Source organism: Mytilus edulis, chromosome 14, assembly GCF_963676685.1.
Source record: "Mytilus edulis chromosome 14, xbMytEdul2.2, whole genome shotgun sequence".
Classification (NCBI taxonomy): Eukaryota; Metazoa; Mollusca; class Bivalvia; order Mytilida; family Mytilidae; genus Mytilus; species Mytilus edulis.
This window is the reverse complement of record NC_092357.1, coordinates 38,546,485-38,617,559: the sequence shown is the minus strand read 5'-3', so window position 1 is coordinate 38,617,559 and position 71,075 is coordinate 38,546,485. Positions and strand designations below refer to the sequence as shown.

The window sequence follows — 71,075 nt, the reverse complement described above, 5'->3', positions numbered from 1 at the left end:
AAAAGTTACAAATCAAGTAAGGATACCCTGGCCAGTACGTCGACGGTGGTAGAGGATTGTATGACACAATGGCTGGACGCATGTTTACTTCCTCTGCCGCTAAAACCATAGGAAGTAAGGCCGTGAGTGTTGCTACCAATGCAGCCTTGAAAGGTGTTCAAAAGTCAATAAGAATATCAGATTCGAGAATACGAACCACAAGCCGGTACCCAGTTGAACAATACCGGTGTTGAAATCCGAATCAACATCGAAACCCAGGATTTGTTCCTACATGCCGCCGAAAGTGATCTTGTGGTGGAAGGTCGACTTCTCAAGAATTATAACACAAGATATGCCAATGCCGATCTTGTATCGCTTGCCTATAATTTTATCACGTATCTCTTTAAGAGCATCAGTTACAGGCTTTCCGGTCAGCAGATCAAACATTAACGACCCTGTCATCGTCACCTCTATGCTGGGAATGTCAACCTACTACGACGACTTTTCCAAATCGCAGGATCTCAGCCAACTGTGGTATATGGATTATTCCGCACAGTTTAACTGGCGCCTAGCTGCAAAGAGTGGTAAAAAAATCTTAGATATATCATGGTTGCCTTCCAAACCGACAAAAGTGGTGAACTAACCTATATATTTTTCGTATTCGATCACTTTCAATTGCGAAATATCCATGTCACCCTCATCGCTGAACGTTATTCAGCAGTCGACTATAATGCAGCATTGAACGAAAATAGGGTCGGCAGAGTGTTCAAAGAGGCCTTCGACTTTAGAAAAAAATTCTACAACATGGACAATCTCCTCAGTAATGGTGGTCGAGGCCGGGATAAGGTACCGGTAATCGATGTTTTAATCTAACAAATATAAAGATTTCAATAATTATAAAAATAAAAAATAAAAAAAAAAGTAATGGTGGTAATAATCCTTCGATTATCGACTTGAACCCTTTGCTTGTTATCGATATGAGTCGTTAGTCTGAACGTCTCAAATAATCTACGGTAGGTATTCAGATCCGGGACAAATTCATCCGCAATGCTCTAGTTAACACCGAAGCGTTTGCACTTGTCATTTCCGACAGAATCCTGCAGTTTGAATCCGTTGATCAAAATATGAACGTTGTGTTTTAGCCTAAATAAATGGACAATACACTTTTGCGGCGAATTGCAAACAACACAGACCCTAAACATTCTCGTTCATAGTATCCGGAAACGATAGCCAAATCCTCACGCGCTTCAATCTATCTTTACAACTGAGGGATGAGAAGAGGCATGAGAGACCATTAATAAATCTGGGGACCCGCTATCAAAAGTCTCACGCCATTATCCTCTTTTACCGCCATAAAAAGTATAATGCTGTAATACTCTGTTCCCGATGTAAAAGTCTCACGCCGTAATACTTTTTTTTTCCCGCTATAAAAGTCTCACGTCGTAATACTATTTTCCCGCTATAAAAAGTCTTACGCCGTAATACTATTTTCCCGCTATAAAAAGTCTCAAGCTGTAATACTATTTTCCCGCTATAAAAAGTCTCACGCCGTTATACTATTTTCCCGCTGAAAAAATCTATGATACCACAAGATTTAGACTCTTTTTATAATGTGGGTGGTCCTCAAGACAAAGATATTAATGTATTGATTCAATCAAAAGTCACCATTCAAGTATAATACATATATCATGTAACAAACATGTCGATATGTTTGAAAATGTCTCTTACTGGTAAGTTACATTTCAATATTTTCTGATGTAGATCAGCAATCTGGTAAAATTTTACCAGTTTATAAATACAACTAGCAGGCACAACTCATCCTTATAAATAGCTTCAATTTTTGTTTCAAAACAAAAATAGTTTCTCCTTGTCCTAACGTATAGACCAGTACATTTCGTCTAGTGTGATCGATTTTCTTCAGTAGATTTTTAATTCTAGTAATACAGTCTTTTTCGTTTCGCAAATCAGAAGGTAATTAATATATAATTCTATTAAATTATCATCTTCTTGTTCTACACTTTCCATCAATTTTAGTTAAAACATTTCCCTTTCGTCATGCTTCAATAAAAAAGAAGATGTGGTATGATTGCCAATGAGACAACTGTCAACAAGAGACCAAAATAACACAGACATTAATAACTATAGATCACGTACCACCTTCAACAATGAGCAAAGCCCATACCGCATAGTCAGCTATAAAAGTCCCCGATATGACAACGTGAAACAATTCAAACGAGTAAACTAACGGCCTTATTTAAAGAAAATAAAAGAACGAAAAACAAATATGTAACACATAAACAAACGACAACCACTGAATTACAGGCTCCTGTCTTGGGACAGGCATATACATAAATAATGTTCATTTCTGCGCAATTTTGTTCCTCTCTTTTTCACATTTCAATATTTTTGCTGATTGCTCAGCAAAGCGCTCTAGTTTTGTCCAGTACTCGTTCGATTTCTGATCGCAAGGATAAACGTTGCATAAGAAGTTTTTGAAATTATCCATTATTGTACAAAATACCTTCCAGTTTTCTCCGTTCATCGCTGTATCATGTGTATAATCCAAACAAGACAACGCCACAAAGGCAGTTAGCAACACTTCAAAACAAAAACGTCTTAGAGCTCGCGTCTATTGATGCACTGGCTACACAATGAGGGCAGTGTATAACATATTGTGCATATCGATTGCGCATGCGCCGTGAAAACGTCACACATCATTCCGTTCGTTTCACTTCAATTATCGTCAAAAAATGTCGAATTGAAAATTACTTTTTTTTGTACTCGACCCATCATTTTTTTTAAGTTAATTTCTCACAAGGCCATAAGAAAAGTACTTCTTTTTAGTCTTTTTACTAACTTTAAAGCCTGCACTCCTCATCTCTCCGCTAATATAAAAAATTTCAAGGTAAGAGTTTTACTTCCCCCAAACTTTCCATCTTCTTCTACAACTTCTACAATTTTATAAATTACTCCAGTTGTAAGTTCCTTCCATTTCAAATTTTCCAAATTCTGATCCGTTTTGTCTATTTCTGAAATTTATTCTTACATTCTTTTGATTTTTTAATCCTGTACGCTAACATTACCTGTGTGAAATTTTAAAATTGTTTGTATGTACATTGAACGACAAATATATGTGACGTATAAAATTTTCTGACGTCAGACATGCAAATAAAAATTAATGAATGTGTTTGTAGATAGATGTTTTTGTGTAAATTGTTCCTTTTAAAATTGTTACACGATGATGACTGATGTACCTGTATTTTGACTATTTGTATTTATTGTGTCTGTTTAGTTCACGCATCATTGTAAATATAACGGTTTTTGGTGAGACTGTCATCAAAGCGAGATGGTTAGCGCTATAAAACCAGGTTTAATCCACCATTTTCTACATTTGAAAATGCCTGTACCAAGTCAGGAATATGACAGTTCTTGTCCATTCGTTTTTTATGTGTTTTGTTATTTGATTTTGCCATGTAATGATGGACTTTCCGAAGTGATTTTCCTCTAAGCTCAGTATTTTTGTGATTTTACTTTTTACCTTATCGTCAAAGATATTATCATTTATAAAATCTTCATCCATCTTTTCTTTTAAAACCATTTTTTTCTACCCTTAGACCAATTAAAACTCTATTTATATTTACATTTTATATCAGAAGTTTGACTTTTTATTCTAAATGTATGCAGAGGTGGTGTAGAATCACCCTTTTCACACTACTTGCATATCCTGAAAATTTAAAAAAGGGTCGTTACGTGTTTACTTACCAGTACTTTGTTTTTGCTCCAGGCTATTTCCTCTGCCTCTTCATCTGTCATTAGTGACATCATTGAATATTGAGTGACTTTCTTTTTTATAATCCCAATCATCGTTGAATTTTGCATCTCTGTTGCTGCCTGATATATAAAAATCATAGTAAGGAAGTGTGCTTCTTACATGTATAACACGTTATAACTTTGAATCTCAATTTATTTAAAATTCTGCTCGATATCATATATTTTTCTGCAATATTCTGTAATTTTAAAACAAAGGTAAGGTCTGAATGACTTAAGATTGTATATCCTAAAAGATGTTTTTAATTATCAAAACTAAAATTTAACTACAAACGACAAAGACTTCATTCAAATCAGATTGAGCAACGAGAACCCGACCCGAAATCGTTAATGATATCAGATGCTCACTATGACAGTGCGATCCTGATCCACGTGTGGCGCTAACGTCCAATTCGTTGATGTCAGAATTGAGGAAAACATAGAACCAAAAGCATGATCAGCACAAACACCAACTCAGATGTTTAACAATGGTCAACTAAATAATGTTGACACCGGCAACACTTTTGATGTGATCACTTCAACTTAACTTTGCTCAATAGCTTTAAGGGTATAAGTATCATAATAGCAGCCTACAACATGTTAACAAAATATCCATTAGCGATAATATTTTTTGAAGATGAAAATAAATTTCATTGGACTGGTATGTGACAACGTGTCCTGCTTGTTGTGGAATCACCGCCATGAGAGTTGTACACTTATCAATAACGAAGGGTGCCAAAACCTAAAGTGCATGATCAATTTTAATTCAACTTTTGTAAGTCTGACAGACACATGTGAACAATATAAACAATATGATTGTTTTGTTGTGAATTGATTGTAAACCTATCAAATTGACCGTTTTTAAGTTATCCATGCACAAATAGATGAAAGAAGATGTGGTATTAGTCACCATGGACAACTCTCCAGCATGTCACAATTTGTTAGAACAGTAAACCATTATGGGTCAAATTACACTGAACCTTGGCTCACACCGAGTTGCAAGCAATAAAGGGTCCCAAAACATTTAAACCGGAATACCAACGGTCTTATCTATATAAAAAATAAAAACGAGAAACACTTATAAACCACATCAACAGTACGCAACCTATGAATAACAAGTTCCTGTATAAGGGCAGGTGCAAACACATTCAACGGGCTTAAACGTTTTTACAGGTGCAAACTTCACTATAACATGAGACAACAGCACAACATCACAACAAAGAAATATACACTGTAAAGTATCAAATGAAATAGCCTAACTCGATCAAAATGAATATTAACAAAGTTGGGAAACATACACTAAGCAAATAAATTTGATTGGTGACACAATTAAAAGACAATATGTGGGACTTGATGATGTTTAATATAGTTTGAGATTTTACGTTACCGAGTTGTGTGACGGGCGTATCATGCGCTCATTGTCCAGCTTTTAATTTAAAGTGTTTTGGGGGTTTATATTCTTCGGTCTTTAGTTTGATATGTTGTGATTTAAGATTTCTGTTTATCTTTCGTCGATTTTGCTTTTTAAACCTGATTTGTCGATCCTTGACTTATTAGCGTTTATTCATTTCATGAACAACGATACAGAATGTTTACCTTTTATTCCTTTCTTAGAATACAACGTGGACGCATATCTTTTTAAAGCTTCCGTTCAAATCGATGAGTTCACAAGTCTATTCCAATTACCTCATGAAATTGTCAAGTCATGGAAACACACTTGTGTCAATCAACTGTAAACTAATGATAAACATTCGTACTTACAAAATTCTGCTGAAGACCATTAGCTAAATCATAGCTTCTACGAAGATAACGTGTCAAGTTATCATAAATTTCTTTCCGATTATGTTTTGGAGGAGAAGGTGTTGTGATACACCCCACTTGTGCATGTTGTGTAGGAGTGTCGAAACAGTTTCCCATTTCTTTCGCCTAAAAATAAAAACAATGAATCAATAGAAAAATGCTTTTAATTGTGTTAAAGGCCATACTTTGACCGATAGGAGTTTACTTTTAATAAAGATAATATGTTGTCATATGTGTTACTATTTCTCTGTTTAATGTTTTTTTTATTTGCATAGTACTATGTCAGTTATTTTAGAATAAATATGTGTGACACAATATTTCTAAATTAAAACGTTCGTTCTAATCATTATGGAAAATCAGTTTGTAAAACAAGATGTATTCTGGTTGAGCATGCATGAAATTGTCATATTATAACATTTGCATAGCTATCAGGATTATAGTTTAGTACGCCAGACGCGCGTTTCGTCTACATAAGATTCATCAGTGACGCTCATATCAAAATATGTATGATGCCAAACAAGTACAAAGTTAAAGAACATTGGGAATTCAAAGTTCCAAAAAGTTGTGCAAAATACGGCTAAGGTAATCTATGTCTGGGATAAGACAATCCTTAGTTTTTCGAAAAAATCAAAGTTTTGTAAACAGGAAATTTATAAAAAAAAAAAAAAAAAAAAAAACATTATTGATATTCATGTCAACATCGGAGTGTTGACTACAGGGCTGGTGATTTTTATTTTTTTTACATTTTAACATGTCGGTGTATTTGAATGCTTACTATACGGTATGGGCTTTTCACATTGTTGACGGCATTACACTACTATTCCACAATATTCTAGCTGATTATATTTTCGTCTCGGGGCCGGGGTGGGGGGGGGGTTTATTACCTCAATACCTAACTAATGGGGATCTCGCTTGGGTTCTGTAACCTCATCCTTTTCATATAATTTATGTTTTTAAAATGTATTCCATTCCATATATTGCGTAGGTAAAAATATAACCTTTTCCCATATTGTTTGGGTTTCATGTGGCGCGTAATGGTCTGTAATGTAAGAGTGCAATACCAAATGGCCAAAAGAGTAACATTGGTTGATAAAAACAGCCGCGAACACCAAACAAGATGATACACAAAGAAGTTTTGGGAACTATATTGACCTAATCATATATTTCTGATAGTTTTCCCGACCTTTTGCACATATTTTCAAGCTTGAAAAGATGACCTATTCCAGCGGCAAGTCCTAGCACCTTGTATATAGGAAGTGTACACCACCACCCTCACTCGATGTTTTTGTTGATCTAGAATTACATAATCTTCAATACATTGAACAACCATTCACTTCAAATATTTATCATGCCGTTAATTATTACCCGAATTTGTTTCAGAAGCTATTTACATAACTTGTTGTTATAGCAATTTAGTGTACTAATAAGTTTCCTGTTCTGATAAAGTACTTAGAATTTTACAAAATTGATATTTTCTGACAAATAAAAACTTGATAAAGTTAACGTATTTATAGTGTGTCTATGGAAAAAACTGAAAAATCATACTGCATTTTTGCAGTTTTATTAATAAATATATAATAAAATAATAATCTTGACTTTGATATAACCCGTGTAAAAATAGTATTTCATCTCTTTACAGCAGAAGATAAAGTTTTGAAAAAAAATCAAAATAAAATTATTTTTTTTAAATTCTTATTTATTTTTTTGCCAAAATTCTAATAAATTTCATTTAAAATTTCCAAAATGATATTGTTAAAAACGCAAAATTCCGACATGAAAATAAAGGTTTGTCTAATTCCCCTTTTCCCCAAAGAAAAACAAATTTTATATAATTATAAGCAACGGAAATAAAACTTTATATGAATGTATGCATCCGAACCGTTTTCTGAATATATCTACCTCAGGAACTGTCAAAGCCACATTTCAGAAATATTTCATCATTTAAATCGTGATTTGTTGCAATATGTATTTATTTATTTATTGATTGATTTAAAAGGCTATTGAGACGATTGCAAATTTTCAATACGGTTATCTTTGTTATCCACAAATTATTTGCCAAATCAATTAACTTTTACTTACAATATTTGGCTAGTCCCCGAAATTATACTGTAATGTGTGTAATTTCGAAAATTTATATAGTAAGCGAGAATAATAAAAACCATTTGTTCCCAATGTCAAAGAATGGATGGGGAGTTAACTAAATATGTGAATTTGAATATTCTGAATGTGTATTTTCCACACTGATAGTTTATTACAAAAGACTCCAATCATCGAATGCACCAAGACAGATATTGGAAACACGACACTTTTTAAATTGATATAAACGCACACGGATGTTGTATATAATAGACCTCTGTTTTCATCATGTTGTTTATTTACCTTAAATTGGTGAACTTATTTATTATTTAACTGTCGTCAATACATATTATTATCTTCCGGCTGTCAGGGAGTATATTATCAACAAAGATTGTTTGTGAAATAGTTATTGTTAGAACGAAACACGTTGGACAAATTATAAAAAACGTATGAAAATCATGATCTCGTTAAAATGATCTTTGTAATAAGTGTTAGGCAGTATTTCGTTATTCTGAAGTTGTTTATTTTCTTAGCATATACCAATAACAGTAGGTCTCGTACACTACTTTACCACCAGCCTATCAACTATGAAGATGGTAGTCCTTTTTTTCATTTATTTTGGTTGTGAGCTATACCATACTAGTATGATACTTTATGTTGCTAATTGCACACACAGTATTTTGCCACTCCGTTTTAGAACGATGTGTGTAAAAACATTTTGAGTATTCTTTGGTTCGCCAGGTTTTGTTTAAAAGTTGTTATACATATATAGGTCAATGAATTTGTTCAAATAAACAATGTTAAACACAAGCCTTTTAAAGATGACATACTTATACGAATCATCTACTTAAATGTAATATGAATAGGGTTTACATTTTTAGTTTAGGACTGAATAGTTAAAATATGCAATACTTTATAATATATTATGTTTGAAAGAAATTTGATATATATAACAGTTGCTGTACTACTTCTTATTCAATGAAACATGTAATTTTCATTTAAATGGCTATTAGATTTAAGGATTCAATAAAGTGTTAATCTTTTTTGGTAATAAGGTGTTTGTTGTTAGCGTTTTTTATTTATACGTATATGTCACTGTGTTTTGTTCTATGCAACAATGTGTTTGTAATAATTATATAAGTATGAATAAAGGCAACAGTAGAATACCGCTGTTCGAAATTCGTAAATCGGTTGAGAAAAAAACAAATCACAAGTCTAAAACACAACATTACATTACAGGAATACAATAAAATTAAATGCAAAAACATACAGGACAAATAGATACACAAATAAACAAAAACGACAATACAACACTCACAGAAAAAAAAACAATTGCCATTTTCCGGACTTGGCACAGGACAATTTTTGAAAAAAAACCTTGTTTTGTGGCTAACCAAATCTCCCGCTTTATGGCAATGTTAGATATAACATTAAAATGACAACATTACATGACAGGACTACACTACAAATAAATGGGAAAACATATAGGACAGAGAAACACACAAATAATAGCAGCAGCTATCAAAAGGTACCAGGTTTATAATTTAATACGCTAGACGCGCGATTCGTCTACACAAGACTAATCACTTAAGTCCAGATAAAAAAGTTCGAAAGCCAAAACTAGTACAAAGTTGAAGAGCATTTAGGACTAAAAGTTCCAAAAAGTTTTGCCTAATATGACTAAGCTTTTCTGTCCGGGATAAAAACATCCTTAGTATTTAGAATAATTCATACTTTTGCAAAGAGTAAATTTATAAAATATGACTATATAATAGATACACATGGTAACACTGTATACTTTGTTTCTGTAATCATTATATATCATCGTGTTTTTGTTATAATCATATGTCACAGAGTTTTTGTAATAAATATATGTCATTGTTTGTGTGTTTTAAAGATATTTCCAAATTTTATATTCTTATACATGTTATAAGTCAATGTGTATTATAATAAACATAGGTCATGTTGCTGTTGTTTATTATAAAAGGTCATCTTCCTTAAAACGTCAAGAAACAAATTCTGAATATTGACAAAAAAGCAAAATGTGAACTACAAAACGTAACTATTAATCATACCCCAAAATTACTATATGTAGAATATATAGTTAATATGCATGCAAGTGAGTATCTCAACGTCTGTTTGACTGTTGCCAGAAGGTGGTTCAATTCCATAAATATTTTCCCTTAACCAAAATTGATGTCTTGATTGAAAGGGTACACATATCATATTTATAAGAGACCAATTTATTTTTCATATTTTTATATTTTGAATTGAAAAAGACCCAAATGCTCAATATTAATATGAAATGTGACAGTTTGAACATGCATAAAAAATATCCCAGTGGTAGAAAAGTAAGATCACAAAAATACCGAACTATGAGAAAAAATCAAAACAGAAAGTCCCTAATTGCTAATCAAATTAAAGAATTGAAATTTTATTTAAATAAGTTTCCTGTATTTTACAAGTCAGCCAACACCTTAATTGAATACACAATTATTTTGTTTGAGGAGACCAACTTGGATTATACATCAAAAAATATATATAAGTCAAATAAGAATGCACTTAATTGATTTGTTTACCTATGGGAATTTTAGAACGGATATAAAATACCCAAATATTTGATTGCTTTATCTCACGGAATCTATTATGCCAATGGTGTCAGCAATATAATGGGCGTTAATGAATTAAAATAAGTATGCCATTTTAAAGATTATTTACAGCTGTTGTCCTTGAGGATTAATATATCATCGACGATTTGAGTAACAAGAGACTTTGTATTGACAACGAACCGGATATTGATAGCATTTAAAAGGCCATTTGAGTAATCAAAATAAAGGAAGTTTAAGTTAAAGTAGTCAAAATTGACCTTGACCTTAGAAGCAAGGAACTATAATATAAGTATGAATAGATTTGTTGAATAGTTTTGACAAATCTACTAGCTCGACTACTAAGTCTACAAGAAAACCAAGGCCACAGAGAATCTATAGGATATCGACTACAAATCTAAACCTAACCGAAAGTCAATATACTGTAAACCAACTTATTTTCGCGGATACTTTATTTCGCGTTTTACCCTTTCTAGTCCACTTCGCGGATATTTAATTTCGCGATTTTCTAATTTACTTGATGTAATTTGATAAAGAAAGATCCAAATTTTACATATTCGCGACGAATCATTTTCGCGTAATTTGTCTACTCGCGAAAGTCGCGAAAATAAATCGCTCGCGAAAATAAGTTGGTTTACAGTATTCTTAAAATATTGTTAACTAGTGGCAACGACAGAGATGTTTGGTCATTGAAACTATTTAAACAACTTACTTTATAACAAACGACAATTAAAAGAAATAGATACAAGAAGTTGTGGTATGAGTGCAAATGACACAACTCTCCATCCAAGTCACAATTTATAAAAGTAAACCATTAGAGATCAAAGTACAGTCTTCAACACGGAGCCTTGAACAGCAAGATATAAAGGGTCTCAAAAATTACTAGTGTAAAACCATTCGAACGGAAAAACCAACGGTCTAATTTATACATAAAACGAGGAACGAGAAACACGTTTGAACCACAATCAACAAACGACAACTACTGAACATCAGATTTCTGACTTGGGACAGGTGCAATCAATAGCAGCGGGTTTAAAACGTTAAAATGTCATTATGTACTGCAACATATTTAATTGAACATATAGAACATGAAAGGATTTATCATGTTTGACAACGCGGAAAATAACACAGTATATTAAGGTTGTCCCCAAAACATACAGAATGTTGTTCTGTATATAAAATTATGTCACGGAAGGATCCACATATATTTATTTATCATTAATTGCAAATACATGTATATGTATTCCATTTTCGTATCATTCGTATTAATCTATTTAGAAACTTCGTTGTCTCTACAAGAGATCAAAATGACACTGAAATTCACAACTATAGGCAAAAAGTAAAATCACAAAAATACTGAACTCCGAAGAAAATTCAAAGAGTAAATTCCCTTATCAAATGTCAAAATCAAAAGCTTAAACACATCTAACGAATGCAAAACAACCGTCAAATACTGATGTAGTAATGGTAGATTGAACCTGGTTATATAGCTAGCTAAACCTTTCACTTGTATCACAGTCGCATCAAACGATGGTCATCGTACGGCATTCAACAATGATCAAAGCCCATACCGCATAGTCAGCTATAGAGGCCCGGAGTGACAAATATTAAACATAGTCATGGCCTAATTTTATCAACCTTGATTTTTATCGATTATTATCTGTGTTGGGGTCTTAAACGACACACACAAAACATGGCACGTAGTTACATTTACCTTTAATAATTTCCAGGATGATATACGATATCTACTTCAACAGCCTATGTTACACTCAGATGGATTTGGTTAGCTTTTCCTGAGGGTAATCATTTAATTTGATATTTTTAGGTTTGATCATACCTCATAAAGGTAAATGCATAAAAACACCATTTACGTAATAGATCAATGAAGGGGATGGGAGTGACTATATTCTTTGCTTTTTCTTTTGATTTTAAGTATAAGAAAAATATATAAAATATGTTTTCCTTTTTATATAGTGGTGACCTTTTTTTATCCCATGCTTCAATCCCACATGTAGAGCGGGATCTGCTTACCTTTCCGGAACAACTGAGATAACCCTTAGTTTTTGGTGGGGTTCATGTTGTTTATTCTTTAGTTTTCTATGTTGTGTCGTGTGTACTATTGTTTGTCTGTTTGTCTTTTTCATTTTTAGCCATGGCGTTGTCAGTTCATTTTCGATTTATGAGTTTGACTGTCCCTCTGGTATATTTCGTCCCTCTCTTAGATGTTAAATAGACGGAACAACCGTATATCAATATGTCAAAGTGAAAATAAAAATCATTCTAATGCAACAATGTTTGTAACGTTCATTTTGGTTAAATAACGTCACTAATTTACATGGCATCAATTGACAATTGATGCTATGGGACGTACGCGCAAGCGCAGACGGCATATGACAGATTTTAAATACATGTTTTAACATTGGTCTCTGTCAGTTTCATTAGAATGGAAATAACAATATTGTATTTTAAGCTCCGACGGCATCAATTGAGGATTTGATGGTAGAAAATGCCCGTTTACTGTCTCCGCTAACGCGTCGCCAGTAAACTTAATTTGTGACCATCAAATCGTTGATCGTCATGTTTTTGACGACTTTTTGGGCCATGACGTTTATTCAATGGTATATTGCTGTATTTTTCATAAAAGTAATTGATCTGCTTATCTATTTTTATAAGAATTTTAGGTTTTTACTGTACGCATTGGTAAAAAAATATAAAGATATGGGATTATTTTGAAATGATCTCAAATAGATAAATAAAACTTCTACTTTTACTGTTTAATGTAAAATAAGTAGTATTGTTGCCTTTATTTATAAAATTTCCTTTCTATATTAAAGGTATGAATGCTAGATGGTCCAGAATAGATAGTCTTATGAGTTTGAAAGGTGATTTAATTTAAATCAATTTCGTTACGTATCAATATAACAAATATAAAAAATTAAAATAACAAAAAATCCTAACTCCGAGCGGAATTCAAAACGGAAAGACCGTAATCATATGCCAAAATCCAAAGCTCAAATCTATCAAACGAATGGATAACAACTGTCAGATATAATGTTACCAGAGAGAAAAGGGGGAGCAAGCCCTCTACCAATGAAGTGTGAAAAACTCATACAATACAGTAAGCTATAAAATACAGAACTCCGAGGAAAATTCAAAAAGGAAAGTCCAAAATCAAAAGGGAAAATCAAAAGTCCAAACACATCAAACGAATGAATAACAACCGTCATATTCCTGACTTGGTACAGGCATTTTCTAATGTAGAAAATGGTGGATTGAACCTGCTTTTATAGCTATAAACAGATATAACACCTTCTAATTTCTTTACATTCAACGCGCTTTTCTTGATGTATCTTCATACTAACCTATCAAACCTAAATATTTGAAAGCCAAAGATGTATAAATACAAAAAACACGTGAAAAGCTTTATGACCAAAATGTACCGAATACAAAGAGCATCCTTCACGCATGGTACTATATTCTTATTTTTTAATCATTGTTTAATGTATGAACGAACAATGTCTAAAATTATGTTAACCTTTGAATAGTAATTCGCTGCAATATTTATTTTTAAAAAGCTATTGTGATAAGTGTGCTAACTTTTTTTTAATAATTTTTCGAGTATTAAAGAGCAATTCCAGAAATGATTAGTATCATTTAAATCGTGATGTGTTGCAATATGTATTGTTAAAAAGCTTTTGAGATAATATATGATGATAATTGTTTGATATGATTCACTTCACTCTCAAAAAAAGCATTTTTCGATTCAGTTATGTTTTACTTACAATATTTTGCTAGTGTCCGATATTATATACTTTTAACTTTATTTGTGTAATTTCGAGTATTTATATAGTAAACGAGAATCAAAAAACGGTATTTCCTAATGTAAATTGGAGATGAGGAGTTTACTTAAGTCGTGAATTTGAATATTATGAATGTGTTTTTTCCAAACTGCTGATCAATTTCAAAAGACTGTAATCATCGATTACAACACGACACCTCACACGATTTAAAGCATTAGGCGTACACGGATATTGTATGTAATAAACTTTTGTATTTTTTGCATATTCGTTAAGTTGATCAAATAATATAGTGTTTAATTGTCGTCAATAAACATTATTATCTTTCGGCTGCCAAGGAGTATAATCTACATATTTTTGTGAAGTATAATTTTTATTATCAAAAGTGGGGCAAATTCGTGATTCTAATTTTCGTTATTTTCCATACCTTCTCAGAAAAATATATCTTAATATGTTTACCATAATGTAAGATAATTGAAAATAACAACTAGTAATTAAAGTAAACAGTGTTTTCATTTGAAATTCCGAAATTTGGTTAATTTGTAATGGATAATAACGTAAAACATAGACTTGATTTAGTTTATTCTGATACACATTTGGTAGTCCAATGATAATGTCACCGGGGAAACTGAGGTGACTTGTAAGGTCGTGTAACAAGAGCCTGACTGAATGGCCTCTTGTTACTGAAACTGTGTGATGCACCTGATCACACAACGAATGATTGCTGTGAATAGCAATGAGAACTCTGAGACTGAAACTCTGGTGAAACCTAACTTCTGAGACTCTGGAACTAGCGATGAATAAACCAATATTTCAGCATGGAATACTAATACTTTTATTACAGATGGACTGTGTTCAGTGTAAAGTCCTGAGTCCAAATCTTGCTTATTGAAATTATAAGCAAGTATTTATACACAATTGAAATGACAAGAATAGACATAACAAATAACAATTAATTTGAGTGATATTGTTCCTTTTGAATGGTCAGAAAAGTGCCAAAAGGCATTTGATCTGCTCAAAAAGGCTCTTTGTTCTGCACCCATTCTTGCTTATCCTAATATGTCCAAACCTTTCATTCTTACTACTGATGCCAGCGGCACAGCTATTGGGTACATATTAGGTCAGTTAGATTCTAAAGGTCAAGAAAAGGTCATTGCTTATGGAGGTCGGTCATTGACACAAGGTGAAAGAGCCTGGGGTGTCAGTGAATTGGAATGTCTTGCAGTTTTAGAAGGTATCAAGTCATATCATGTTTACTTAGCAAACAGTCATTTCAAAGTTTACACAGATCATCAAGCTCTTAAGTGGTTAACAAACATTAAGCAGTCCACAGGTCGTTTAGCAAGATGGTCAGTACTTCTTCAGGGATATAGTTTTGACATTTGTTTTCGTCCAGGGAAGAAAAATGGGAATGCTGATTGCCTCTCAAGAAGAGAGTACTCTGATTTTCAATCTAGTTCAGAACCTGAAGATGTCATTCCTTCTGTAAATCTTACTTCTATCAGTTCACAAGAAAGTTCAGAGCCTTCACAGGTAAATTTTGTTTACACTCCTACAAATTCTCCCATTCCTTCTGTTATGGCACTTGATGCTGAAGATTCAGATAATCCAGTGATAGAAACAGACCCTGAGCCAACACAAATACAAGAAACTCGCACTGAAGTTATGCCAGAAAACATAGGTCCTTTGCAAAAAGAATGTTTTGACTTTAAACATATCTATGCGTACCTTGAAAATGGCACACTTCCTGATGAATCTAAACTGTCAAAGAAAATTTGTTTAGAAGCAAGTCAGTATGCATTGTTAGACGGTATCTTGTACCATTTTTATCAGCCAAGGACACGAGGTAGAAAGAAAGACCTTTTTGTAAAACAACTTGCTTGTCCACGTCAATTTCGAAATGACCTTCTCAAATCCTATCATGAAATAGGGCACTTTGGTTTTGACAGAACCTATCTAGCTATCAAAAATAAGTACTTCTTTCCTGGAATGTACCAAGCAGTGGCAGATTACATTAGAGGCTGTGATGCTTGTCAAAGAGCTAAACCACATGTTCATGCAAAAAGAGTTCCTTTAACTCCAATGCCTATTACAGACACTTTTGCAAGATGGCACATTGATCTCATAGGTCCTTTCAAGGAAACAAAATTAGGTTATCGTCATATTCTTATAGTAGTATGTGCATTCAGCAAATGGACAGAGGCTTTTCCAGTAAGATCTGAAACAGCTGCAGAAATTGCGGATGTTCTTCACAAAGAGGTATTCTCTCGTTACGGAAGTCCCACTAGCCTTGTTTCAGATCGTGGTCAAGGGTTTATGAGTAAACTTGTTGCTGCTGTAACCCAAATTTACAATGTGAAACACTATTTCACAAGTTCTTACCATCCTCAGACTAATTCAGTTGCAGAGCGAACAAACAAGACTGTCATACAATGTCTGAGAACCATTGTAGATGAAAATCAATCAAATTGGGCAGAACTCCTTCCAGGTATACTTATGGCTTTTCGCATGTCCCCATCAGCATCTTCTGAGTTTTCTCCATATCATTTACTTTTTGGTAAAGAAATGAACCTTCCTGTTGACACCACTCTGCTTCCAAAAACAGACATTAACAAAAATCTGAAGGTTCATATTGAAAACATCATGGATTGTCTAAAAATAGCCAAAAGGTGTGCAACTGACAACTTGAAATATGCACAGGAAAAACAAAAGAAGCATTACGACAAAAATACTGCCATGCCAAAATTCGAAATCCAAGATTTAGTTCTTATATATAATCCTAAAGTGCCAGTTGGGTTAGCTTCAAAATTACACAGAAAACAAGATGGTCCATTCTACATAGTTGCCAAAGGACTGAATCATACATACAAATTGAGAAGGTGTGAAAACAACAAGATGCTAAAAAGCATGATCAATGCAAACAGGTTGAAAATATACACTCCCCCAGATCATCGTCCAGATCAAAATGCACCTCCTCCTGATGTTCCACGTCCAGACCCAAGGAGGGAAGAACAACCAAATTTCCAAAATCCAGTCCCTGCACTGAATCCAAACAATGATGAAATTATTCCAAATCAAGATGCTGATACTTCAGATACTGATGAACCTATAGATGATGGTTCAAAACAATTTTATGATATTGAAAAACTTGTCCAAAGTAAAAAGATTAATGGTGTACAACAATTTCTGGTAAAATGGGTCGGATACAGAGAAAAGACCTGGGAACCAGAACAAAATCTGCCAATTCAAATGGTGCGTCAATACCTTGCAACAAAAACACAAAGAGGAACCAAACGAAAGAAAAGAAAACGAAATAATATTTTTCACTAAGTTGCAAATTAATCATGCTTTTCATATTTTTCTATGATTTCATATTTCACATTGTCCTAGTATTTCATAGTGTTCTAGTATTTCATGTATTTTCATAGTGTTCTAGTATTTCATATTGTTCTATTGTTTCATATTCGATGCAATCATATTCTATTCAAAGGTTAGTGAAAATCAGTGTTCGCAGATTCAGTTCTTTGTTCTATTCGAAAGGAGATTTCTAGTTCATTATTCCTTCCTTAATATATTAGTTCATTCGTAAGTTCAGTTCATTCAGTTCAAAATGACTCAGTCTGCACGGTTAGCCACTAGTCCGATGCCCCAGACTAGTAAAATTTCATTCAGACTAGTAAGTTTTTGCAAAATTTTGTTTGGCCCAATAAGAAAAATGTCAGAATATTGGTCTTCGGACTAGTAGTTGAAAAAGTTTTTGGTGCAGACTAAAATGTGTGCATGTTCATGTGCAGTACAAACACATTTTTTTTGACAAAGTGCTCAATAGTAATTGTTTTACCTTGATCTTACATTCAGAATATTCATTTTGACTTTGGCAAAACTTTGATGTCCACCTATGCTTAATTTCTTATAACTTTGCTTTCTGTGTATTGATGTCACAATTATGAGGAAACTCGTGTTTATAGTGCTAAAAGGGAGTTATAAACCCTAAACCGACATTCAGTGCACACTCTAACACCTTCTATCTTTCTTTTCTCTAGGAACCTTAAGTTTTGCCACAGTCTTAGTATGGATGCTTCTGCTGAATGTTTTAGCTGTGAATGCAGAAAAGGAAAAACTTGTGCAACGCACAAATTATGGAGTTACTTTTGTCAAAGAGGCGGATATAGTCTTTGGAAGCGAACACTGGTTTCACACATTCGAGATTTCTATTCCACATAAGATTCATAAATTCTCCTATCCATCATGTGATATTATTCATCAAAACTGCTTCATTCTTAATCAAGTTATTTCGCATTTGTCTGCATTGAAAACAGACGTTGCTTCAAATGTTAATAGTACTGTGGAAATAATTCATAAGCTAATTCCAAAAGCAGATTTTAAAATGAATACAACAAGTACACAAAGTAGGAGTAAAAGAGGATTGTTCAATTTCGTCGGATCCATTTCCAGATCTCTATTCGGCACAGCAACAGTGAAAGACGTTCAAAAGTTAGCCAGACATGTAAACATTCTAATAAACAGGAATAATAAATTTGCTAAAGCAATGACAGAACATGATCAGTTACTGTCATCGTTCATGTCAAAAACTGATGAAAGATTTCAAAATATTGTATTAGGTGTTCAGCAAAATCATGACATTATGGTCAACCTTACTTCAGAAACTTCAAAATTTGTTGCACACTTTGAAAAAGTCAGTGTAAAATTGTCAAATTTACTTATTGATCAAATGAATCTTTCTTCATCTGTTAACAAGTATTTAGAGGAATTAAAAATAGGGATACATGAAATGGTAAAGGGAAATCTATCACCTTTTCTCATTTCTCCAAATATTTTGAAAAATACACTCAAGCATGTTCAGCTTATTCTAAATGAAAAGTTCAAAGGATTCTACTTGTTAAATACTGATCCTGCATATTATTATTCATCTTCACAATTGTTGTATGCCAGAAATCATTCTACTTTATATGTTACTTTGAAATTTCCAATTTCTACGTTTTCATCACCTCTTGCATTGTATAGAGTAAACTCATTTCCAGTACCTATCAATTCTTCAAGCAATCATGGCACCAAAATTATGGACCTTCCTGAATACTTCGTTGTTACAAGTAATAATCAATATTACAATCATATCTCTTATTCTAGAATTAGTTCTTGTACAGGAAAAACAACATTATATTGTTCCTATAGTTTACCACTTGTGTCAACTGTTTCACAGAGTTGCATTTCTTCTCTGTATTTTAATTCAAAACAAGATGTTCATGAACATTGTGATTTTAGATTCCTCATGAATGTTATCAAACCTACAGTTGAAGAAATTTATGACAACACATTATTAGTGTATAAAATGAATACTCTTGCATTTGAGTGTCAAAACAAACACAAAATAGTAAAAGGCTGCAATTTTTGTTTTATCCAAATACCTTGTATGTGTTCTCTGTCCACAGATTCTTTGTATATTCCAAAGAAAATAGAAAAATGTACAAATTATAAAGACACAGTTACTATTCTCCATCCAATTAATTTAGCATTAATTCAGCATTTCTTTGATTCTGACACTTACTCTTCCATACTAGGAGATACTACTTTCACCAAGCAAATTAATATTCAAATACCCTCTATTAATATTTTCAACCATTCTTTTTCTAATATTATTGCACAAGACCATAACCTTCACCTAAGTTTAAAACGCATTGCACAAGCTACCCTTAAACAGAAAACTGTCTTCAAATCCCTCTCTGAACCTCTTATTAATGGTGATATTTCTATGGATGACTCATGGCTTGATCTTAATACCATTCTTATTATTTCTTCTCTATGTGTGTCAGGTATACTTGTCATGGCATGTATAGTACTTTTTAACAAGATTCGCATTCTAACAGCCACACTTCTATTGCTTCAAAAGATTCCTCGTTCACAAAGTTTATCCATTCCTTCTCCCTTACCATCCTTTATTTACAAGCACCTTGCAACAACTACTGAATCCTCGCATGTTCAAAGCATTTTTAATACACAATGTAATCCTTGGCCTTTTGTTGCTCTGTCTTTTACCATGACTTTGGCCTTAGTAATTGTTTCGATTTATTTCTTCAAAAAGTTCAACAACAGAAACCATACAAAAGTAGTACTGGAGATCACAAATGGGTTATCATGTATAACAATACCCATCGTTACCCTATCACTTTGTCCATCAGATTGGGATATTACTGCCCCAAACTGTATTCAAAATATGAGAATATCCGGAACATTTTGTACAAGACTACATGCAGATTTTGATAATTTTTCTATTGTTAATATAAATACTAAACATGAAGTTCCCATTCCTGAAGATATTTCAGTAAATCCCTATACCGCCAGTAGACTTAAAAAGATGTTTGGTACTCCCTTCTTCTGCCATGTTTTAATCACACACCACAATTACTTTACAAGAATAAAGTAATCATTTATTCATATACTATTATATTTTTATTGATGGACATAATCTTATACTTGTGCATGACTTGGTACAATCTTAGTCATCTTGTTTTTATTGTTGATCTTAGTCAAGAAATTCAAATTTTGCTTAATTGAACAAAACCATCCAAATTTTTTTTTTACTTTTCAAACGAATTTTCAGTTCAATATTCATAATGGTAAATTTTATTCTATGCGGACAAAGAATTTTTCAGCGGTGAGGGAATATGTGACAGTGGAAATTCACGTTTCACTTCTTGTTTCAGATTTTCATGTTTTATTGTTTATATTTATATGTTTTAATAAAGATTCTTATTTTCATGATTTCTATAATAAAAGTTCATTTCTAAGTTTTATAACTTTACAGATATTTGATTTCACATGGAAAAATATAGTTTCGTAACTTCTAATCTTCATAGCATTGTTTGGTAAAATTACGTTACATAAAGAATTTACAAGTCAATTAACAAATACTTTTTCACAAAAGATAGCAAATAAAGGATTACATAATTTAGTACAATTTCCTTCTCAATCATTTAGTTAATCCGTCTCTAAGTGACATATGTGAGTCACATGATTCACAGCGTTACCTTAAGTAACGTCGAGGTACCCCACAGGATTATTTAATGTTTTTCCTTTGTTAATCATAAGAAATTCCCCTAATTCACCTCGCCTGGAAACCAAGCTTGATACCTGGACAAGCGTTTCTGGTCACTTGCATTCGTGACCAGCAAACAATAAACATCTATTTTTATACAAGCTTGTTCTTATTCCAGTATTCTAAGTTCCAGTTCAGTGCAGTTCCAGCACAAGTTCATACAAGCTGTACACGGTCACTCACACTACTTAAACAAACACCAGCAAGTCCAGTAACTCTGTATTACCCTACCCAAACAAAGTTCACAATAAGTTAAAATCAATGTACTTATTTTTTTGCCGGAATATAACAGAAAATATGTAAATATTTCTTCTCCCAGTTAAAATAAGTATCTATATATCAAAACGATTTCAGTGATTTCTTATTTCAAATGTTAGATAAATTGATATGATTTTAAAATTATAATAATACACTTATTTACACAGTTTGTTCTCACTTAATATAAACTATGAAATCCGCAAAACTGGTATCCCACGAATAATAATGAATTCACAGTATAAAACTCATTAAAAGAAAATGAATTTATCTCGCGTTTCAAACAATAGCGGGAAACCTTGGTTTTACCTATGCGAATTAATTTTCTAGTTTTCAAAGCCTTCATGGTCACTTTGTAACCAACAGTCGTAGTGTTAAGTTTATTTGACATGTTTCAGATAGATGAGATTTCATCTTTTTGCATATGATCATGTGTTTTGTTTTGAACAATTATACAATGTGTATATACTGTTCAAAGTATACCTCCTGAGCCGGTATTATTGAGCATTAGGTTTTAGATACAATGTCCAATATTTTCCACTACATGTTGAGTTTTTAATGTTTTTGACCGAAGGAACACCATGAGCTTATTATATTGTTTCTATGTTGCATATTTCATTGGCATTAATAGGGTCTCGAATCGCAGAAATTTCTTTAATTTTGGTAATGACCTTTTCATGAGCTATTTAAGCCTTCTTTGTAAAGAAAGAATGGTGACATGGGCCAATGTATTTTACCCTGTATTGTAGAAAAATCACCCCAAAGTACGAATATCTGACAAAATTGTTCACCTAAGTGCATTCATGAGGAGACAAACTTTAATTATATATGAAATAACATAATATATAAGTCAAAAAAAGAAAAGAAGCGATTTAATGTGCACATAATTTGATTTTGTCGACGGGGAATTTCAAAACGGATATAAAATACCCGAATTTTTTATTGCTTTATCTCACGGAATCTATGTTATCAATGGTGTCAGCAAAGTAATGGAGGTTGATGAATTTAAAATAAGTATATTCATTTAAAGACTATTTAATAGCTTGTCGTTCAGTAGGATTTAATTTAATTTATCATAGACGAATTTCAGTAATAAAAGACTTTGTATTGACAACGAACCGGATATTAATAACATTTAACAGGCCATGGCATTTGAGTAAAGAAGAGACTTTATATTAACAATCCGGATGTTACTAACATTTATTGACTATGTTGATTTCCAGATAAAGGAAGTTTAAGTTGAAGTCGTCAAAATTGACCTTGACTTTAGAAGCAAGGAACTATAATATAAGTATGAATAGATTTGTTGAATAGTTTTGACATATCTACTAGCTTGACTACTAAGTCTACAAGAAAACCAAGGCCACAGAGAATCTATAGGAGAGGGGGGATAGGACCTTTATCGGGACTCCGGGATCGGATGTTTTTAAGCTCGGGATTTCGGGATTGACCCTCTCGGGATCCGGGAATTCTTTATTCGAATTTCGGGACCTCGGGATATCGTTATTTTAAGCCCGGGATTTCGGGATTTCGTGTTTTTAAGCCCGGGATTTCGGGATAAGGACCCCTCCTACCCCCCCCCCCCCCCCCCCATAGGATATCGACTACAAAACTAAACGTAACCGAAAAACAACCTATTCTTAAAATATTGATAACTAGTGGCAACGACAGAGATGTTTGGTTATTAAAACATTTTAAAAAACTTACTTTATAATAAACGACAATAAAAAAAAATCAAAAAAAAGATACAAGAAGATGTGGTATGAGTGCAAATGAGACAACAGTCCATCCAAGTCACAATTTATAAAAGTAAACCATTAAAGATCAAAGTACGGTCTTCAACACGGAGCCTTGAACAGCAAGATATAAAGGGTCCCAAAAATTACTAGTGTAAAACCATTCGAACGGAAAAACCAACGGTCTAATTTATACATAAAACGAGGAACGAGAAACACGTTTGAACCACAATCAACAAACGACAACTGCTGAACATCAGATTTCTGACTTAAGACAGGTGCAATCAATTGCAGCGGGATTAAAACGTTAAAATGTCATTATGTACTGCAACATATTTAATTGAACATATATAGAACATGAAAGGATTTATCATGTTTGGCAACGCGGAAAACAACACAGTATATTAAGGTTGTCCCCAAAACATACAGAATATTGTTCTGTATATAATTACATTAGATGTATGTTTCATTATAATACGTTATTCTGATTGGCCAACTGCACATCTCGTGCTATTCCTGAAACAATTGTATTAGACAATAACATTTATCATTCATGATGACACGAGGTCCCACAATAAAGTGCACAGGTAAATTAAATGAAAACTTGATAAAAAGCGTGTTTTCATGATTCTAGCTAGAAAAATGTAATTATAAGTATTGAATGCTTCTTTTTGTAACTTTATAGGGTTGTAAAAGCGTTGACCGTGCGCACATTTTTAGTATGAAGCGCTTCCGCGCTTCATACAAAATGTACTTCGGTCAACGCTTTTACACCCCAATAAATTTACAAAAAGCAGCATTCAATTCTTAAATAAAATTATGTCACGGAAGGATCCACATATATTTATTTATCATTAATTGCAAATACATGTATATGTATTCCATTTTCGTATCATTCGTATTAATCTATTTAGAAACTTCGTTGTCTCTACAAGAGATCAAAATGACACTGAAATTCACAACTATAGGCAAAAAGTAAAATCACAAAAATACTGAACTCCGAAGAAAATTCAAAGAGTAAATTCCCTTATCAAATGTCAAAATCAAAAGCTTAAACACATCTAACGAATGCAAAACAACTGTCAAATTCCTGACTTGGTACAGGCATTTTCTGATGTAGTAATGGTGGATTGAACCTGGTTTTATAGCTAGCTAAACCTTTTACTTGTATCACAGTCGCATCAAACGATGGTCATCGTACGGCATTCAACAATGATCAAAGCCCATACCGCATAGTCAGCTATAGAGGCCCGGAGTGACAAATATTAAACATAGTCATGGCCTAATTTTATCAACCTTGATTTTTATCGATTATTATCTGTATTGGGGTCTTAAACGACACACAAAAAACATTGCACGTAGTTACACTTACTTTTAATAATTTCCAGGATGATATACGATATCTACTTCCTCAGCCTATGTTACACTCAGATGGATTTGGTTAGCTTTTCCTGAGGGTAATCATTTAATTTGATATTTTTAGGTTTGATCATACCTCATAAAGGTAAATGCATAAGAACACTATTTACGTAATAGATCAATGAAGGGGATGGTAGTGACTATATTCTTTGCTTTTTCTTTTGATTTTAAGTATAAGAAAAATATATAAAATATGTTTTCCTTTTTATATAGTGGTGACCTTTTTTACCCCATGCTTCAATCCCACATGTAGAGCGGGATCTGCTTACCTTTCCGGAACAACTGAGATCACCCTTAGTTTTTGGTGGGGTTCGTGCTGATTATTCTTTAGTTTTCTATGTTGTGTCGTGTGTACTATTGTTTGTCTGTTTGTCTTTTTCATTTTTAGCCATGGCGTTGTCAGTTTATTTTCGATTTATGAGTTTGACTGTCCCTCTGGTATCTTTCGTCCCTCTCTTAGATGTTAAATAGACGGAACATCCGTATATCAATATGTCAAAGTGATAAGAAAAATCATTCTAATGCAACAATGTTTGTAACGTTCATTTTGATAATTGATGCTATGGAACGTACGCGCAAGCGCAGACGGCATATGCAAGATTTTAAATACATGTTTTAACATTGTTCTCTGTCAGTTTCATTAGAATGGAAATAACAATATTGTTTTTTAAGCTCCGACGGCATCAATTGGCGATTTGATGGTAGCAAATGACCGTTTACTGTCACCGCTAACGCGTCACCAGTAAACTAAATTTGCGATCATCAAATCGTTGATCGTCATGTTTTTGACGACTTTTTGGGACATGACATTTATTGAATGGTATATTGCTGTATTTTTCGTAAAAGTAATTGATCTGCTTATCTATTTTTATAAGCATTTTAGGTTTTTACTGTACGCATTGGTAAGAAAATATAAAGATATGGAATTATTTTGAAATGATCTCAAATAGATAAATAAAACTTCTACTTTTACTGTTTAATGTAAAATAAGTAGTATTGTTGCCTTTATTTATAAAATTTCCTTTCTATATCAAAGGTATGAATGCTAGATGGTCCAGAATAGATAGTCTTATGAGTTTGAAAGATGATTTAATTTAAATCAATTTCGTTACGTATCAATATAAAAAATATAAAAAATTAAAATAACAAAAAATCCTAACTCCGAGCGGAATTCAAAACGGAAAGACCGTTATAATATGCCAAAATCCAAAGCTTAAATCTATCAAACGAATGGATAACAACTGTCAGATATAATGTTACCAAAGAGAAAAGGGGGAGCAAGCCCTCTACCAATGAAGTGTGAAAAACTCATATAATACAGTAAGCTATAAAATGCTGTTAAATGGCAATGTGTGAAACTATTCAAAGGAGGTATCCAACATACTGTTTTGCACTAAAAATGAATATCAATAAAAAAAAAACCAGACCGAGACCATCTATAACCAAATGCTCTTGGACTGGAGCTGAATGTGTATATATTTTCTTTCTAAAAACACAACCAACTATATTTCTTGGGCAGTGTCAACTATTAGTTCATGCATATTATTGCTTAAAATTGAAGATCACTCAGATAATTTGTACAAAATTGATAAAGCTGTTTTAATCTAGGCACATTCTAGAAGACAAAAACATATCGTAAAACATTTTTCACCCATTGAACAATAAAGAGAACAAATAAAAAATCTTAGCACGAGCCATTAGCATTATTCTTGTACACTATATATTTCTTAGTAAAGTGCAATTTCCAGAACAGCATGTTAGGGTTGAGATCTCACAAACATGTTTAACCCCGCCGCATTTTTGCGCCTGTTCCAAGTCAAGAGCCTCTGGCCTTTGTTAGTCTTGTATTATTTTAATTTTAGTTTCTTGTGTATAATTTGGAAATTAGTATGGCGTTCATTATCACTGAACTAGTATATATTTGTTTAGGGGCCAGCTGAAGGACGCTTCCGGGTGTGGGAATTTCTCGCTACATTGAAGACCTGTTGGTGACCTTCTGCTGATGTTTTTTTCTATGGTCGGGTTGTTGTCTATTTGGCACATTCCCCATTTCCATTCTCAATTTTATAACTTATTCGGACACTTCGTTTTCCAAATAGTTTAACACTCTAGTGACAGAGTTATGCTGCGTAAAACGTTCTTGTGAAGGAAAAAAATTAATTGTCATTAGAGATATTTAAGTAATAACTGAACATGGAATATATATATCTATATGCGTAACACGTTGTAATAAAGAAAAAAAACTTAATTGTAATGAGAGATTTTTAAATAATTACTGAACATGGAATATATACCTATAAATTGGCTCGATACTCAAGAACTTTTGTTTCCAATCATGGTTTCCTTGAAAGAGTGTTACTGCTAACAAATTAAAGAAGTTATTGGTGCAATTGAATCAAGGGTTCAAACGGTAAAGTTGAAGTCATCTGTTCGAAAGCTTTACTATCATTGCGAGTTGGTTGACCGTTGTGGAATATCAGTGGGAAAAAAATATAACATAACCTCTTATTTGTCGACAGGGTTGATATTTTTCTCAAACAGGGGTTGAATATCAAAAGGATACTCAAGCGTTTTAAGTCGAAGACAATTTGCATGCTAACGCCATGCATTGCCAAACAAAATTAAAAAATGGTCAACATACAAAAAGCAGCGACACAAATCCCACAACAAAACAGGATGTACCGGCAGGATATACACGATTTTCTTTTGTTTTGACTTGTATGTTGTGTTTCCTATGGCGTTTGTGTAGTATGTTGCTATTGACTAATTGCCTTGTTTATACTTTGAAATGAACTTGAGAAGAATTAATGTAGTTTTATATTTTATATTGAAATCGTCCCTGTCTATTGATACTTTAGGGTTGTTCTTCATTTCTGTCATCTTTTTTATGCCTATTTCCTCTATTCTTTGTACTTTTTGTCCATGATTATTCTCTAACTTTTATATTTTAACACATTGTTCTTTATTTTGTAAAACCCATTCCATGCACGCCCTTATTATTCGGGGTGTTTCCTCTGACTTCACATTGGGCTTTATTTGTGGAGGAGTCTGTTGTAGGGGTACACTGCCAAAAGATTTACTGAAATAAAATACTAATAATTAGTAGATGTGCAGGGGCGGATGCAGAAATTTTCGAAAGGGGGGTGCTAACCCAGGGCACCCAGGGCAAAGGGGGGGGGGTGCAAAACATATGTCCCGATACAAATGCATTGATCGGCAAAAATAAAGGGGGGTGCGCACCCCCGGAACCCCCCCCCCCCCCCCCCCTGGATCCGCCACTGATGTGGTGAAGGCAAAATATACTATCCATCCAAGTCACAATTTGTTAAAGTAAACCACTACAGTGGCGGATCCAGAACTTTCCATAAAGGGGGGGGGTCCAGTCATGCTTCAGTGATTCCCTATATTATCAACCAAATTTTTCCCACCAAAAGGGGGGCGGGCCCCAAGAACCCCCCTGGATTCGCCTATGCACTATATAGGTCAAAGTACGGTCTTCAACACGGAGCCTGGGCTCACACCGAACATCAAGCTATAATAGTTATAAAGGGCCGTTTTGTGTATATCTAAATATTTTTACTTATGTTGAAAGACGTGCATAGTTTCAAATCATAAAAATACCATTTTTTTAAGTCTCTAGGAAATCTTGTTAGATTTTCGCTGCTTTTTTTGATAAATAGGTGCAATTTGGGTACTCGGTGCAATTTGGGTACCGTTACGTTAAATATATAGGAGTAACAGTTACTTATAATATATTATATGAGCAAACATTTCTATGATTCATTATACAAATCTTTGAATTGAATTTAAAATAAAGGAGAAAAAAATAGACACAGTTAAACAAGTTCCGCTCCCCAGTTCTTAATATCCCTTGTCAAAACAATGCAAATGGCTTGTTCAACACTTGATCAATCACCAACAGCTAAAATGACTTGTTCAACATCAGACCAGTTCTCTGATTCAGCAACTGATCCATCCATAATAGGAGAAAAACTAATGGCAATAAGTTTAAACAAATCTGTCTCAAAATGGACGATTTCTCATGTTGAAAAATACCTAAATATTTATTATCATGACGATTATTTACCAAATCCTTTGGACGTTTTAAGAAATATAGAATCTTTATCTGAAGAACTCACCAAAGAAGAAACTTCTTATATTCAAAAAGTAAAAACATATGTAACATTTAATGTTGAAAATTATGATAAAATCTTATTTAATAGTGATAGTCTCAAAGAAAATGTTAATCAAACACTGAAAGAAATGAAAACTGAGACCAACATGTAAGTATATACGTATAATTTATATATATATGTAATCTGCTAACCCCATAGGAGGGGAGGTCACAACCATGTGATGGCTTTCACCCTCTTGCTGCCAGCTGTCTTTCAAGGTTGAATTTCAAGTGCCAGAAAATATGACAGCTCAAAGTCTTTGACGTCACTCCAAAATGACTGTTACATTTAGGATCAATTGAAGAAAATATAAACCTGTTTAGAATCTTTTGTCTTTTATTTAATAAAGATACAGCAAGAGTAGAAGCTTGCTTAAATTAAAACATGGACATATTTGTGTCCCTCCGCAAATTACCTGTTTACAATTATAAATTTCACCTAGTTTTTGTTAAATTAAAAATTTTATTCATGCGTGCACTTCATAAATGTGGCAGGATAGTCAACCAGTTGACGGTGGCCGCTTACTGGAAGAAGAAGAAGAAATCATAATGTTATTATTTGTTCCAGTTTCAATAAAGTCTTGTATCATGCATGTCATGTATATTCTTTTAAAAAGACAAAAAATATGACTTTACACTCATATTTCATGAATTTCTTATGATTTTTTGGCAACATTTTAATTTTGTATATTTTGGAATGCCAGCTCATATCATTGCATACATGTACATGTAGCATGTGTATTGTAATAGCTAGATGGTATTTATTTGTATTTAGTGGAATGAGCATAGACAATGCTAGGCAAATGCTACATTGTAGATGTGCCTCTGAATAACATTCTGACATTCAGCACATTATATAGTCACATATTTTCCTTCATTAACTTTCAGTATATTTTTTTTGTAGAAATGTCAGGAAGAGAATAGTGAAGTTTACTAAAGCTTTTAAAAAGCTTGTTCAAGATATTGAATCGACAAGAAAACTTAAAACAGATTATGAAGGAAACTACACTAAATTTGTTGCAGCATTTGCTGAACTATGTTGTCTAGAGGTTGAGTAAGTATTAGAGACCTTGGTGTCAGTATGTACATGATGTATTCAGAAATTTTAACAACATGAACAATGTTTTTAATGCTGCCTATCCTATACATGCTACATTGTATAGTGATCATGATTACCAAAATTATAAAATTTAGGTCACTAAAATAAAAATCTGCACGTTTAAAAATTGATAGCAATATTTGTTTGAACCATTTCCAGAAATAAAATTTCTGAGTTAACACTTTAAAACCTCTTAAAAGATTTTGTATTATTGTTTAAAGTTCATGTACCTCATGTACAAATGTACTGTACATGCATGCTGTTCTTGGGGAAACAAAACTTTTCTTTAAACACTAAAATAGAGAACAAGTGCTACCAAAATTATAGACCTCACATCAGGTGGTCCTAGTCATGAACACCAGGCTACTTTGACGTACATCATGTACATTGTACAAATAAAAACAATCAACAACAATCACATTACAGGGACTCACTAATTTATTCATGCATGTACATGATGTAGCAAATCAAACAATTAGAATAAGAAGTTTGTTTGCTATATATTCTGACATGACTTTCTTCAAACGCTTTGAGTACACACTTGTGGTAAAAATATGAATATATTGTTTGGGCTATTCTGATTGTACTCCCACTTCATATGCTTTTTTATGAATGAGCTACTCAACGTCATAGATGTATGACGTCAGAATATAAGCATTTTACAGGAAAATACATGCTTGTGAAACCGAAAATCATCACAACAAGAAAACGTAAACAAATGATGATAAAATGTGATTTATAAGCCATTTTTTGTATACTTATTAGACATATATATATATATAAGTACAATTGTCATTTAGATTCATCCAAACCTATCTAAATAATTATTGTAAATAGTTTAAGCTTAGCATGTCACTTATTTAGTTTGTTCTTTTACGTCAATTACAAATGTAAATAGTGCGTTTAATTATGGGAACAGCAAATAATGCCTTCACCTAGAGTCCTATTAGAATCGAAATAATTCATTGGGGCTTGAATATATCGTGATTTTACCATGGGTTGTCCCCTTATGCCGCTATTTTACCCCTCACTATTGCTCAGGGTAAAATATTTGTCATAAAGGGCCAACCTGTGGTAAAATCACAATATATTCAAGCCCCCATGAATTATTTCTTAAATATATTTTTTAAGTCCCCAGGTAAAAATAGAACATTGAAATGATTTCAAATGTAGATAATTGTTTTTTAATCTTGTTTTAAACAAAAATGATAACATATGGCCATAATTGATATCAAAAGATTTGCATGAGTTCAGGAATCATATAATTGCCTTATATATTCATATTAATGAAAACCCTGAGTAATGAGTTTTAAGCATTATGATATCACTCTATTTCAGTTTTTCATTGTCAGAGAGTGATGAAACTGTATGGGAGAATTTGATAGGAATTCCCAAAGTTATTTCAAAACCAGCGATACGCTTTCTCAAAGATGGGATTGGTGATTCTAATGATGATGATGATTATGAATGTGATGGGATTGTAGTTCCAGTGGTTCAGGTAAGTGTACATCTTTAATTGATTATTTGGTGTTTAACTCCACTTTTAAATCGAGTTTCAATACATTGACAACTAGTATTTCACAGTGGGCAGTGTTTATCATGTTTATTGGTGGAGCAAGCAGAAGTGGCTGGAGAGAATTGCAACCATCAACAGGAACACTATAATCCTAGTCAATTAAGATTGGTTATTAATGCACTTGCCACATGCAGGGTTTTGAACTCACAACCTGTCTTGAGAAGTATATGCTAAATTTTAATCACCTTCAATTGTCTGTTGTCATATCAGCTTCATGTCCAAAAAATAGTTTTGTCTTATTATTTTTAGATACTGCCTTATATTTTGTCAGTAGCTTAAAAGTGATGAGTTGGAAATTGTGAACACATGTCAGATCTATAATAAATTTACTATGCTGAATGAACTTTATATTTTTTGTTTGACTTTTCTCAGAAATTATTTTTCAGTACAACTTCATTTTTGGTCAGCAGCTGAAAAGTGATACATGTATATTGAAAGGTGTGTGCCCATGTTGGATCTGTCAGACACCTAAGACTTCCTGTTTCTGATACTTTTCATTAAAGTCAGGTTTTCTCAATTGAATTGCAGGCGCGGATCCAGAGGGGGGGTTCTGGGGGTTGGAACCCCCCCTTTTTTTTGGACGATCAATGTATTTGAATCATTGCAGGAACATATGATTGGAACCCCCCCCCCCTTTGTCCTGGGTTAGGAACCCCCCCTTTTTAAAATGGCTGGATCCGCCCCTGAATTGTTTCGTATTTTTTCATGATGGGGCTTTTTATAGGTATGGAATTTTCTCATTGTTGAAGGCCACATACCATTGCCTATAATTAATGACATTGAATTTTGAACTTTGGTTGGTAGTTCACTAGTTGTCTGATTGGAATCTTCTTACTTTATATGAGCACCACTACCCACAAATTCTTGCTATATACTGTGACCTATAGTTGTTAATGTCTGTGTCATTTTGGTCTTTTGTGGATAGTTGTCTCATTGGCAATCATACCACATCTTCTTTTTTATATAATTTACATTACATATCTTTTTGATAGGTGAAGAATGTTTATGATTCGACACATGCACTGTCATGGAGAAATAGGAGAAAAAAAAGTGACCATCCTTTATCATCTTCATCAAATCAAAGAAATTCTGAATTTAAAAAATATAAAGACAAAGTTAGAGGATGTACCCATTTAGAAGTTCGCTTAAATAGTATGGTGCTTGGACAACATGCAGGAGAACTTTTATTAGATCTGAGAAGACATTGTACAGATGACAAAAAACCAAAACTAACAATGCCTGGTATGATTGTTGATGGTACAAAGGTAAATATCTTTTTTTTATTAAATTTTGATACAATTCATCATGTTTATCATGTTTATGCCATTAATTATTTTTATGCACCTGCTGTTAGGTGAAGGGGTCATCAAGTATTATCATTGTCCATCCTTACATCATGTACATACGTCCCAAATTAGTTTACATTCTCTTTAAACTTTGATTTACTTAAACCAAATGTTATACACAACAATGCTTTTTAGCACATAACACCTATCAAGTTAGAACTTAGGTGGACTTAATTTCACCCTTCTTGAGTTATGTCCCTTTATTAATGCAAATATTGCTGAATTTGTGGTTTTGATCCTTAAACATTAGTTAGCCTCAACAAAATATAGTGTTAAATACAATGCTTGTTACCACAAAACACAGTCAGATAAAGTTCTAATTTGGGTTGCATCACTTTTTACCGTTCTTGATTTATGTCCCTGTATAATAAAGTTATATGCAAGTCAGCACATCTGTCCCATGGACACATTCTCCATTCATTTAGATTTAGGTCTAGGTTGTTAGTTGTTTGATGGTTTAACATTTAATAATGGTATATACACAATATGTATAATATATATTCTTTAATTTTATAGTGCTTTTGACTTCAAAGATTTAAAATGCGAGAACTCTTGGCTGTTTTTGTTGTAATAATTTTAATTTAACTGATGAACATTTTCTTTTTTTCGTTTAGATATGTTTTACTGTCCTGGAAATCTCAAGCACTCATTACAAGAAACTTAAAGAGAATATTGAATTAGAAGAGGAAGATAAAGCCATTATATATTATTCTACCCCTTTGGATATTCTTTTGAGAGATGATCGTAATGTTCTAATAGACAATTTTATAAGACTCAATAATATTAAGTAATAGAATTAAAAGTTATCAATATTTATGAATGAGTTATTTAGATTGCAAGTTAAAAGTGTTAAAAAAGTAAGTAGATACCAGTGCAAAAAAAACCCACTAAAGATTGAGTAACAAAAGATGTTTTTTTTGCCCTCTTACATGTTTAACCCACCTCATTCTGTAAAGTCAGATGCCAGCTTGCACTTTCAGGATTTTACAATGTAGTCTATTGCTGTATATCATATTTAAGTTGTTCTTCTCTCATGGTTTTGAAAGTCAGGTTGTTTATTTTCTCTCTTAAAATTGTCTTACATTTGTCATTTAATGGTGCTTTTATAGCTTATGAGATATTGGTTTTGCTCATTGTTGAAGGCTGCATGATGACTTGTAAGTTGTAGTTGATAACTACCAGATCAGTATGTTCTCCAGTGGAAAGTTGTATCCTTGACAATTATACCACATCTTCGCAAACTACTGATCATTCTGGTTTACCTTGTATATAAAATGTTCAAGTTAAAGAGAAACAGATAACCCCATGGAAAAAATTAAAAGCAACAACACAAAACAAAGAATACCAAAGACTGAGCAACACAAACCCAACAAAAAATCAGGGGTGATCTCTTTTCATGAAAATACCAAATTTAAAACTATATATTTAAAGCTTTATAAAATAAAAATCAGACAATTTCTTTTCTCTTTTGAAGTTTATAATGATGTTTTTTCTGTGACGTAAATGTTCCTTGCTTGGTGATGTTATTTGTATGTCATAAAATTGAGTACTGAAAGGGGAATGTGTCAAAAAGACTACAACTATAGAAGTGCAGAAACACTCCAAGGCCACCAATGGGTCTTCAACACTGCAAGAAAAAACTGCACTTGGAGGCTTGCTTCAACTGGTCCCTTAACAAAGGATCTAGACTTGGGATGAGCCAAAAAAAAAAGCAGCAGGGTTACACATGTTTTTTACTGTTTGCAATATTAAGAGAATTGACTTTAGACAGCTCTTCTTTTGTTGTTTGTTAAATTTTTCTTAACTTTTGTAGACTCTTGATCATTTAATTAGAGCTTTACACATTATATAAAAGAAAGTCAATTGGTTGCTGAAGACTGTATGGTGCTCTGTTGATGTCTTTTTGTTATTTTCACCATTGGGTTACTGTCTCATTGAGGTATACCCCACATCTCCTTACAGATCATTGATTTTATGTTGATACACCAAAATTTAAAGCTTAACTACAACTATCACATAAACTTTACATGATCAAGAAAATGAGGTCAAGGTCAGATAACCAAGCTACAAATACATGTACACCTTACAATCATTCTATACACCAAATATGCTCTAAATAAAGATGACTTATTGCAAAAAGTATTTAAAAAACAAACTTAACCTGGTAAATTTAACATTGATCAATGAACCATGAAATTGAAGTTAAGGTCAGATGAGCCCTACAAGAAAAACAAGTACAGTTACATGCTTTAAATATAGTTGACCTATTGCATTCATTATCTGAGATATGGACTTGACCACAAAAACTTATTCTTGTTCACTGATCTTTGAATTGAGGTCAAGGTCCAATGAAAACTGTCTGATTGGCATCAGGATCTTGCAAGGTAGCACATACCAAATATAACTATCCTATTACTCATAATTAGAGAGAAATTAAGATAATAAATTTTTTTTTTCAAGAAGTCACTGAACCATGAAAATGAGGTGAAGGACAATGGACATACATGTATGACAGACGGAAACTTCATAAACATAAGGCATCTATATACGAAGTATGAAGGATCAAGGTCTTCCTTCCAACATATTAAGCTTTTAAGATCCCTATCCCTATGTCGACAAAAATCATGCTAAACTATTAATAAAAAGATCTGTCAATATAAACATTTTGTTTTAATACCACTGAGAAACATATGAAATGCATTTAAATCTCTATATTAACAATAATCAAAACATATACATCAATGCATTTTAAATATTTTATATTAACAATAATAATCAAAACAAATCATAAATAGATAAAAATATACTTAACAAATTTTATGTAGAAATGAATTCAATGCTACTATATAACACATGAAACATATTTTAGACAGTTAACACTATTATTCAAGTTAAGACGTCCTCTATAGCATACAATGCTATAGTAATAGAGAAATAAACTGGCCTATAATATCAAAATTTCATTTTATTGAAAATTCATGCAAATTTACAGATATACATTTTGTTTTTAATTTCATTTATACATGATATATGGTATAAATATACAAGTCTTTGACTAAAAAAAAAACACCAATCTTTGTTCTATTTAATTTGAGTGGTTAATTTCATTCTTAATAAAAAAGAATATTTAACAAATCACAATAAATGTAAGATGAGGGTCTTTATTGTATTACCTTTATTTTTGGGGTAATTTTCCCTCTATTTACATTTTTTGGCACATTATTCTATAGTCATTATATTTTTCCTCCTCATGCATTATTCTCTTTTCTTAAATTTCACGTCATTTTTTATTTTACCTTTTTGGCCAATTATTTTCTAGTTATTATATTTTGCTCCACATGTTTTATTCTCTACTCATTATTTTTACCCCATTTTTTTCAGTTCTTTATTTTTGTGTGTCCATTATTTTACATTCAGTAACCCTCTCCAGACCCTCATGTAAGTAGCAGACCATTGATTATCAATATTTTGTTCCAACTCATCACTTTATTTCTGTGTGCTGAGATGGTAGATAATTAAATATTTGTTCATTGCTCAATTCTGTCAACTTTTGTTCCTATGCAAACTGAAGGAATATAACATAACCCTCCTCATTTGTATTAGTTTTGAGTCTTTGTTCTACTATGGGAAACATTTTACCCCCGAAATATATGATTTAACATAAACATGGTATACAGTGTGAACAAATTGCGTCCTTTGTAGATGGTTTTACACAATCTTGTGCAAGACAGGACAAAAACATATTTGTCCCCAAGACATGTTAGAAATGACATATTTAATTTGTTCTTATAGCATTTAAGGTGGTACCTAACACTACAGGGAGATAACTCTGTAAAATCAGCCAAACGTTTTAATAACGTTGTGTTGTAAAGGGAATATTAAGCTTCTCAATGATCAAAATTGGTGTTTGTCAATCTGCTATATAACCAGTGTAATTTTTCTGACAAAACGGTTGGTTCAAAAAAATTTTATTTTCATATTTTTGTTAAAGTGTCAAAGTAAATGCTTTGACAAAATTTTATAAAAATTAAACGAGCCAAATTAATTTTAGTGAAAGTGTTGGGTACCACCTTAATTGGCCTTTGATATTAACCATCAGTTAATTTGATCATCTCAATGTTTGTTCAATATTCATATTCTGTTCTCTGTAGCATCTTAAAAGTCTTCATTTCTTCTTGTTAGCATGGATGGCATAGTGGTCCTTCAAGTCGTCAAATATATCTCTGAAAAATAAAATAAATGAACCAGAAATTATGACATTTTCCCTTTTCACTAAATAGTTGTTTTTCAATAACAAACTTCCCATTTATCATGTTAATTTAACTGTTTTTTATTTTCATGTTATTTTCAAGTTAGATAAAAGAATAATGTGTCCACAGGACACAAATGGCCTGCTTGTTAATATGCAATAATGTTGAAAATTTGAAGTGCCAAAAAAACATATTCAGCAGGGGCGGATCCAGCCATTTTAAAAAGGGGGGGTCCTAATCCTGAGTAAAGGGGGGTTCCAACTATATGCTCCCATTCAAATGCATTGATCTTCCAAAAAAAAAGGGGGGGGGGGGGGGGTTCCAACCCCCTTCTTTGATCCGCCACTGTTCAGCTATTTTTCCATCTACTATACACAACCTCGAGAACAGTGAAAGTAAAGCCACCCATATTCAACCTGGATCAGCGCTTGGTAGAAATGAGCACTATGTATAAGATTGATATCATTTGGATGAGGCAAACTAAAGTAAGAGTGCAGAAATGATGTCAAATTTAGCAATTTTACCATTTAAAAAGGGACATAACTCGAGAACACTGTAAGTGATGCCACAAATTGTGTTTGGTGGTAATAAGCATTGCAATGTGTATGAGTTTCATAACATTTGGTTGAGGCAAGCTTATGATAGGGAATGGAAACAAATTTTGGGATGTATGTAGATACAGAGAGGGGTAACACTTAAGGCCCCTCCTGCTACGGTGTGGGCATCAAGACCAACATCATTTCACAAAACACAAGGCCAAATAAAAATATATGTGTGGTTCCAGTAACCGTACCGTCCCTACTTTTTCAACTTAAAAATAGCCTACCCTAAAGATTTTATTGTCATTTTTCATTAAGCACTGTTAAAGTCAGAATGTTGCTCCCATAGACTCAATGTAAAAAAAAAACATAAAATAAAAAAAAAATCCCTACCTACCTACCCTAACTTTTTTTCAGATGTAACTGGAACCACACATACTTTTTTATTTGGCCCAACACAGAAATTTCATGATGCAGCAAGAAGACTACACCACATACCTGTCAATTTCATGGCTGCTTTAAATCTCAATGCCTATTTTCAATCATTATTTTGACCTCTAAATAACTTACTTGTTCAGATAGAAGAATATGTATCCACTTCTCTCCCGTTTGGTTCTGACATCTGTTTCAGTTGTTCTAGACACATGTGAATCATCACAGCTGAACCAACTGGCCTTCTTAATATCATACACATCACTGACATAATGCCCTACAATATACACATGTATAGGTAAAAAGAGTATGCATCACTAGCATAATAGCCCAGATCAGCGACATGTATAGGTTATGTTTCATATCATTGACTCACATGTCTCGCAGTAATTTTTATAAAAAAAAGTGCAGATGATTCATGTTGGAATCCATTTTGAATTGTTATTTTTGTGAAAAAGATGTCTTCATTTTGAAAAAAATATATATATTCAGGGATTGAACAATTCCTTTTTTCCCCCCTCTCTGTTGCATTTTTCACTCTTCCTATATATGTGTAGTTTATCATTTTTTCTAAAATATCAAATATATCCTACTACAAATTTTGTATAACTATCGTACTTACCAACCACAGAGCTGCTACCAATGTGATTAACAACACTGACTAGACGATAGGAATACGGTAGTTCTCCTTTCTGTTAAAAAAAAGAGGACCAGCATTTAAAAATTACCTTAAAATCAATTTGATTGTAAGCTTTGAGGAAAAAGATTGCATTCATTTATCAGTGGGAAGTCAAATAAAATATTGCATTGTATAACTTTTTAAAGCATTTAACAACAATTCTAGACAAAAGAAAGATAACTCCAAATTTTTAAAGATGACTTAAACAATGACATCATTGATTTTTTTAGAACAAATATTAGATTCTGTTGGCCTGTAGAGATGAATTTCACATTCAATTATATGAAAGCAATTATACAAGCCTCGGCTGTTGGGTTTGTGGTTAAGAGTGAAGACTGAATTATACATATATTTAATAATTACTTCATTTACTTCATCAAATTATAATGATAGAATCAGATTCAATGCATACGGTATCCTATAATTACTTTTATACCTCGTTATCAATTCTAGGTAAAATTTCTTCCATTTCTTTCATTAAGCTGCCATCCGGATTGTAGTTCTCTTTATCCCATTGTTCCATTAGAAAATCTGGAAAGCAGAATTTTACATAAATTATAATTCAAACTGTTATAAGACAATAATTTAAATAATAAATATAAAACAAATTAACAAGATGCTCCCAGAGGCATATATCAAACTTTATACTACATATCCTAAGGATCATCCACTTCAAATTAGGTTTAACTGGTTCAGAAGCATCAGAGGAGAAAATCTTTAAAAAAGTTTATAATATTGGATGCCAAGTGATATGTATTAAGCTCATGTGATCTATTGGCTAGGTGAGCTAAAATACAAAATGTTTGTTCCACCTTCTGTCATTCCTTAACGATGCTTAAACTTTTTTTGTTGTGGGTATTAATTTTCTGTTTTTTTTTTTATGTATGAGATAAACAATTGTGTAAAAATAGAATATTGGTATAAGCAAACTTTAGTAATTCATGTCACTGTGGATTTATTATTATTCATGAGATATCAATATTTTGTGGACTTCGTGGGTACAGGTGATCCATGAACTTAAATTTTCAAGGTTGTAAAACTTTTCTTTATACTTTTGACAAAACCATGAAATAGAAGATCCACACAAGTACAATTTTCTTTAATCCACTAAAACTGGTACCTAAATGAATCATAGTATTATGCCAAGATGAATTTGTGAGGTAAAATTAAAACAAATTTGCAATAAAACATTACCATCCTCTTCTTTACAGAACAGGTCTACAATATCTGTGCCATCCTGTGCTAATCCTTTCCCGAGCTGTGGACGATCTACAGTCTTTAAAGGTTTAATGTCTGACGACGTCATTTCATCTACCATTAAAATATTCTCAATATCCTTTGATAATTTGGGTTTTGATTCCATGTTCCTCACCTGATTTGTATCCCAAGAGTTAGAATTATTTGTGTTTTGTCTGTCAGAATCACTATCACTAATCTCCATGCACTGATCGGAAACATTTAAATTAGAATTCGATTGCGTAAAATTTTTAGACTTGATTTTTGAGCATTTATCAGTCTCGCTGTCTGTGTTATCAGAAATAAGCATGACTTCATTTTCAATACTGGCCTCATCCTCTGATTTCATATTGGCATCAGGCGTCACTCCATTACATTGGGTGTTTTCCTCGACAATTGTACCATCTGACAAATTTGAATCAAAGTTTTGCGAGATTTGTTTGTCTTGAGAACATTTTGCGTCTGATGAATTTGAATGGAAATAAGAATTTTCTGTTAATTCGTAAGTTGATTCATTTTCACATGTCTTATGAGGTGAGCAACCATTATTCAATTTTATCCCTGAATTACTTTCCGTCATTTTATTATCTCCTGTATTACTTCCTTGTGCGGTTCTAAAATATTTTGAAGTAACGCTATTATCCTCTACACCATTTGTTCTAACACCCTCGTCCCTAAAAAGTTCCTCAGCCACTGCAGACCTATATTTCTTTCGGATCTCTTGGGATTCATATGAATCTTGTATCATTTCAGAGCTACATTCCTTTCGGATATCCTCTGGTGTGTAGGAATCATGCATCATTTCAAATTCCATCATACTTCTCCTCATAGCCAATTCTATTTGTTCTTCTTCTGTCATGGATCCTAATTGCTTGTCATAATCTGAAATATGACAACTGAATGGGTTATATAAATACACATCATTGCAACAAGGGAGTTGCTTCTTAAGTGACCATAACCAATTCATATTGAGCTTATTGGTTTTTTATTGGTTGCTGTATTCATGTCTCGTTGAGGTTTTCTCATCTTATATTAACAGTGGACTTAAAATGAGATTTCACATAAATTTCCATAAACAATTAATAATCACTGCTTGTTTCCATGGAAATCAGAGGTGCTAATGGAATAATGTACATAATCAGTGGTTAAATTTGAAACAAACTACGCAACCACTTCACAGTATTTGGTTTCAAAAATAAACTATGTTTGTTGATTCCTGTACTTTTGATATTTGTGGATTATAGACATACCATGATTCCTGCAACTCACCTCATTCTTGTTATTTATGATATATAAGTCATACTAGGATCTTTATGATTTGTGCTCATTGTAACTTTTTTATTCAGTTTATAGACATACCCCGATCATTGGCAGTATGACCATTAACCTTGGTGTTTATCTTTACTTTATAATTAGGTTTATAGACATACCATGATCAGTGGCTGTGCTTTCAGGATCATTTCTGCTCATTTCCAACACTTTTTTAAGATCTCCATCTTCAGCCATTCCATCCACTTCATCAAGAAAGCCCTACAAGACATCATATCAATTCCTACATATAATGTTACAATTTAAAATTAACTCTTACAACAAAATGTTTCAACCAATAAGCTAGGGAAAGACTAACGAACAAAACAAAACATTATGCTCCCTTCAATTATATTTTGGGCATTAAAAAAATCCTTGTAAATAAATTTTTGACATTTTTATTTTAACAAAATATGTAAGTAAAACTACAGACTAGATGATAACTGTGATGTGAAAAGAGATTTTAGCAGCTTTTTTTTGGTTAAAACTAACTAATTTATATCATACTTTAAAACACGACATGAAAGTTTTCATAATTACAAAAAGTGTTAAAAAGTAATTCAGCTTTCTTGCTGTTCATTGACATCTCTTTCTAATGAGTTTTAGATTATTTAATTTATCCCTTTCCTATATTCAAAAGGGAGGGAATGCAGAAATAGTTAACTCTCAGGCCTCTACAATAACTTTTTTTTCAACGTGTCCTGTCGGACAAGTACATACCAAAATATACTTGTCCGAATGAAATTGTTACTTGTCCAAAAAATTTCTATAAAAAATAACCTTTTTATATATTTACTTGATTAAGGGAACAAAACGAATTTAAACAATAGCGTGATTAATTTGATGTATTTCTTTTGATTTGAAATACTTTTTAAAAATATGAGTCAAGTTCAACTGAATCTAGTCATGTCACATCAGACTCTAAACATGAGGCACCATCTGATAAGCCTGTACACTCATTGGATTTGTATAATCCTTTTTTTTTTAGTTGAAAAAGTTTATTGAAACGCATCAAAATAAAGAAGATAAGGTATGATTGCCAATGAGACAACTATCTGCAAGAGACCAAATGACACAGAAACTAACAACTATAGGTCACCATATTGTCATTATTTTTTTTCTTCTTATGATCAAATATGATTGTGTGAATTTAATGGTAAATAAAAAAAATAAAAATTTTGTGAAAAAATTACCAGTATGGTATTTGTTATAAGGAACAGAATAAGGTAGCAAAATGAGGTATGCTTTGTTTTGGTCCTGAAATTTCTCCTGCCTTACCAAACTGTCTATCAATCATGTCTACTGAATATGTCTCCTACTGTGCCAAACTGTCTATTAAACTTCAGCTAAACCTGTAGAGGTGAAGAACTGTCATGTAAAGTTACCTTATCTACAAAGCACATCATTGATTCGGATCGGTAAGACTGGTTTCCGAGAATAGTATACCTTTTTTTTACCTGTTGAAAAGTACCTGACAAAGAACCAGTTAAAATTTATCGATTTCAAGTAAACATGCTGAAGAAAAAAGGTTTTGCATTTGAATAAACAGAATGCAGAAACATGTCAAACAATATTTGTTTTCTCGTTTTTTGTTTATAATTACTCTGTTCATCAAAGTTGGATTAAATTTATTTTCTGCTGAATAACCATGTACTTGTCCCGACGGACAAGCTTGATACAGCTTTTACTTGTCCGACCTTTTTTCCCTCTGGTACCGGACAATCGGACAAGCGTTATTGTCGAGGCCTGACTCTTGTTCCTCCCATACATCAAAGGAGATGTGAAAGAAGGGAGAAAAGTAAAATATTACCTGGTTCCTATCATTAGCTTCTTTAAGACTAAGTTCTAAAGCCTTGGCTAGTTCAGGGTCATCAAAATCATCATCTAATGTCAGCTTTCTGTCTGTTATCTGAAAAAATTCAAATTTCTAAACGATAAAATTAACCCTTATAAGATATACTTTATTTTTCTAATTCAAAAATTTCAGTTCAGTATCACTTTTTATTATAACTTTATTATAATTTTTTCCTCAATTGAAAACAAATTATTTTCTCAAATAAACAGCTTTACAAGAATCTGTGAATATTTTTGAGCACATTAAATAGATATATATACAATCATGAATTACAACCAAAATAAACAATTTGTTAAATTACTACAAATTCACATCCATTTTAACAAAATTGCCTACATATTTTGCTATTGTTGGACTGGTAGTTTCATCGTTAATCGTGTGCTCAGTAGTCCTTGTTTTGATACTGACATGATTTAAAGCTCATCTTTTTTAAATTCTCTATTAAAAAATTTAGAAATGATTAAGAAACTAAGGTTTCATCTCACTTAGGCAAGGTTGACTTTGAAATAAATTCAAACTTAGATTTTTAGGTTCCTTTTTGTCATATACATGTACCTCATGATGTTTTTATTGTTTAGGTATAAAAACATTCTTTGCTTTCTAATATTATGGTTTGTGTCTTCCTGATGAAGGGTAAATCCAGAATAGCACTTTGAAACAGAATCTGCATAACCTAAAGGAGTATTGGAGATCCCCACCTGTTTTTGGTGGGGTTTGTGTTGCTCAGTCTTTATTTTTCTATGTTGTGCTTTGTGTACTATGGCATTGTCATTTTATTTTCAAATTATGAGTTTAAATGTCCCTTGGGTATCTTTCGCTTTTCTTTTCGAACGCAAAAAATTCATGAAGTGTTATTTTTGTTGACAAGCACAGAAATTTAATTTAATTTTCATTTTCCTTTCTTCAGATTACTTACTATATCTGGTTCCTCTTTGAGTTTTTTAAAAGGTGTGCTAGTTTGTTGTATAGAAGCTTTACTGGTTTCCTCATCAGTATTAAAATCTGATAATGCCCGACTCTTCTTAAATCTGAAACTGTTACAAATTGTTATAACATGATTATAATTGAGTAGTTTAAGTCTAGCTTTTAGGTTTCGAAAGAAATAAAGATTCTATGGGAGATAACTTACCAAAGTAATCAAAAACTGAACATGAACCCTAAATTTTACAGCAAAGCTTTCATACAATTTTTATTTTTAAAGGCCATTGGCCTACATTGTACCTGATTTTTGTGCTATAACTTTTGCTTTTCTTTACACCAGTCTTTATGATAAAATTTGCAACCACATCTTTTGTCTAAATCCTATTGGCTAGTTGTAGCAATTGTTATAGGCCCAATAGCAATTTTACAAGTCCTGAATATGCATTCTATTTGACATTGGATTTTAAACAACCATCCATCATCATCATCATTTTGTAGAATGACAACATTTTGAAGACTGTATGCTGATTTATAGAGATTTTTCATTTATTAATCTGTTGTTCTGTCCTAAATTTAAATCTCAAAATTTAAATCTCAGTGGCTGAGTGTTTTAAGTAGTTCATTCATCAAGTGTGATCACTAGCCTGTAAACATTGAGGTTTTGAATTAAACCTGCTAATCCCATATCTAAATTGACTAAAAAAAAATTCCTGCAGAAGCTCAATGGTTCTCTTGGGTCACTCTGCCTTCCTCCACTAAGAAACATGGCCAATCATTTAATAAATAATATCAAACAGCTCATTTTTCAGCAGTTTGAAAAGTAAAAAATATATAATATAGTTATGGACATAGTGAATTTCCTAACGAAAGATTTTTTTTTGTGTGATTCATATGGCAAATTTATGTATAATACATACCTTGAAGGGTTTAAAGGGTTTGTTACATCCAGTTTTCTCCTAGGTGTATTTTCATTCTTTTCCCTGAGTGGGCTATCTGGCACAGTTAGACTGAAATGATAAAATAATTGATAAATATTTAGAAATCCTGGGCTCAACCATTTCTGAAAATTGTTGGTGACATTATTTGTGACATGAGCCATTATATAATACATGTTATATATATGATGTGGACACTAAATATTTTCATAAAGAAATGCAAGGTAAATGAAAATTAAAGCATTTTTATGCTGTTTTTTTTATAGACAAAACTTTGAAATATTGTATACTTTGTTGTCCCATGAAGTATTCCCCTTCTAATTCAAACTTTTAGAAAACAGGAAGGAAGTTTCTGACAGATCTGAAAAGCACCCTTGTTTTAACTCATTAACTGCCAGCTAATTATCAAAACTTTATGTTTAGTTGTACACAGTAATTTGTGCCATTCTTTTTAACTTTGTTCAACATATTGAAAAATTCAAAGTATCAGCAAGCAGGAAGTAGGCATTGAACCGATCTGAATAATGCTTGGTTATGTGTAAAATGGCATTCATATTTCATACTAATAACATATCTTACCTTTTAGGTTCTGGAGGAGGTATAGTTGGATAAGGTGGGTGTGTCTCCTCTTCACAGTGATCTTACCTTTAAGGTTCTGGAGGAGGGATAGTTGGATAAGGTGGGCGTGTCTCCTCTTCACAGTGATCTTACCTTTAAGGTTCAGGAGGAGGGATGGTTGGATAAGGTGAGTGTGTCTCCTCTTCACAGTGATCTTACCTTTAAGGTTCTGGAGGAGGGATGGTTGGATAAGGTGGGTGTGTCTCCTCTTCACAGTGATCTTACCTTTAAGGTTCTGGAGGAGGGATGGTTGGATAAGGTGGGTGTGTCTTTTCTTCACAGTGATCTTACCTTTTAGGTTCTGGAGGAGGGATTGTTGGGTAAGGAGGGCGTGTCTCCTCTTCACAGTGATCTTACCTTTTAGGTTCTGAAGGAGGGATAGTTGGGTAAGGTGGGCGTGTCTCCTCTTCACAGTGATCTTACCTTTTAGGTTCTGAAGGAGGGATAGTTGGGTAAGGTGGGCGTGTCTCCTCTTCACAGTGATCTTACCTTTTAGGTTCTGAAGGAGGGATAGTTGGGTAAGGTGGGCGTGTCTCCTCTTCACAGTGAACTTACCTTTTAGGTTCTGGAGGAGGGATAGTTGGGTAAGGTGGGCGTGTCTCCTCTTCACAGTGATCTTACCTTTTAGGTTCTGGAGGAGGGATAGTTGGATAAGGTGGGCGTGTCTCCTCTTCACAGTGATCTTACCTTTTAGGTTCTGGAGGAGGAATTGTTGGGTAAGGTGGGCGTGTCTCCTCTTCACAGTGATCTTACCTTTTAGGTTCTGGAGGAGGGATAGTTGGATAAGGTGGGCGTGTCTCCTCTTCACAGTGATCTTACCTTTTAGGTTCAGGAGGAGGGATTGTTGGGTAAGGTGGGCGTGTCTCCTTTTCACAGTGAGATTGTAGGGTGAGATATCGTGGAATGGTTATATTCTGTCCTGCTTTGGCTTGGCGAGACATATTCATATTGTAACTGTATCTCTTTAGATGTAATACTAAAACTCTGAAAAAAATAATTATAACCATTGATAATTGAATTTAATATAATTAGTTCAGTTTTCACTTTTTGTTTGTGAGTTCTATTTTTGTATGTCATTTGTTTTGTTTTTAGATTTCATTTTTTTTTTTTTTAATTTCTCTTTTTTTGTTCAGATTTGACATTTGTTTTGTTTCAAGTTCTCTTTTTTTTGTTTAGAGATTACTTTTTTTATTGTTTAGAGCTCTACTCTTTTTTTTCTGCTAAGATTTGGTTAGACTGACTAATCATGCAAAAAGCCACTTTTAATACATTTGTAGAAATTAACAGCAATGACACAATACAGAAAGTAAATAAATCAGTATTTCACAATTAATAAACACACAAGAACCAACACCAACTTGGTTGCTGATTTTCATATACACCTATTACATGTATTATATGTTGTTTTAGCATAAGTCAGGTCATTGTTTTTTTCATTTGATTTTTTTTTCAAATTTTGTTATTTCTGGGTCTCTTAAAGCCCACTATACAGCATGGGTTTTGTTCTATTTTCACTGTCAGAAATTAAATATGGCGATTTGATATTCAAACTGGTTTAAGGTTATATTATCACAATATTTTGACCTTTATATATAAAAATCTGTCTAAAAGATCAAATAAAGGCTATTACATTAAAATATACATGATACCCAGGGAAGAAATTAAAAATGGGTTGAAAACCTAAAGAGGCAAATCAAAATTTCACTTACATTTCCACTATGCAAAAACATAGATAACACCCACCCATAGTTAAGATTTGGAAGTGCCTTCCATGGGTCCAATGTATTTTTTTATGGAACAGCCCCGAGGATGAGAAAAAATTTATCTCAAAGGTGAAATCACCTATACAGAATCTAGAGGACTATGGGTAATGGTTCGTACACCAAAATGAAGATAATGTACATCCATGACATCAGAGGTTGAATTTTCATTGTTTAGGTCGTTTTCAACTAATCACAACGTTTTGGTGTACGCTGTTGGAAATATTACCTAGAATGTATTAGATTCTGAAATGGCCAATTGATTGATATTAACCACTCACCTTGGTAATTTGGTAAATTTATGAGAGACCTCAGCTTTGTTGCAATTACATTTTTCACAGGTATATTCTATTTTTTCTTTCCGTAAAGACAATTCAAGGGCATCCTGTAAAGATCTAGGATTGGTTGAATCTCTGGAAAATAAATACAAAACAATTAGAATTAAAAATTAAAGAACCTTAGTGAGTGCATTCACATACCCCACATTCCCACATTGTCAATGGACAAATAAAATAACTCTAAGAAAAAAACATTAAAGCATAATTTCCTGTCGTTATGCACATCTACATAGTATGTCCATATTATCTCAAAGGTTTCATGAAATTCTGTGGTGTGGTTCAGAGGAGTTACGATGACAAACTGTTGCAGAAGTATATTGAAGCAAATAAGTTCAAAGGGGCGTAGCTTTCCAGTTGATATGCACATCGAGAAAGTATGTCCTTATTATCTAAAAAGGTTTCATGAAATTCTGTTGTGTGGTTACAGAGGAGTTGAGAGGACTGAAGGACTGACAGACGGAAAGATGGACAGGTTAAAAACATTATACCCTCTGAACTTTGTTGCATTGGGTATAATAAAGTTTTGCTATGTGTAATTTATAAATATCTGATGGTGCTAATTTTATCTAGATTTCTGTAATGAAAGTGATACATTGTTTCTGTCATTTATAGTTCAATAAATGTGCACTTGTTCTACATCTAAAGTTAAAACTACCTTATGAGTAGTTACCTTAAATAGTTTGTCTGTTTTGTTCTATGTTTTTATGCATTTTAAAATTTTAAATTAAACTAAGGGTCTTGAAATTCCACAATGATTGTTAGTTCAGAATTTAATGCATTGTAATCCCACATTTTTTCCCTAAGATTTCTTTAAATCCTGATCATTTTAAACTGTGGAAAACAAAAATTATATTATATTGACATATGATCCTTAATTTTGTACTCTCAGGCTTAAATTAAAATATTGTTTGTTTGCCCTTTACCGACCGACCCTATAAATTTGTTCCGCCTGAAAATCTTTTATTTGTATTTACCAGCAAGATTATATTTTATTTTATTTTTTCGTTCCTACTAAAAATCTTATATTTGTATTTCCCGCTCAAAACTTTTTTATCGGAATCCTCGGGTTTTATCTTTTTAAAGTATAAGGTCCAGTCCATTTGGTATCACGTGAGCATTTGACATGAACACTTGCATTTGAACAGTTGAAGTTTCAAAGCATTTGTTTGAAATCAATGTTGAACGCTTTCTGAAATCATGAAATGACGTACGTTACTCTGTACCTTTATGTCTGAAGAGCAGGGTTCATTTAAAAAAAGTTCGTTTGATACAAAATTATCAACGTGTGTACAAACTATTTTGTAAACGGACGTTGTATTCTATGTAGGGATGGCCTTTTGTGATCAGCAGATCAAAATGATTATGTTAACGATGCCGCTATATTATTTTTATCCAACATGAACCAAAGGTGACAAAAGCCTGTAAAGTGGAGAATATTTGGCAGTAAAATTGCCAATTTTTCCATACAGATTATTTATAAATGCGATGTAAAATACGTGACAATTGAGTTTTAAGTCTTGTAGCATTTTTATTGGAAACAAAGGCACACACGAAATTTTAAACACTCTAGGGACTTTTTCTAATAGTAATGTATGTCTGCCCGGACATATCTTACCCTTTAGGTAAGCGTACTGTCAACATATATTTTTTCCACCTAACAGAAGTTCCAATGGAAACTTTGTTATAAACAATGCCATATTATCTGTTCCTGTTGGAACAAATAGTCTATATCATTTATTCCATTAGCAGGTTAGGAAAATTTTCTGTAATATTTATTCCAGTGGAAATAATAATCCAGAATATTGTTTCCATTTGGGACTTATATTATGAAGGATCTTCTATTCCGTGACAGTACAATGTACGTAGTACAGAATATAAGTGGAAGTTCAAACTCTTCAAAAGTTCCAGGCATATAAATGTTGAAAATAAGCGACACGGCTCTATATTTTGATATTTGAAAACAAAATAGTAGTGCATATGAATTAGCTTCACATTCTACGCGATATTTTTTTTTCAAAACTAATAGTCCCAGAAAACTTATTTGCAAAAGCAAAACAGACAAAAATGACATTATGCATATTTTGTATCTATTAAATAAAATATTATACCTACCTGCCTACCCATGACAAAAAATATACCGAGTCAAGTTATTTTTTTTTGGGAAAAAAATAAAATATTTTACCTACCTACCTACCCTGTTTCAAAATATAGGGTCGGAAAAGGGCAAACAAACAATATTTTAATTAAGGCCTCAGATCTGTACTTTAAAAATGTCTTTTTCTTTTTTGGATGTAAAAGTACCCAACCATGCCCACTTGTATTTGTAGTATTTGTATTTTTTTAATAACAAAAACTACAATTACTATTCATGATTAAAAGTCATATTAAAACAAATGTTGTCATTTTGAATTTTAGTCTACCATTTTACTTATTGCACACAGTGCAACTATCTTGTTTGCTTCATATCCAAATTATAAAAACATTTTAATATTATTTCCTTTTTCTTTGTATTTGTGTCAAACAGCAAATATGATGGTTTTTGGAGTAAAAATTATGTCAAAACCCAATATGGAACCTATAATTATCTTTGAGGCATTTATAAATAAACTGTACTGAAGAACTTAAGGATTTAAACATGTAGTAAATTCTTAAATGAAAAACGAAGAGCATATCTACTGTTCTGATAATACCTACCGGGTTCTAGGCATATCTACAGAGAGATCATTAAACTGTTCTTCTTTAGTCACCTGCTCTCCACAGCTGAAATGTTTAAATATGAAGTTTAATATGTTACAATCTACTTTTCTGTTGGCTAAAGCATTAACTACATGGTGCTGTTCCAAACTATCATATCATATGAAAACCGATTACCATTTTTTAGGCTATATGTTTTACTAATAAAATGTGCATAATAAGAAGCCAAACAAAATCTTAATTTTTAATCATGATTATATCTAAAACTGTATTGTTACAATTAATAAACACCTGTAACACTGAGTACAGTAAATCTAATTATGATTTCATTTTGAATGTAAAAAGTCTTCTCATTGGCTGAAAGTATTTTGTCTATCAGCTCAAAGACATTATTTTTTCATAGACAATGAAGTCATAGATGTTTTTTTCTTCTTCAAAATTTACTCCTTACAAATGGAGTTTCTAATTAAATTATATGGAATGACTGTATATTCAGGCCTAAAAAAAAAAATGTTGTGTTTCCGGTCACCCGACCGACCGTCCTTCAGACCCCCCGACTCAAAAGTTTTTAAAGCTGATGTGGGGAAAAAAAATAATTTGTATACCTACCGACCGTTTTTTCTGAAAGAAAATAAAAAATTCCAAGTCCCTCGATCTTTTTATCGCCCCAAAAGAAAACAACGCTAATTTTAAACTTGAGGCTTATTTTTAGAATGTACTGGAAAGTGGAATCTTCTTGGCTAATTATTTATGCGGGAGCATGCGCAGTAGTTATTTTCGTTTGTCAGTGTTTGAACATGGCAACACAACACGTCCTATTCAATGTTCAACGCGGAAAGTGTGACCATTTCGCGGAGAAAAAAATATTTCTAAATTTTACAGAAAGTAACACCTTTTTTGACATTAGCAATGAAATTCATCCAATATCTAACATCGATGAAAAAAAATACACAACACAAATTTTGTGCTCGGCCACCAGCAAAAATGACTGGACCGAGATTGATGACAATAACACAACTGTTGGAACAATGCAATCTTTTGGAATTAAATTTATCCAATTTTCATGCCAAACCCTTCTTCAAAATAAACCTAATATAAACCCAATATTAATCCATCTGAAATGGTCAGCCAATCAACGCTTTAGACATTCTGATGAAAAGCCACAGATACTTTGCCAAAAGAAAGTGTCCTGCCAGGTACAGTGTATATAATATATTTGTCTATCTGTAGGTTTGGGATGATGTTTGGTTCATGTTCCTATAAATGAATCTGCCCCACATCTTCTCAATTTCTTTCTCTGACAATCCCAAACTTTTGGTCCTGAAATAGGGGAATTGGGTTTAAAAAGCTAATTTCCTAGGGGAAGTGCTGCCCAAATTTTTTTTAGGTTTGGACTTAGTTTTTTTTCAGGGGTATTTTTATATTAAAAAAAAAAAAAAAAAAAAAAAAAAATCCCTACCTACCGTCCGTTCAAAATTTCAAGGGGTGATCGGAAACACAACATTATTTTTTTTAGGCCTCAATTACAGTCTATTCAAAATAACCTTAAAATGTGGTTCACACTTTTAATATATATACTGTGGATTCATTATAAAAATTTTATTTCTGTGGATTCTTAGCATATAGTTGAACACTTGATTTTAATGTTCATTAATAGTTATCCCATAAGGACGCGGTGTGTCAGTGTAAGATCATCCCGATGGCCGGAGGCCAGAGGGTGATCTTACACTGACACACCAAGTCCGAATGGGATAACTATTTTACATCCCAGCTGTTTTAGATTAGACGAAAAACCATTTACAATTCATAAAATCTAGTTTAGAACGCCACACAACCATCATTATATACTTTATATATTACTATATGATGTTTACCCTTTTTGACCCCCTAACACGATGAGTAGATATCAAACAATGTCAACTCGCCCCACTGGCCAATCGGCCCACACTATATCGCCACTTTATGAAAAATCGCCCCACTCTTGTAACCGACTCGCCCAACTTTAAAAAAGTGTAAAATCAAATTGAACAATCAGAATGACAACTCATTCATTTAACGAAAAGGGTTTAAACCCCACTGAGTAAAGGTCTACCAACTCGCCCCAGTTATAAAACTATCTTGCTTCCTTTAAGTATGATAAATTTCTGATAGTTCGTATCCAGTCGTCCTGGTGAAGTGGTATGTGTCGTGGCTTGATATGCTAAAGGTCTTGAGTTCGAATCCCAGCATATACACTGGATTTTTTCTACGTGAATTTTGATAGATAGTCTTCTCCGTATAATTAATTATAAGTTTTATACTGGATTTGACATTCCCGCCAAAATGTTACAGAACAAAGGAAAGCATGCATAACAAAGAAACTTAAACTGGGGTGATCTGGTAGGGGTGATCTGGCTCAGATCATCCCTGTTAGAACAAAGGAGCTGGGATGTAAACTTAGTACAACATTTTGTACAATTTTCCTGTCCGCTTGTATGCGGAATTTGCAAAAAATATGAAATAATGTAGCCAGATTGTTTATACTAAATCCAAGAAATTTAATAACCACAATACAAATTAATCTTTAGTTTGTCATTTGTATGTATACATACTTTTCACATTTGATCCCATGTGTAACTTCAAATTCAAAGTTCTGTACAGTAGGGTTAACAAATTCATGTGGTGTCCTCTCTGTTTCCTCGTTATCTCTATGTGGACTAGGTGTAGACTTTGATATCTTGGTCACTTCTTCTTTTAACTGGTCTAACAACTGACCAAGGAATTCATGAGCGTCCTAAAATATAAACAATAACATGAATAAGCTAATGTATCATACAGGTATAACATTAGAAATCTTAAACTTTTTTCACAAAGTTGTGTCCAACCCTTGAATATGTGTTTTGCTTGAAATAGCCCTTGGAAAATCGTTCAAAATTGTAAACAAATCTATAATTTGTATAATTAATGTAAATGTAATATATATTCTAATTGCATTTTTAATAAATTTATTACACTTGCATGTCACATTGAGGTTGCAGTCCAAGAACATGGCACACACTTTTGACTCTATCTTTATAGACAAGGATTGTCAGTTTTCCTGCCCTAGTGGTTCTCTCTCCGCACTCCAACTTCTCTTATCTATATAAAATCTATATAAACTGACTTCCATGCATGATATAGCATAGAGCGCTGAAAGTGGTATTAAAAACCAGCAATCAATCAACTATCAAATCTTATTTTAAAATTAGACAACTTACATGTTGTTGATATCCAGAAAACCTTTTAGCTGATGATGAAATGGCCTGTTTTAAATTCCTCAGATATTCTCTTTTACTGATATCAGTTACATTTTTCAATCTTGAATTAAAGACCAGGACCATACACCTGTAAAACAGAATTACATTTTGATAGGCAAAATAAATATGTCTCCTAAGATTAAATTTTAAACCTATATTTCAGTATCATGCTATTGTAACATACTATATATGGTGTGGGTTTTCTCATGGTTGAAGGCCATATGATGGGTCTTAATTACTTACTACCACTTCATTTGACTTAGGTGGATAGGTGTCTCATTGGCAATCATAACACATCTCATTTTTATATCAAAGAATTTAGGTTTTCATAAATGATAGGTAGCCTATGAAATCAGATATGTGTCAGAAACCAGTCATTGAAATTTTAATGAAATTACTCTTTAAATTGAAATTTTGATGAAAATAACTGTTTAAAACAACAGGGTTTCTTTTTGTTATATTCCATTTTCTCAGTTTGGCTTGTTTTCTTGATTTTCACTTTTGATCTAACCTTTTTCCTATATATATATGTAAATGATATACACAAATTGCTATTAACTTGTTTACTTTTGTAATATAAATCATTTTTTTTTGTGCGGACAGATTTTTACAAGTTCTCATATATGTTCCATTTAGGTGGTACATAACAGTACTACAATATTATTTTTATAATTATTCTAGGGACATAACTCTGTCAAAATCGGCTGAACGATTAATCATGTTCTATTGTAAAGGAAATATTAAGCTTCTATATGACCAAAATTAGTATTTGCCAAACTAATTCAATGTAATTTTTCTGATAAGTGTGTGGTTCAATTTGTTATGAAATATCTATATTTTTGTCAAAGTAAATATTTTGTCAATTTTTTATGAAAATTAAAAGAGGCAAATTAATTTTAGTCAAGAAGTTTGGTACCAACTTAAGTTTAAATACTGACATTTTTAAACTTACTTATACAAGGAAGAAGATTCTAACGTCCTGAGAATTCTTTTGTTTCCATACAGTAGATCGGTGGTGAATGTATCGAGATTGACAAGCGATTGGAGTATTGCATTCATGTAACAAGTATTACCAAGGTTAGAGAATCTGAAAATACAAAATCAATATATAATAATAACATTAATAATATCCATCCCCTTACCCTGGAAAAAAGACAAGCAATTAGCAGTCTCTTTTGATTTAGAAAAGTAAATCTAAGTCAAATTACTGCATACAGAATAATGTTAAGAGCCTGCTATAAGTCAGGAAATTTTCAATTTATCAAACACCCTCTGCTGACTTTATGCCACTTCGAATTCACGATTTTAAAAAAAATATTTATTCTTAAGATAAATATTTCCAAGTTTATAATTGATTTTATTTAACCTAATGGTTAACATGGTTAATATCAATTCAATTGATAATACGTTTTTTTTTTTTATATTAAAGAACATGCAGACTTTGAACTTAAAATTCAACTATTTATAAAAATGATAAAAGTGTGCTTTCTGGACAGAGGTGATTGGAAGTTTAATGATTACTGCAGTAAGATACATTTAGAGACCCGCATGTAGCCTCTGGTTGTCAGCAATCCTCTTAAAATAAATAAAGAATTCAATTAAGATACTGTGGATTCATTTATTTTCATGGGTACCAATTTTTCGTGGATTGAGAAAAACTTGCATTTTCGTGGATATTTAATTCTGTGGTTTTGCCAATCTCTGCCTACAAATCCTACCAAAAAATTGGTATTCGTTGAAGATTTAAATTTGTGGTTCACCTGTACCCACGAAATTCACAAAAAATGGTACTCAAGGGATAATAATGATCCACAGTACGTTAATTATTAATATCATACCCATGAAAGTTTGGTTGTTGTTGAGTGGTATCTGACGGGGCTGTTAACTTTGGTTTCATCCAGCTGTAGTTAACATTACCAAGTCTGGGTATCTTTGATGGAGTTGGGTCTGGCATCAATCCAGGTCTTCTACCACTGCTGTGGAAAAGGAAGGATATCAATAAATTGGGGGTTTAAAGGCAATTTTTATTTTATCTCTGCATGCATAAAACTTTAATTGATTATGTTCCAGCTGTCTTTCATCTTTTTGTCTTTCCTAAATAGTCACCACTAAAAAAAAATGTTTGGAAAAGATCAAAACAGTTTTTACAAACATCTTAACAGAAGATGAACATTGACATATATAAATTTCTACTCATTCATATATTACCTCGGTCAACGTCTGTGAGGACCCTCATGGGGTTTTTGATTATGTGATTACTTGGCCGTTTTTTTTAATGATTATTTGATTATTAAGCCAAATATTTCATGATTATTTGATTACCTAGGACTGTATTTTTAGTTTGATTATTTGATTACTAAAGATAAGCAAATATTTAATGATTATGTGATTATATTGGCAAAAAAATGGCAATTATGTGATTACTAGGACCCCCCCCCCCCCCCCCATGAGGGGCCTCGTCTGTGTATACTATTATATAGGAAGAGACCCCATATAAAACATACACTGTAAATGTAATTTTTGTAAATTTGGAAATTAATGCATGCATTCATTACTCTTTTTGTTGGGACAATCGAAACAAAAGCAAGTCTATATATAGCTAGGTATTGCAATCAGAGTAAATACTACTTACAAATTATGTTATAAAAAACGTTTTTGTGAGATTTCATTTTTTACAATTAAAAAAAAAAACAGATTTTTTTTCTGAATTTTCAGTAAATAGCTATTGTTTCCTGCTTCTACCCAGCCTTAACAACACATACCTAAATGGTGTACCATAAGTTGATTGTGTTGAACTGTGACCATAAAATTTTATTGGAGTGGTTTCTGATGAACGCCACATCTTTGACTTTTCAGCTGCTCTTTCTAAAAACTTTTCACTGTTATTTCTTGCTCTGAAAGAAATCATGAAATACTCCCGAAAATTGTTATAACAATCATTTCACAATGTAAATTATTTATGAAATAACTAATCCATGAATTTGAATTTAAAAATCCTCAAGTGATTGAAAAATTTATATCACAAATGTGTAAAGCAGTCTTCTTTTTACTACATTGCTTAGAGGTATAAAAGGGGTTGAGATATCACAAAACATATTAAACTTTCCCACATGCATGTGCATGTCCTATGTCAGGAGCATCAGGCCTTTGTTTGTCTTGCATATTTTTTTTAAATGTTTGGTTCATTTTCAGTTTAGTATGATGTCCATTTTTTACTAAACTAGTGCACGTTTTTCTTTAAGGGCAGCTAAGGCAGTCTCAGGCTGCATGCTTTCTTTTGTTGAGTGAAGACCATTGGTTGTTTTCTGCTCTTTGGTTGGGTTGTTGTCTCTTTGACACATACACTGATTCCATTCTAAATTTTATCTTTATTCCATTGACTTTTTTTATGTAAATAAAGCAGAATTAATTTGTTTTGCTATGTATTTTTATTTTATTTTAATGCAACTTTTTTAAAAGGATTTATTTTACATGAACTACACATTTTTATTTGATTGTGAAATTACAGTATTTTAGTGCATCAAAATTAATAAATACATCTTCCTCAAAACACACATGTATCATAAATCAGGTTTTTCTTAAGAACAATGCCAAGCGTTTACTCTTCAGTCAAACATGAGAAGTTACCACTATATAAGAGGTGACATGTATAGAGACGGACTATTATACCTATTTTCTTTTCCCTCTTCAGGGTCACTATCATCTTCTAACGATCTTTTTCTGTCTTTTGATTTCACACTGAAAATAAAATGCAATAATGAAAGGGACATGTTACATATATGTATGTATATTTTAGGAAACTTTGCAAACATTCATAAAACAATAAATGAAAATATTTTCAGAGAAGGTATTTAGCATGAGGGTATTTCTTCAGTACTGGCACAGTTAATGTGCAGGTCAAGAGCTGCACCAGTGGTTATCTAATTCATATCTTTTTTAATGTGTTTGTCCAGGAAATCAGCATTGAGGGCATAACTTGATAAAATTTTCCCCCATTTATTTAAACTCATGACAATTTAGAACATAAAAAATTATGCATAAAGATCTTATTGTGCTGAATTGTACAAGTCACTATATGGAACTAATTTACTTGTACCTGGTGATATGTGATGGTCTCAATAGTACAAGTTACTATGAAAAAAAAATTACCTGTACCTTGTGAATGTATCCGGTGATATGTGATGATCTGTATGGTAATTACTGATGACTTGTTTGGTTGGTGTCATCTTTACTTCTGCTTTGACTATACCAGGTTCTAATGTATGAAGTAATATTTCAAATTAAAATCATAAATCTTAAATACTTGTCAAATTTTATACAATATTCATCTTTAATCATGATAGCCATGCATTGACTTTTCTAGGTGTGTAATGTTAGTGTTTCTGGTAAATATTTTATACTTTTTTCACTATCAATATGATTTAGAGCTTGAAATATTGTAAGGATACCTGTTTATTGCTGTTTTTGCCCTCTAGATATTTTTGTTGTTGTCATTTTGTATTTTTGAGTAACTGTCATAGTGAACTTTTTGTTGCCAGTGTTTTTTAGCTGCAGTCATATTGATCTATTTATATTTTGTGTTGTTGAGTTGCAGTCAGTGACCTTGATCCTTAACCCTTTCAACGCTATACACGGCATATGCCGCGATGACATACGCCGTCCGCCACTGCTGCGGCATATGCCGCGATGACAACAGATTTTTCATAAGGACTCTTAAACCATTCGGTTTTCATTCGGGTCCTCTCTAATTTTTCCTTGTATGAATCGAGGATATGCAAGGTCTCATTTGCGCTTGAAATCCTGGCAATTTTTATTGTAAAATCATGCAGTAGAAGGAAAATTGAAGGAAAATAAAAACAAATATTTTGACAAATGCAAATGGCGGAAATCGGAAACGAAGCTGTAAATATGGAAATATTTCAGCATTTCTATGGCGAAACTGATGACGAGGATTAGTTAAACGGTTTCTTGTTATCTCAATGTGTTTATTACATTCAATTCGTGTGGGAAATATGATTTGATCGATCATTACGAGACGTAGAAAAAGGGGGGAAAACGGAGGTTGAATGAAAATTTTGAGGACGGAGCCACTGATTTGTGCCATGATTACATAATACGTTGTGTATGGTGCAATACGCTACGGAATCGAGCAATTGGTGTCTTCTTTATTATATGGCACAGGGCTCACGCTACCAGGCGACTTGGGCGAAGAAGTCGCCTTCCCGACTGTCACTTCGCTTTCCCCGACCCCCAAAAGCGAAAACAAGTCGCCCTGTTCTTGACGATAGTCGCTTTCAGTCGCTTCCGTCATCGGACATTTTCAATTTTTACCAAGTTGATGAAACATCAATTTTTTACTGATAATTAAAGAAATTCAGACATAAACGATTCATTATCTTTAGAAAAGAGGTTGAAGCATTGTCTTCGCAGTGTGTAGCAAGTTATTTGATAAAAATACAACTTTTTATCACTTCGTGCATTTCCGCAAGTCCCGGTGCTTGTTACTCAAAACGTACATCAACCTAAATTTCGGCGGCAAAATAAGTTTGTTACTTTATTTAAACGTGATAAAAGATGCCTCCAGTAAATGTTTAATCCATTTATTGCATTAAAACCGTCATGTTCCTTTCCAAATAACTTGTCAAACATCGTTTATTTTTGTAAATTTCCTTGCATTCGTCTGCCATTGACCGATTTCTAAACTACGGATCTGAACCAGACCAGCTATGACCGAAATCCGTACTTTTACAATAATTACTACGGACGCACGGATGGAACAGCTGACAGAAGAATATTGATCCCAAAGGGGAAAATTACGTATTCCACACACATTAAGAGACTTTTGGTTACATCTAATTGATTGGTGTATATAATTCCCTATATTTTTTATGGATTGTTTCAAACTATTGATTAAAGTTGCTTAACTCTGAGACTATTCTACTAATATCAATATATTATGGCCCAGCTTAATAACTCTTATATTTTTTTATGAGAAACACTGAATTTCATACACAAGATAATTTTTAATTAAATTGTAATTGATATATTATAATTTCTTTACATTTTTTTTTAGTGCTAGATATTTAGTTGGTAGTTTCTCACAAAACCTTAGTTAAACTTAAATAACTTTTAATTTGAAATGTTACTTTAATTGTGTACTCAGATATGAATTGAATAATATAAAAAGAACATTATTTACATATGGCCCTTTATACTATTGTAAAATCCAAACATTGTAGCGCACCGTGCGAATGAGCACTTCTCTTTCAAATCTCACCACTTCTCCCTATCAGTTTCAAAAAGAGAAGTCACTTCTCCCTATAATTCTGAAGTAGTGTGAGCCCTGATGGCAGATAAAAAAACAAAATAGATGAAGACGAAAAGTAGTTTTTATTCAAAATTCAACACAAATGTAACAAATTACACCTTTTACCTGTTAATTACCTGAAAATGCAGGTAACCTGATAAAAATTTTACTGAAATAACTGCCTAACATTACAGTTCATACTCTCCTGAGCATTTTTCATGCAATAACTTTTTCTGTATCTCTTATAATAAAAAAGATACAGCAGTCTGAAAAGGAATATACTGTTCTAATGAATGAACACAAAAAAAATGCAGCAGCAGCAGCCATTTTTCTATTTTTTTGTGTAGCGTTGAAAGGGTTAATAACTCCTTTAATTCATTCAATTATTGATCTTAATGACAAGTACCCAACAATCTTTACAATCCTTATCTTAATAATTCCAGTCAGGTTAAGATAACCTTCCTAGGACAATAATCTGAAGTTTGATGGGAAAATGTTTTGTTTTAGAAAATAAACTTTACTGAAGGACAAATGTCGATTTTCAATTTCATCAAATGGAAGTCTTTTTTTTCATTAATCAGCATTTTATTTAAAATACAATTTAAATATTGGAAATTGCATGAATTAAAACAACTATAGAAATTGGCACTGATTTAAAACTTTTAGTATTCTATTTCTAGTTAATTTAAACTTTGTAGAAATTGTAGCATTGCACAGATTGAAATACTCGTCTATCACAATGTCTTTTTGGGGATATAATGTGTTTTTTTGATAGCAGTTTCGTTGGTGTACAAATGTATATCAAAATATTCTAGTATTCATTACTGTAATAAATAAATGCTTTTAATTTACTAACCATCCCTTAATTTCTGAATGTTAAGTAATTTTTCATAAACTCTTTTCATATCCTGATCATCTTTAGGAGTATGTGGCTTCAAATGAAAATTCATGGAGGAACTACCAGTCTGTAACTCAATAACGAGCTGAGCCTTACAAATCAACTTCTTGATGACACCAGGAGAAAGCTGTGAGAAAATAGAAATGATATTTCATATATATATAAGGGCTATTGTAGAATAAAACACAAGAAGGGGATATGTGAGGCACATTTTAGATCGCAACCTTTCATTTAAATTAAAAATAAGAAAGAAAGATGGGAGTTTAATAAGACAGTTAGATGTAAATTAATAATTGTAAAGATCATTGAAGGTTACATGATCAGATGATAATATAAAATTTGGAGTTTAATAAAGTTTACTGACCAAGTATGGTTATTAATAACTGACAAATGTATTAAGGTTTAAACCTGCTGCATTTGTTTACCCCTTTCCAATGTAAGGAGTCTGTTGAACAGTCGTTGTCATTTGTTGATGCAGTTCATAAGGCCAAATAAAAATATATGTGTGGTTCCAGTAACCCTACCGTCCCTACTTTTTCGGCTTGAAAATAGCCTACCCTAAAAAATTTATTGTCAGTTTTCATTAAGCACTGTTAAAAGTCAGAATGTTGCTCCCATAGACTCAATGAAAAAAAAAAACATAAAATAAAAAAAATCCCTACCTACCTACCCTAATTTATTTTCAGATGTAACTGGAACCACACATACTTTTTTATTTGGCCCAAGTGTTTCTCATCTTTCGTTTTTTGAATAGATCAGATCCTTGGTTTTCTGGTTTCAATTGTTTTACCCTAGTCATTTTTTGGCCATTGATAGCAATAAGCTTGTTGTTCCATCTGAACAAATTTCCGAGTCTCTGTGTTGAAGGCTGTGCTTTGACCTATAATTGTTTAATTTTTACACATTGAAACTTGGATGGAAAGTTGTCTCTTTGACATGCATACTACATCTTTTTATTTCTAAATGACCCATACTGATTTAAACCCTTCCACTTACAGCTATACATTTATGTGAATTGCCTGGACTAACATCATACTCTAAATTCATGCTCCATCGCCCATTATGAAGCTGGATAATAAGAGTTCCATTTTTCCACATAACATTTCCTGTATCAATTCCAGAATACTTGACTTTCCCACTACACTCGACCCTTGATGCCTCCGTTAACTGCATTACTTCTGTAAATGTAAAATACAAATAACATTTAATATGTTAGATTCATTTATCTTCATGGATACAAATATTTGTGAATTTAGCAAAAGTTTGTAAATATTTTAGATTGTGTATAGTAATATGCCAAAATCTGTCTACAAGCCCATTTACAAAAAATGCATATTTTTTTGAACCTTGAAATCTAGAAAATCCGGAATCAAAAGAATAATGATGAATCCACACAACTTCAAATCTTATACTAGTCCGAGATTACTCTGACGTCCAACGGCTGTTTTGCCAGACAAGCTGGGGCCGTGGGACGTCAGAGCTTGTCCCATATCAAAAAGTGGATATTTGCCCACCCAAAATAGATGCGCTGCTTCATCGCTTCAGGTGCTGATTGAGGGCCTTGGAATTATATAAATTGGGCATCAATCTGTTCATTTTTCATTTATCTCTTCATTTATGTAAGTTTCACCTACCTGCCAACCTTTATTTTTCCATATTTTAATAGTTTTCACAGAGACCCATCGATTTCTGCATTTTGACTTTCATTTTCAAAGATTATCACGTGACCACGAGAAACAGTGCAAATGACTATAATGTAACACCTCGCTCATTTACGATGCAAGTTATCTAAATGTCCGAGAGCTTCGGATTGTTATCGTGGTAGGAACTAAATGCTTAATACCGATCTCCTGTAAAGGAGGTGAAAAATCGAGGTTGGTTCCTAAATGTTAAACATCGATCTCCTATAAAGGAGGTGAAAAAATATAAATATTTGAGTCTTGGGGCCACGAACTCTCTCGTAACTTGACGTCCATTTGAAAGTAAAAGTCAAAATGAAGAAATCGATGGGTCTCTGTGAAAACTGTTAAAATATGGAAAAATAAAGGTTGGCAGGTAGGTGAAACTTGCATAAATGAAGAGATAAATGAAAAATGAACAGATTGATGCCCAATTTATATCATTCCAAGGCCCTCAATCAGCACCTGAAGCGACGAAGCAGAGCATCTATTTTGGTTGGGCATATATCCACTTTTTGATATGGGACGAGCTCTGACGTCCCAAGGCCCAGCTTGTCTGGCAAAACAGCCGTTGGACGTCAGAGTAATCTCGAACTAATCTTATACATGTGGTCTCTGTAATTAACTATATTTGGAAATCCCCTGAATTAATGTTTGTCATGTTGGTTGAACATGAAGTCCCCCCCCCCCCTTCCCAACTTATTCCTCAGCTACAAAGCTACTCATAAAGACTATTGATCAAAGCAGTAAAGAAGTTACTGACAATGCCAAGCAATGAAATGTTTCCATTCATGATATGCTCAATTTTATAGAATGCATGTTCTGGTGCATTTTTAATATGTCTGCATAGATGCCAACCCCTTTTTGACACCATCTGTAACAATCTATCAAATTTTCAGTAATTTTGAAAACTTTTCAAAAAACGTGCATTTACCAAAAAATTACTGAAGAATGGTTGCAAAGTGATGTGCAATATGTTTCATTAAACATGTTATCTGTAGTATGTATTCCATTCATTAGTTGTTCTTAATTTTTAGGTGCAGACGGCCCTAAATTGGACATTTTCATTCTGTCAAGGAGAAGTAGAGAAATGGGGATAGCCACTTCATAAAATGCGTGTTTGCCTCTTCAGAAGTCAGTTTGTTACCAAACGATAGGTAGATAACTCACGAGAAACCAGAATCATTACATTCTTGTTTTTCTAAAATCCACAAAAGCAATGATAAAAATCTGTGTTTTACAAAATTAAAGGCGGCGACCGGGAATCCGTAATAATCGACTATTGACTGTAGTAGTTTTGATCGCAAAATCGTAATAATTCCGGGAAAAGCATAATGGTTAGCATCCCAGAACAAACCCAGGTCAACTGGGGTAGTTAATTAGTAAAATGGCAGTGACTATTTTTTTTGGCAAATAGAAAATACATGTATGATATTTAGCGGCTAATTAAAATATCTTTATTTAAAACAGCAAAATCGTATATTTCAATAGAAATGGCTAATTTAACTGCACTTTAAATTCAATATAGTGAATAAACTGATTGGAATACCTTCAGACTCCTTATTTAAACAAACATACATGTACAAATGTACCCAATGGATATAATTTATCCCGTCCAAAACTATTGTGCTGCTTCAAGCACAGACTGGCAGCCTTGGATCATATAAATCTAGCCTCAATTTGTTCATTTATCATTTATCTCTTAGACTCTACAATATGCAAGTTTCATTTGTCTTGCAAAACAGGGCAAATGGTTGAACTAGCTAGTCATCTCGGACACTGTGACAAGAAGTCATTGTGATGTCAGAGTTAAGAATTAAAATAAAAAGCAACAAAATCAGTACTTCATAAAATTGCTTTCAATATATACGGTTCTGTTCAATTTTTTCATAAAAAAATTTCTAAACACAATATTTTTACTGGCCGGTTTCCCAGGGCAAGGCCGTCGTACGACTTTTGGTATATCATGAAGATTGAAACATGTCGATCAGACACCTTTGATGTTTATGTGGATTTTGAAAGGTGTTCATGTAACTTTATCCCTATATTTACCACTTGTAAGATTCTTTTTTTTTGTGCAGAACTATGCCTCATTTCGCGGCATTTTTTTATACCGGAAATTCCGCACCGTACATAACGCATGAACTTTCTTGGAACTAACCTGTAATGTATCCGGAATATCTCTACCAAAATTTTTAAAATGAATAAAAAACATTTAACAGTTAGATTACTTTAACTTATAAAGTTCATTTATGATTTTCACAGAATATAAAAACATAAACAATAACAAATAAAACAAAGCATGCAACATTCAAATAAACGCATTTTAGGATTTCCAAACAATGAGCAAATCCCGTGACCACAGTCAGCTATAAAAGGCAGCCTCCGAAATGACAAATGTGAAACTATGCAACGAAAAAACTACAACGGCCTAGATTAAGTAAAAAAAAAATAACTAAAAACAAATATCACGGTATAACACAGCCAGCCCTTTTCAACTGATTTTTATGGTTAGTTATTGGCCGGATTTTCCATTGCTAGACCGTCGTACGGAACGGATTTTAAAGTGCCAGTCTTTGTAAGAATCAGGCAATTTAGGTAAAAATTAAAACATGGTTAGAAAAAACCCACCGAGCTAATCATGCTATTTAATACTAACCATCATCCTGAGTTAAAAAGTATTAGTCTTTCGTTTGTGTGTGTCTGGTAATATCAAATAACTTGGTTAGAAAATTGGTTAAAATGATAGCAAATTACAGAGTTATTTCCCCTTATTCGTTAATTTCTAGTGCATTTCAACCAAATTGTATCTTCTATTACCAGAACAGAAAATGGGAATGAATGTTATTTTTGTGCATAACTACATATTATGAACTGAAATCAATGTCAAATTGGGTGGGGTTTTTTGGTCATGTTTTCACCACTGCCTGATTCTTAGGCAGACTGACACTTTAACATCGCAAAAGTTGGAAACATGTAGATCAGACAACTTTAATGTTTATGTTGAGTGCCCATGCATACACATACATATCCATTTATTTGTGAATGTTCCAAGCCAAGTGTATATAGTACAATGATTGTCGTTGGTTCATGTCTGTCATATTTGTTTTTCGTAAATTGTTTCGTTATAAATAAGGCCGCTATATGCTTTTCAATTGAATTGTTTCATATGTTTCACCTTGGGTCATTGTATATGCATTCGAACGATTGATTTGAATATTTAAGATGTAAAGAGTAAGTAAGGAGAGGAATATTTTCAACTTGTAAAATCCAAAGTACATTACAAGTAAACTTTTTTAAGACCGTTTGACAAAACACCCCAAGGAGATAAAGAAAATGACAGAAAAGGCCCAGCATCAGAACTGTCTTAAAATCTTTTGCATATACAAAAATCGAATCTAAATTATGAATAATCGACATTCTAAATAAACGGTTCCAATTTCAAGGGGGTCTCATTGGGGGGTTCTGATCACGGATCCCGCTTACTGTTTTGACAGATTCCCGTATCCCGCTTACACTATATACCTATAAGCAATTCTCATTTTTTTTTTTTTTTTTTTTGTAATTTCCCGTGTCCCGCTAGACTTCATTTCCCGTTTACACGGCACAATGATTTGACTTTCACGTGTCACGCTTACAAAAAATCGGCAATCCCGCATCACGCTTAGACCCTAATGAGACGCACTTTCAACTGCTCCGGGAGGGTTGGTGTAAGTGAAACATATATGATTCATAACACAAAACACATATGTCACATATGTTTGACGGTGAGAGAGCTTTCACATGTTTGTTATATCTTTGTTCTTAATTGTTAATGAAATATTATGGTGTTTGAATGTTAAAATACTTATCCAACCTTGCTATAATGGTTTTGCTTAGATTTCTTACCATCTCTGTGTCGAAATGCCCTGTGTTTTTTAAATGTCTGTTAATCAACGTATTTAAACATCGTATAAACTATACACTTGCTGATCTGTTATCTATAATAAAAAATAATGGTGAAATCAAGTATTATGCAAACTCGGTCATATATACCAATAGATAAATTATATCTTATTTTTCAGGAGTGTGATACAATTTTTTTTTGTAACCCCTTGTAGAAATACACCCGTATTATTACGTATAGACGTCGCGTACGGTGTTGGTGTTAGTTTTGGTAACGTTATTTTGACGTTATTTTTCATGCATTGTATAAATAACGTCGTACTTTTTTTATTTCGTGCAGCTCAATCATACAGCATAATGTATATGAGCGGTTTGCTTGACTTGCTACGTATAAGACCGAAATGCAAAAGCGGCACAAATTTTTTTTTAAGTACAGTTAATTTGACATCCCCTTGGAGCAAATATATTTTCTCTTTCTTTTGATTGAAACAGGATATTTAAAAAAAAATGTTTAAACCACTGTCTTTTCTGCTGCTTTTTCTTTTAGTTTAAACATATTTATTTATAGTGGATTGGGAAACAAGTTATTACAGCTTAAATTAATCCGTTTCCACTTTGAGGGTGCGAGTGCTTCCTTGTAGCCTTAGCCTGCTCTTTTCCAAATCTAAAAGGGTGACTTTTATGTGCAAGAGATATTGCTCTCTCTCTCTCTCTCTCTTAACACGGGTCAGTCATTTATCGCCCCCTTCCGACGGACTATCATTGTTTCACAAGACCATCATACTCGCAAATGGTGTCAAGGGCTTATTCTTTTATCCGCTTTTGATAATTTCCGAATAAAAAATTTATTAGTTGAATTGTTTGTTTCATCGCCTGTATTAAATGTTAAAAATCAGTTGAAAGCAAGTTCAAAATTAACCACAATAAAATTAATTTAATCAAATTTGCCAATTTTATAAACAAAAAGAAATTTAATCTCAATTATGAACAAGAAAACAGATGGGCGCAGATAATTATAGCGAAAAACTACTAGGGGACATTTTATCGCAGACATTAGAGTCCATTTTAGCGCAGGATTAATCCGTTCAGCTGTATTTTCGATAGCCCATTTTAGCAAAAACTTTCCTAGTTGAATAATACTAAAACCAAGAGCATTAATGTATGCTGGTTTACTATTAAAGTTGTATGTATATTTATCTTACCTCCTATACATTTCCAGGAATATGATTGGTTAAAAGCGTCCGCGTGCAAACCGTGTATATTTGATATTAGGTTAGTAGGGAGGCGGGGCTTATCTCATACACGGTTAGTAGTGGAGTTACGTCCCTTTATATGCCTTATTAGGTAAGAATGGGGCGGGGCTTATTTCATACACGGTTAGTAATGGTGTTATGTCCCTTTATAAAAAACAAAACGGTACTGAGAAAAAATCTTAAAAGTTCCAACAGACGAAGAAATTGATCATTAAGATTGAAATAAATTCATAAAACACATTTAAACCTTACAAGTCGTTATTGTTGGCATAACGATAGGATCAATGGAAGTATTTTCTTAGTGCTAACAGTATTGAAGACTTGCTCATTTTGAGAATCACTAGTCTTAATTTCACACGTTAAGATAGTCGGTAAGATAAATTCGTTACATAGTGTGCTAGTGACGTAATACGGTATATATGGGGTCAGTAAATTCCATATGGGGATTCGAGCTTCGCTCTCACCCCATATGGAATTTACTGACCCCATATATACCGTATTTGGTCACTAGTACACTATGTAACTAATAATATGTTCACTTTGGTTCATCGTGGAAATAAAAGTAATTCTATAGTTGTCACTCAGCTATTTACGTTTTCCTTGATAATATCATCAAATTGCAAACAACAACATATATAAAAAATACAATGTATATAGGCGAATGTGCACCACAATCGACTAGATAAAGAGAAAAATCAGTTCCTACTGCAACTTTATCAACAGTATTGTACTGATTGTGCATGGGTTTTCTCTTCTAGATCTCGCCCATGGGTCTTTGTTTTTTTAATAAAAAGTGTGCAAACAAAATAAATATTGAAACAAATATATAAAGAAAAATGCAAGGATGAACCTAAGGATGTTTCATTAATCCTTGTATGTGACCATCGAAATTGACAAAGAAGCATGCCAGCATTTTTTATCCTTGCATGTTCCTACGTCCCTAGAAACACACTATCCTATCCACTATTCACTATCCATTCTTTCTGATTTGAAAATGTGCAATATAAATTGATCCTTTTTCTATTATAATCGTTCGTTCTAAGACACCAGGTCCCATGTACTGAATAGAGAACATTCAAACTAGTCCCCCAAACTGCCTCAAATAATAGATAAAAAGGGAGGGAGAGGGTTTCAGAAACATTAAACCTGTTAAGAAAGTTTTGAATAAGCATTCAATGACATAGTTGTCGCTGGACGTCAGTTAAACAATGAATCAATACACAAAAAATGCGCCAATTTGGGTTACGCAATGTTTCAACCAATCTCATTATTATAATTAAATCATACTATTGGTAGAGAAATTCACAATTTGTTATATCAAATTGACAATTGATTATTTCTAATTGATAATTTGTTATATCAAATCGATAATCTGTTATATCAAATTCATAATTTGTTATATCAAATTCATAATTTGTTATATCAAATTCATAATTTGTTATATCAAATTCATAATTCGTTATATCAAATTGGAAAAAGTTTTAATTAGCATGGGACGTAAAGGCTTCCGCAATTTTCGACGTTAGGCACTACATGTCAAGTTTTACAGAACGTAACGTCAAAACAAGTAAAAAAGCATGGTGTGACATTATGACTAGACAAAAGTAGTCGCTGACTGTGTCGTTAATACTTCCGACATGTAATCGAAAATGGTTTCAAAAAAAATCCCTGAACAGTAGATTTTAATGTTATATAGTATTTTTTGAGCTATTATATATCAAATTCCCCCCTCCAAAACTGTATAATATGACTTTTCATACTTGTAACAAAAATGTAAAAAACGGCGTTTTGTGACATTTTGACTAGACAAAAACAAAAAGATCGCGTTTATTTTTTTTTTCAAGATTTTCTCTTAAAACTTTGACACAATTCATTTTCATACACTTAAAAAAAAAGGTTTTCACGTTTGAATCAAATTTCATATCGTAGAAAAGACTGCAATTGCCTGTTACTTTTCATAAGACACTTAACAAATACGCCAAAACGTCAGAAAACGGCGAGTGTGACATTTCAACGGATTTAATAAAATTAACAATTTTGGTAATTTAAACAATACTTACTAATTGAAGACATAGAAAGTTGTATATTTATTGTATGATTTTGACACAGGAAGGGTGGATTATGTAAACTGTGGTTTGGATCTGCAGCATTCGTTCGAATTTTGAAGAGCTCCAAAAAATATGCGAGATTTGGGTTTTGTGACAGAAATACAAATTTCAAAAAATCATTAATTCTGCCACGATCTTTTGAAATGTTGTATCAAAACTTTTTATTTTTTCCCCCTTATTATATACGGAATAAAAAGATATATCATTTTCGGAATAATCTATTTGAATTACCTTTAAAAATCACTCTTAACTTCACCCCTATCCATATTTTTTTTTCAATTTTCGGCTTGACCACAAAACAAAGTGAACTTTTCGTCCTGGTCAGACGCGTCCAGTTAACGATGACGTCATAAATAAAACATACACCATTAACACCAAAGACTACTCTTGCTAGGAGTACAACTTTTTTTTAATAAGTTTAAAAAATGACAAGAATAACTTCAAAGCAACGCTGATCATATGTCGCGGTGTTACTTGTCTACACGCTCAAAATCAGTGTTATTAGGAATCATTCGAGTAACAAAATGAATAAAAGTATTGATTTAAAGGCATATTCCATTTCTACTTTTAATTACGCACATTTTGATATATACATTTATATAGTTATCAATTCCGAAACTTCTAACAAATGCAATAAAGGCGAACTGGAAAGCAAAACCCGTATTATCACCAACACCGTACGCGACGTCATACAGCTGTCTTTTGTCATTACAGGTTATTTCCTGGTATCGATAAACCTGAAAATCCTAAACGGCATTTGCTTAAACTAAATGATAAACATAAATTAAGGCATTGGTGTATTAACTTATCTAGTATTGTCAATGACTCTACCATTCATAGCCAAATACATCCATATTTTGATAATATATAGAACCACCTCTTATTTCGTATTCTGATAAAAAAAAAAAACACCATAAAAACAGTAGAAGTCTGATTTTTAATTATACGTCAGTAACATCAGACGTCAATATAGAAAATAATTTTCCTTCCACTTGGGACTGTGAAACATCTAGTTTTAGATATGTTCCTTTTGTCATTTCATTATATTACGGAAAACCTCAACATCGTCGAAGAGTGTGAGGTCAAAACATTTCTTACGAAAGGACCTAGATATCGTCCGCCATCTATAATAGATTGGAAACAACTTGTCGTCATGTCATTAAAGGCGCTTTGTCTGAGTACTGTCAAAATTGGTGTAAACGTGCAAAATCTGATAAAAAATCTCTAGACAGTTATTTGAGTAAATTGTGAATACTGTTGATATACGTATATCTCATTTTGAAAACAATTTTGAAATAAATAATAGGGTCCATGATATACT

The 71,075-nt window shown here is 32.7% G+C and overlaps 2 protein-coding genes and 1 long non-coding RNA gene across 4 annotated transcripts; 2 read left to right on the top strand and 1 right to left on the bottom strand.

Annotated features, from left to right (window-relative positions):
- Window positions 1–28,437: 28,437 nt before the first annotated feature.
- LOC139504181 (uncharacterized) lies at window positions 28,438–31,926 on the top strand. Its single transcript, XM_071294244.1, has 4 exons — window positions 28,438–28,872; window positions 29,668–29,817; window positions 31,201–31,360; window positions 31,825–31,926. The coding sequence occupies exons 1-4, from the start codon at window positions 28,472–28,474 to the stop codon at window positions 31,924–31,926; spliced, it is 813 nt and encodes a 270-aa protein (XP_071150345.1). The 5' UTR covers window positions 28,438–28,471.
- Window positions 31,927–32,430: 504 nt separating this feature from the next.
- Window positions 32,431–33,600, top strand: LOC139503468 (uncharacterized). The gene is made up of 2 exons (XR_011659110.1): window positions 32,431–32,703; window positions 33,399–33,600. It is a non-coding gene; the product is annotated as an uncharacterized lncRNA (long non-coding RNA).
- A 1,835-nt stretch (window positions 33,601–35,435) lies between these two features.
- On the bottom strand, window positions 35,436–64,650 carry LOC139503467 (ubiquitin carboxyl-terminal hydrolase 37-like). Of its 2 annotated transcripts, none has more exons than XM_071293246.1 (23): window positions 64,561–64,650; window positions 61,826–62,007; window positions 60,788–60,956; window positions 57,774–57,879; window positions 57,294–57,362; window positions 56,387–56,518; window positions 55,463–55,600; window positions 54,577–54,711; window positions 53,586–53,712; window positions 52,941–53,122; window positions 50,350–50,415; window positions 47,599–47,730; window positions 46,377–46,541; window positions 44,922–45,011; window positions 44,000–44,117; window positions 43,039–43,137; window positions 41,351–41,450; window positions 39,879–40,802; window positions 39,121–39,215; window positions 38,628–38,697; window positions 38,144–38,282; window positions 36,791–37,007; window positions 35,436–36,699 (listed from the first exon to the last, which is right to left on the bottom strand). In XM_071293246.1, the coding sequence occupies exons 2-22, from the start codon at window positions 62,000–62,002 to the stop codon at window positions 36,950–36,952; spliced, it is 3,291 nt and encodes a 1,096-aa protein (XP_071149347.1). In that variant the 5' UTR covers window positions 62,003–62,007; window positions 64,561–64,650; the 3' UTR covers window positions 35,436–36,699; window positions 36,791–36,949. The 2 variants fall into 2 exon arrangements, with proteins under 2 accessions (XP_071149347.1, XP_071149348.1); XM_071293247.1 differs by having other exon boundaries at window positions 35,436–36,591; window positions 36,865–37,007; window positions 57,780–57,879.
- Between the last annotated feature and the right edge of the window lie 6,425 nt (window positions 64,651–71,075).

Coding starts and splice junctions, on each gene's coding strand:
- LOC139503467 (XM_071293246.1), bottom strand. CDS start 62,002: ATGCAGTTAACGGAGGCATCAAGGGTCGAGTGTAGTGGGAAAGTCAAG. Junction 55,601..56,386: donor ACTTATGGTACACCATTTAG/GTATGTGTTGTT, acceptor CCTTTTCCACAG/CAGTGGTAGAAGACCTGGAT. Junction 45,012..46,376: donor CCTCCTCCTGAACCTAAAAG/GTAAGATCACTG, acceptor TTATCATTTCAG/TCTAACTGTGCCAGATAGCC.
- LOC139504181 (XM_071294244.1), top strand. CDS start 28,472: ATGCAAATGGCTTGTTCAACACTTGATCAATCACCAACAGCTAAAATG. Junction 29,818..31,200: donor CTATGTTGTCTAGAGGTTGA/GTAAGTATTAGA, acceptor ACTCTATTTCAG/TTTTTCATTGTCAGAGAGTG. Junction 31,361..31,824: donor TTGTAGTTCCAGTGGTTCAG/GTAAGTGTACAT, acceptor ATTATTTTTCAG/TACAACTTCATTTTTGGTCA.